The sequence below is a fragment of the Erythranthe guttata genome, chromosome 12 (assembly GCF_056151865.1).
Source record: "Erythranthe guttata isolate IM_541 chromosome 12, IM_541, whole genome shotgun sequence".
NCBI classification, from domain to species: Eukaryota; Viridiplantae; Streptophyta; class Magnoliopsida; order Lamiales; family Phrymaceae; genus Erythranthe; species Erythranthe guttata.
The window spans coordinates 2,938,379-2,998,271 of NC_142544.1; the positions used below are offsets into that span (position 1 = coordinate 2,938,379).

The 59,893-nt window shown below is 34.2% G+C and overlaps 9 protein-coding genes across 12 annotated transcripts; 6 read left to right on the plus strand and 3 right to left on the minus strand.

Moving 5' to 3' along the window:
- Positions 1 to 1,386: 1,386 nt before the first annotated feature.
- LOC105961299 (3-ketoacyl-CoA synthase 6) lies at positions 1,387 to 3,126 on the minus strand. The gene has a single exon (XM_012985535.2). The coding sequence runs from the start codon at positions 2,895 to 2,897 to the stop codon at positions 1,416 to 1,418; it is 1,482 nt and encodes a 493-aa protein (XP_012840989.2). The 5' UTR covers positions 2,898 to 3,126; the 3' UTR covers positions 1,387 to 1,415.
- A 13,782-nt stretch (positions 3,127 to 16,908) lies between these two features.
- Positions 16,909 to 22,231, plus strand: LOC105961296 (ubiquitin receptor RAD23d). The gene is made up of 12 exons (XM_012985531.2): positions 16,909 to 17,291; positions 18,414 to 18,575; positions 18,840 to 18,893; positions 19,595 to 19,671; positions 19,768 to 19,812; positions 19,919 to 20,093; positions 20,268 to 20,414; positions 20,501 to 20,569; positions 20,688 to 20,735; positions 20,823 to 20,929; positions 21,076 to 21,154; positions 21,910 to 22,231. Exons 1-12 carry the CDS (start codon positions 17,226 to 17,228, stop codon positions 22,024 to 22,026), a joined length of 1,146 nt encoding a protein of 381 aa, XP_012840985.1. The 5' UTR covers positions 16,909 to 17,225; the 3' UTR covers positions 22,027 to 22,231.
- Positions 22,232 to 22,723: 492 nt separating this feature from the next.
- LOC105961298 (uncharacterized) lies at positions 22,724 to 24,651 on the plus strand. Its single transcript, XM_012985534.2, has 5 exons — positions 22,724 to 23,141; positions 23,223 to 23,326; positions 23,678 to 23,852; positions 23,961 to 24,077; positions 24,185 to 24,651. Exons 1-5 carry the CDS (start codon positions 22,956 to 22,958, stop codon positions 24,377 to 24,379), a joined length of 777 nt encoding a protein of 258 aa, XP_012840988.2. The 5' UTR covers positions 22,724 to 22,955; the 3' UTR covers positions 24,380 to 24,651.
- Positions 24,652 to 27,442: 2,791 nt separating this feature from the next.
- LOC105961295 (Flavodoxin family protein) lies at positions 27,443 to 33,902 on the minus strand. 3 transcript variants are annotated; one of them, XM_012985530.2, is made up of 13 exons: positions 33,800 to 33,902; positions 32,702 to 32,862; positions 32,473 to 32,550; positions 32,270 to 32,374; positions 31,715 to 31,806; positions 31,000 to 31,184; positions 30,324 to 30,418; positions 30,112 to 30,186; positions 29,889 to 29,999; positions 29,641 to 29,766; positions 29,381 to 29,500; positions 28,827 to 29,043; positions 27,443 to 28,200 (listed from the first exon to the last, which is right to left on the minus strand). In XM_012985530.2, exons 2-13 carry the CDS (start codon positions 32,855 to 32,857, stop codon positions 27,668 to 27,670), a joined length of 1,893 nt encoding a protein of 630 aa, XP_012840984.2. In that variant the 5' UTR covers positions 32,858 to 32,862; positions 33,800 to 33,902; the 3' UTR covers positions 27,443 to 27,667. The 3 variants fall into 3 exon arrangements, with proteins under 3 accessions (XP_012840984.2, XP_088682880.1, XP_088682881.1); XM_088826754.1 differs by having other exon boundaries at positions 32,702 to 32,865; positions 33,800 to 33,879; XM_088826755.1 differs by lacking the exons at positions 30,112 to 30,186; positions 30,324 to 30,418; positions 31,000 to 31,184; ... (3 more) ...; positions 32,702 to 32,862; positions 33,800 to 33,902 and having other exon boundaries at positions 29,885 to 29,999.
- A 940-nt stretch (positions 33,903 to 34,842) lies between these two features.
- On the plus strand, positions 34,843 to 40,731 carry LOC105961293 (T-complex protein 1 subunit zeta 1). The gene is made up of 16 exons (XM_012985529.2): positions 34,843 to 34,978; positions 35,087 to 35,243; positions 35,374 to 35,437; positions 36,100 to 36,235; positions 37,125 to 37,276; positions 37,371 to 37,418; positions 37,556 to 37,648; positions 37,902 to 38,008; positions 38,102 to 38,216; positions 38,309 to 38,395; positions 38,830 to 39,034; positions 39,189 to 39,283; positions 39,693 to 39,761; positions 39,912 to 40,019; positions 40,112 to 40,230; positions 40,452 to 40,731. The coding sequence occupies exons 2-16, from the start codon at positions 35,110 to 35,112 to the stop codon at positions 40,525 to 40,527; spliced, it is 1,608 nt and encodes a 535-aa protein (XP_012840983.1). The 5' UTR covers positions 34,843 to 34,978; positions 35,087 to 35,109; the 3' UTR covers positions 40,528 to 40,731.
- Positions 40,732 to 41,185: 454 nt separating this feature from the next.
- LOC105961292 (14-3-3 protein 4) lies at positions 41,186 to 43,466 on the plus strand. Its single transcript, XM_012985528.2, has 5 exons — positions 41,186 to 41,489; positions 42,048 to 42,547; positions 42,629 to 42,751; positions 42,853 to 42,969; positions 43,204 to 43,466. The coding sequence occupies exons 2-5, from the start codon at positions 42,077 to 42,079 to the stop codon at positions 43,264 to 43,266; spliced, it is 774 nt and encodes a 257-aa protein (XP_012840982.2). The 5' UTR covers positions 41,186 to 41,489; positions 42,048 to 42,076; the 3' UTR covers positions 43,267 to 43,466.
- A 2,672-nt stretch (positions 43,467 to 46,138) lies between these two features.
- Positions 46,139 to 48,377, plus strand: LOC105977002 (sugar transport protein 1). The gene is made up of 3 exons (XM_013002265.2): positions 46,139 to 46,376; positions 46,478 to 46,800; positions 46,982 to 48,377. Exons 1-3 carry the CDS (start codon positions 46,232 to 46,234, stop codon positions 48,095 to 48,097), a joined length of 1,584 nt encoding a protein of 527 aa, XP_012857719.2. The 5' UTR covers positions 46,139 to 46,231; the 3' UTR covers positions 48,098 to 48,377.
- A 1,015-nt stretch (positions 48,378 to 49,392) lies between these two features.
- Positions 49,393 to 54,003, plus strand: LOC105977003 (Zinc-finger domain of monoamine-oxidase A repressor R1 protein). Of its 2 annotated transcripts, none has more exons than XM_088826753.1 (12): positions 49,393 to 49,960; positions 50,892 to 50,989; positions 51,096 to 51,182; positions 51,291 to 51,438; positions 51,540 to 52,130; positions 52,217 to 52,359; positions 52,443 to 52,637; positions 52,717 to 52,807; positions 52,914 to 53,079; positions 53,375 to 53,482; positions 53,572 to 53,674; positions 53,797 to 54,003. In XM_088826753.1, exons 1-12 carry the CDS (start codon positions 49,760 to 49,762, stop codon positions 53,804 to 53,806), a joined length of 1,941 nt encoding a protein of 646 aa, XP_088682879.1. In that variant the 5' UTR covers positions 49,393 to 49,759; the 3' UTR covers positions 53,807 to 54,003. The 2 variants fall into 2 exon arrangements, with proteins under 2 accessions (XP_088682879.1, XP_088682878.1); XM_088826752.1 differs by having other exon boundaries at positions 49,462 to 49,960; positions 51,537 to 52,130.
- Positions 54,004 to 56,663: 2,660 nt separating this feature from the next.
- Positions 56,664 to 59,576, minus strand: LOC105977004 (uncharacterized). Its single transcript, XM_013002267.2, has 5 exons — positions 59,057 to 59,576; positions 58,911 to 58,955; positions 58,483 to 58,764; positions 58,220 to 58,383; positions 56,664 to 56,952 (listed from the first exon to the last, which is right to left on the minus strand). Exons 1-5 carry the CDS (start codon positions 59,304 to 59,306, stop codon positions 56,803 to 56,805), a joined length of 891 nt encoding a protein of 296 aa, XP_012857721.2. The 5' UTR covers positions 59,307 to 59,576; the 3' UTR covers positions 56,664 to 56,802.
- Between the last annotated feature and the right edge of the window lie 317 nt (positions 59,577 to 59,893).

Sequence of the window (59,893 nt, forward strand, 5' to 3'; positions counted from 1 at the left end):
AAAGTTAGTTTTCTCTCCTCTCATTCACCTATATTATTTCCCAATTTTGTTTCCCATATCTTCTCATAATGGTCTCAAAATATTCCGACAATCGATCTCAAAACCGTAAGAGTCGTTACAATCGACACTCTTACGGGCCGGGCTTCAAATGCCATTCTAGCTATTTTCCTTCACACATAACTATAACTAACTAACTAAGAGGCTGGCTCCATCTTAATTTAATTGCTAATTTAATTTTGATTAGATAATTAATCAGGTTGTGTTGATACTGATAGTAGCATTTAGTATAGATATGGTTGCCCAACAAGACTCACTCATAACTGCAAATTAACTAACACCACCTCATCCAATAAAATTAACTGCAATTTAAATTAAACCAACTTTTTTTTTCTCTCTCTCTAATTTTTTTTTTTTTGCAGACATCCATTAAATTGGTTGTTGCCTGTTGGATTAATGCTTCAATATTACTCCTCTCTCTCTCTCTCTCTCTCTCTCTCTCTCTCTCTCTCTCTCTCTCTCTCTCTCTCTCTCTCTCTCTCTCTCTCTCACATATGCATATGATCCACTAGTGTATGAAAAGTAGAAATTGCTCATAAATTCTTGAATCTACCTACAGCTGGAACAACACACACACACAATGCATTAACATTTTCTTGATGCCACATTTTACAGTGTACGTACTTCGTCGTGTCTAGCTCAACACCCACCCACATGGGTGTGTGTGTGTTGCGTGTTAATTCCACCACCAAAACACACCACGAGCTTAATAAAAAAATACATCAATAGCGATATAATAAATGCACTACTGCTATAGCTTTATATATATATATATATATATATATATATATATATATATATATATATATATATATATATATATATATATATATATATATATATTTATATATTTATATATATTCAAATTTCAACAGCACAGCAATATATATTCAATTCAATTTTATTATTTTTGTATTCATTCATTCATTCAAATCACCTGCAACCGCATACATAAATTAAATAATACAAGGTAGTAAGTAGTATATTGAATTACGTACGTATGAACCCTGTCTCTATTAGTATTTTCCACATAATAATAAAAATAAATAAATAAAAAATAAAACAAGAATTTAAAAAGTTACAAGTAAAATATTATTATTATCAACCCTCATGCAAATTAAACCTAGCAGAGTAAATGCATGCAGTCTTCTTTACTTTAATTTCTTGCACACACACACACAAAAAAAAAAAAAAAAAAAAAAAACCCTAATTATTTTTCAGGAATTAATTAAAATAAAAAAACAAAGACCAATTTTTTATGAATACAACACATGCATATTTATAAATATATAAAAATAAAAATTAAATCCATGTTTTTTTTTCTCTCTTTTTATTTTAATTTATTAATTTCAAGAAAATCAGAGCTTGACTACTTCCGGGATATGCACAGGGTAGCGATGAATGCAATCTTGCCACGGCCCATCTCCGGCGGAATCAATCCTGACCGTCCGATTACATTTCCAGACAGCGCTGTTACATTTAAACCCACTTCCAAAAGCAATCTGCCAAACCCTATCTCCTTTCTTCATCCTCCCTTTTGCTTCAATGTACCCTAGTTCATACCAGAGCGAAGACGACGACGTATTGCCGAATCTATGCAGCGTCATTCTAGAAGCTTCCACGTGCTCCGCCGACAGCTGTAGATTCTTCTGCAGCTCGTCGATCACCGCCCGTCCGCCGGCGTGTATGCAGAAGTGCTCGAACGCTTGTTTGAAGTCTGGGATGTAGGGTTTCCATTTAGGGTTGAAGATTTTCCGGCCGATCAGTGTGAACAGGAATAGCAGCTGCTCCGACGCCGGCAGGACGAGCGGGCCGATGGTTGTGATGTTGGATTTCAGGGCTTCGCCGGCGATCAGCATGAGGTCTTTCGAGAGGTTGATTCCGACTTTGCCCTCGGGGTCTTCTTGCTCGTACACGCACTTGTACGCTTTGTCGTCGGCGCCTTTGTGTGTCCGGACAACGTGGACGAGCTTGTATTTCGACCGGGCCGCGTCGCGGCGGCGCTTGTTCGAGAGGAGGATGGCGGCGCCGCCCATGCGGAAGAGGCAGTTGGGTAGCAGCATCGCGCGCTCCGACCCTTTGTAGTAGTTTGGCGTGATGATTTCCGTGCTGACAATCAAGGCGCGTGAGTTCGGGTGCACCTGAAGGAGATCTCTGGCGAGATCGACGGAGATTAGCCCGGCGCTGCATCCCATGCCGGAGAGATTGAAGCTCTTGATATTGCTCCGAAGCTTGTACTTATTAACGATCATCGCCGACAACGACGGCGTCGGAGAAAACAAGCTGCAGTTAACTATAAGTATATCGATGTCTTTCGGCTTGAGATTCGTTTTCTCCATTAACGAGTCGATGGTGGAGAAGATGACGAGCTCCGCCTCCCCCCTGGCGGCGTCCATGGTCGGCGTCGGAGGGATGTAGTGGATCGCCGGCGGGAGGCAGGTCTCCTCGCCGAGGCCGGATCTTTCCAGAATGCGCATCTGAAAGTCGACGGATTTAGGGTTTTCTTTAAGATTCAGGCGGGAGTGCTCCATGAAGGTGGAGAAAGGTACACGGAAAGTCACCGGAGGTTTGTAGCAGGCGTAGTCAACGAGGTAGATTGACCGGGGTTTCGACATGAAGTAGACGGTGGCGACGAAGATTATGAGAAAGGAGGTGCAGAGGGTTTGGATCGGGTCGAAGTGGAGGGATCTGAAGGCGGAGAGGATCTCGTCGGGGCCGAGGCGGAGGAGCTCGGCGGCGGCGGCGGCCATTGTTGGGAGGAGGAGGAAGGTGAGGATGTGGTTCACAATGTACTGGTAGGCTAGCTTTACGTACTTGGCCGGTACAAGAAGCTGTGGCATCTTTGTTGTTTTTTGTTTTAGAGAGAGAAAGAAGGGAGGGGGGCGGCGGGCGGCGGTGGTGGTGGGAGGAGGAGGTGGGATTTATAAAAAAGAAGAAGGTGGTGGTGATATCACTGGCAATGAATGAAGGCAGGTGAGAAGATTTAATGAACAAAATTCATTACAGACAACTCTCTCTTAGCTGGAGTTTTTTTCTGTTGTGTTATGCTCTACTTACTGCCATCCTCCTATATATATATATATATATATATATATATATATATATATATATATATATATATATATATATAACTATTTTTTTAATATAATTCTTTAAGATATGATTTTATTAGTCCTTCTGTTGTATTTGTATTTGATGTTTTCATTTTTAATGCTAATAGTGTACGATTGAATGCTGGTATAATTCTATTAATTATTTTATACATTAATAATTATTAATTTATGAAATTATTATTCTTTGATTATTATTATTATTTTCAAAATATATACATGAATTAGTTAGATAGTGAAATTAATTAGCCAAGAACTGCAACATATAATCGATGAGATGAGTTGAATCATCGTAAAAAAAATGGATATCGGACGTAGCTCAAACTATCTTGAAGGAAAACAACGTAAATTCATAGAATTGACTGACGGATCGATAAATAATTTAGAGTATTATGGGCAACTGATAAAGATGAAACTTTTTACTGTAAGGGATGATTAAACGGTTTCAGCAAGTGAATTTGTGTCAACAGTCACTAACTAGGTCGAACATGTCACACATGGTTAGTCTACTGTGGTTTGCAAGTTATTACAAGAATGTATATTTATCCAATACATACATATGGTTGGTTTTGCGGGTTCCTTCATTACTAAAAAAAATGATAATTTGAAAACAATACTATAAAGCCCTTTTCTCGTACTTAAGCTCTTGAAACAACAAAAGTACACCGAATAATTTCTTACTGTATTAAGAAAAGTGATGGATGATCGATATTTAAGGTAATATCGACAACTTCATCAAAAAATAAAAAGAAAATCGACATATATTGTAAGTTTTTATATATTTATCATAAATGTAATGTATATCATGTATTTGAAGAGTTATTTCTATAAATTATTAATTTATATATTAGATGGGGTCTCTATAAATTTTAAATATGTACTATTTTATACATTCTTACCGAATTATTAATTTATCACGTTATAACAACAACAACAACAATAATCAAAAGTAACAATAATAATAATAATAATTTTGTAGTAATTGATTAACAAAAATAATTAAAAGTTTATGCAATAATAATGTGTTAAAGTAATAAAGAGAAGGCCCACAATTATAAGTGTGAACAAGAAACCATATTTGTTTGCAAAACTAATTAATTCAATTGTTAGACTTAGATGCTGCGGAACCTATTGACCACAAAACTCATCCCAACTAAAACCCATAAATGAAAGTGACACGTATTTAATTTCCTAGCAATTAACTTTTTTTTTTCTTTTAATTAATTAACCCTTCTTTTTTTTTTTCTTGGGTGGTCCAAACTCAATAGTTGACAATGTTATATAATAGAATGTAGTAATATACTAAATTTAAATTTTATTTATTAAAAAGAAAATTATATACGTGTTATTATTTTATTTTTCTCCTTTTCTTAAGCCAATTTAACTGATCTATGAGATGTTACACTTGGTGAAAAGTATACGCGTTATATATATATATATATATATATATATATATATATATATATATATATATATATATATATATATATATATATATATATATATATATATATATATATATATATATATAAATTCAATTTTTTTATTCGATTCTAATTTCCAAAAATTATATATAAGAAAAGAAATCTTCTCGAAAGTAGACTTCTGATATCAAATTTTATAGGGGAACAAAAAATAGAATTTCCATTTTTCGTCTATTTAGATCTGAAAATTGTTAATTCTAATTTGGAACAAGTCCAATTAATAATTTTTATTTCTATTTTTTTTAGTTGAACTTTTTTGGAGTGAAATTAAAATTCTTTTTTTATTGCCAAAAATGTTCAAATATATTCAAAAGTGCTTATTTTGATCCAATTTTTTCGATTTCCATTGTAGGCATAGCCTATGCGGTGTTACAAAGTCATTAAAAATCAACTTTAAGATGTTAAATGTTGTTACTTATCAAGTTAAAATGCGTTAAATGTCCAATATAACTTTAAGCCCAAAAAACTCACTACAAGAAAAAGTTGCATTAGCGACACCCTAATTGTGACAAATGCAAAAGTCGTCACTTAATGCACACATTAAGTGACAATATTTTTTTTATTGTCACTAATAGTTTTTTTTGTTGTCACTTAATCCTTATTTATTGTCACTATAGAGCATTAGCGACACCCCGTTAGTGACAAGCATAGTGACAACATTTTTTGCCTAACTATGTGAAAAATAGGTGTTGTCACTCAAAAGATTTTCTTTTGTAGTGACTCTTGTAAATATGCATTATTTCTTTGAAGTTAAAAATGGGTTTTAATTTTTGTTCCAGAAAAATTGGAATTCAAAAATTCATCATTATTTTGGAATAATTCGGAATCGACGGAGTTTCGATTTTTTTGGAAATCGCATTATTTTATAATATTTGTTCACTCTTTTTCGTAATATTAAGCAAAATAAAAGAAAATTCAAAAGAGAATCCAACAAAATGCAATAAACAAAACCACGTATAGGATTTAAGGTTTTAGTTTACTTGGCCCTTGGGTATTTATATATTACAGATCATAACATAAAATTGTAGTATATATTTCGAAAATTAATAGGAACATTCAGAACTAAAATCGGATCAGAAATCGAAATTTTCAGTAATTTTATATACAATATAATGTCGATTATATGTCCCTAACAAAAAGTCGAAAAAAATCAGAAATCAGAACTTTATAATTCGGAATGAAAATACAGTTCCAAATTTTAATATTTTCGAATCGAAATCGGCAGAATTCGAAAATTCATCTCGATTTCCAACCAACTATAAAGTCTAGAATGCACGGAACGGCTTTTTCATAAATTATTTATCTATCAACTATTTGGTGTATAAGTATAATAGATGGATAACTCTATGTCTATGTCATTAATTAATAATCAGTACAAATTAACATTACTACTAGCAGAAATAGCTCTGCCTACCACATTAAATTCTTCTTTTATTACACTTTAAAAAGTTTAGGCAAATTAATTAGATTAAACTATGCTATTATGGCAACCACATTTTTTTTTATTCCACTCAATAATGTTTAAGCAAATTAATTAATATTGTTTAATTTTATTTACTTTTTCTTGCTCAAATTAATGATGTGAGTACTTTAACATCTTTGATTCATTATGTTATATATCCACTGCAACCAATTAAGATAGTGTTTTATCTTGGCAATTCTATTTAGTACATCTTCCATTCTCAATTAATGTCGTTTTTCAGCTTTGCACAAGTATTAATAATGTAAATAAATGTGTTTTGATTTTAGGAAAACATTTAATGCAGTATAGAAAATCTAAAATGACAGATAATGTGGAATAAACATATTTTTAAAGAGACGTTATTATGGAACATAGGAAGTTATTTTGTGTACAATCTCATAGTGAAAAAATATAACAAAAAATAATAAATGCATATTGATTTTAGGGGAACACATCACTAAAAAAAAAAGAGCACTTTATTAACGAAGTGAGAATTTGAATTTACACTCATGGAAGCTATGTTTCAACTTATACTAAAAGTATTTTAAACAATTCAATTTTTTTAACATAGTATTTTTTTTTACCTTAAGATTTTTTTTTCAAATATCCATACTATTATACTATCTTGTAAATATTTGAAATTTCAGTTGCCTTTATCACTATGACTTCACCTTCAATTTAAAATGTAATGTTATTTAGCATTTTACGCTACAAGAAAATAGAACTTCACCGATGAAAATTCAGCGACCAAATCATTTGTCACTAATTATTGACAAATTACTAACATATTTGTGACGGATTACAATTTATTAGCGAGGGATTTTGATTTTATATTTTATTATTCATTAAAAAGAGTTTATCACGTTCTATTTAATCACATTATCCATTTATTATTATTAATATTATTTTTTATTTATTTATTTATTTTAATTTTTTTGGACATCATTTCACATTATCCATATTGAACTGGGCCTATGCAAATATAGTAATTAATTACCACATTCTCGAAGTCTCACTTATCAGATTAAAAAATCAAAATAAAAGTTGTCAAAGCAATTTCCTAATGTGGCGAAGCACATATTATACAATCAATTGTATGATGATCAAATCAATCAGGGTCGTCCATTTGTGAAGATCAGTGTACACGTGTAAGATGATGATTAATCCGGGCAATCAAAGATTAACTTAAGCATTTATGATTGTAGGATCTACTTATTTGGGCTGGCCAATTTAATGAAGTTAAATGCTTGGTCCACAATTGTTTTGCATAGGTGCCAACTTTCAACTCTTTCTCCTAAATAAAATAAATTAAATAAAAAAAGATAAATAGAATAAATTCGTTTACAATTTACAAATAGAAAAATAAGGGAGAAATATTAGAACCCTAAATTGCGATTTAGTAGTCAGATTAGGTACCAACTCTCTATAATTCAAACGTCTGATTGAGGGCTCGAATTGATTTGCAAACTAGTTAGAAACTAGAACATGTTAAAATACTTCGTTTGTGTCGTTTTATTTTCATTTTAATCCTAGCATTGAGATTAAAAATTCATAAATATCTTAATTTTTTGATGAAAATAATAATAATTTCAAATTTACTTTTCTAACGAGATTTTCTCAACATTAACTAATATCATATTTCTCAAATAAACATAATATTATTTATGTTTATGATCATCTCTTTACAAAAATGATCAGGGGTCTCGAAACGATGACTGATACGAGAATAATATTTTCTTTCTGATAAAGAGAATTAATAAAATGGTGCGGAGAAAGTAGGTTCGTACGAAGAGTCAATCAAAGCACAAACAAATTTTATGTGGATCCCCAAATTATATAACAATCTATGAATTAGTCAGAGTTTCAAAATTATAAAATAAAATAAATTTTAATATTTATAAAAGTTATTATATGAAATTATACAAAATTTATGAATGTGCGTAAACCCTTATTATCTGAACTTTACTGTATCTTGATTGAAAAATAAATAAATAAAGTTATAAACTTAGAGCCAACTTGATTGAATCCGACGGTTCACATGGCAATAAATACATCTTTTCTATTTTTTAAAGTGTGAAACTAATAGGGGCGAAAAAAACAATTATGCCCTTCTTTTATTTAATCAAAAACTGAAATAAGTATTCTCTATTTCTTTATATATGATTAAAGAACAGTAGCCAACCATATAATTACAGTACTGGATAAATTAAGATAAATTTTAATTTATCGCGCAATAGATTTCATATTACTCAAAAAACGTAAACCAAATTGGGCGTAACATGTAACAAGCTCGACCTAAGAAATACAGACAAACTCACGTCATTTAAATATTCAACCAATTTATATAAATTAAAAAAAAAAATTTTGACGTGTGAACAATAAATTGGTCAACAACAATATACGGTTCAAGTTTGGCAAATTATATTAATAAATTAATTAATTGAAGCTGTATGTATCAATTCTTCAACCTCCAACCACTTAATCAAACACGAAATAAAAATATTCCAACCACTTAATGTGATTAAAATGCTGACGTCACGTAGCCTTTGTTTCAGTTGGAGGCACACAATTATGTAATCAATTATACTCTAATTTTTGGGATAATTAGTGAAAACCCCCTACATCATTTACATATATTAGGGTGGATATAACCCATTTTTCAATATTAGTCAAACCCCCCTTAATTATTAAATTTAATTATTCTTTTTAAAATTGCTATGAATAATATCTAATTTGCCCTTAGTGCTATATTATTTCACATCTGTCCTAATTTGATTACGCCATTGAACCGCCTCCATCTTCTTTTCTCTGATTTCTGTCATTCTCTCCATGCCCCATTCCGTCTCTTTTCTCTCTCCTGAATAAATCCATGGTGAAGGAAAGAATCACTCCATCATAGCCTCCACCACCCACCATTGAAAAGCATAGCATGAGTCGATGACTTTAGGAACAGCCTCAAGGACGCGCTTGTATCGCTCTCCACTCCCTCAACATTGATGTCCAAGCCGCCAGATCTGAAGTTCTCGTCCTGCCGCCGCTGCCATCGCTCCGATCTCGATTTAGTTGTAGAAGACGACATAAAAAATTCAAAAATCTCTCCCTACCTCCACCCCTCAACTCCACCGTCGATATAGAGACTTTGTTGCTCCCGCCTCTGCCCTGTCGTCGCCATAGTTCTGATTTTTTCGATTTTTTTTTAATGCTTTTGATGTTAGGTTTTTTTACAGCAAATAGTTGTTTTGTTATTCGGCTATTTTTTATAGTTGTTTTCGTTATCCTGCTATTTCTTTTAGTTGTTTTTGATAGTTTTAGTTGTTTTCGGCTTTTTTGGTTGATTTTCAAGTTTTTGGTAGTTGATTTTGTTTTTTTATTTTTTTATCCAATTATATGACATGCTGGAAAAATAAAAATCAAAAAATATGAATTAAAAAAATTAGTTGATGTATTTTTAGTTGTTTTCGACATTTTTAGTTGATTTTGATTTTTTATAGTTATTTCAATAATATGTAGTAATTTGTCAATTTGGTAAATTAGTTGGGAAAAAATTCGTTTTGGATTCAAAATAAATGATATGAAAAGAAAAAAAAAACGAATCTTTTGGTTGTTTTTCAGAAAAATTTTAGTCGATTTCGAAAATATTATAGTTGATTTTGGAGAAACGAAACTAAAAAAATGTTAAAAATAGTATTTTTTAGTTATTAAAAAATATTTATAAAAATTATTTAAAAAACTATTTTATGAAATAAACAAAACGAAAATTAAAATGGAAAATAGAAAAGAAATAAAAAAAGATATGTGCAAGAAATAGTAGGGAAGGGTAAATTTGATAATAAATAAAAGTTGGGTTTATCACTAATAAAGAAAAAGTGACTAGATCCATCATTATTAAAAAAATGCTTGAGGGGGTTTTCACTAATAGTCCCTTAATTTTTTATGGATTTCTATATGCTTATTTAGTTATATGTGTGTATAAAATTAGGTGAGTAATTGGATTTAGGTACTCGTAGATTTTATAAATTAACCTTGTTGAAAATATAATTGTTAAACATTGAATGGGCCAAATTGTAGTATCCAATAAATTAAACAACTATTTAACCTAGTGATAAATGTCTTTTCAATTTATATTTACTGCTTCGACTTCAAATGCGATCTTGACCATTTTTGAGTTATAATTTAGCAAAACTCAAAATACTGAATTTGTTATCCTCCTTTGAATCAGCATTCTAATTCAAATTGAATCAACAAGATTGGATGTCGGGTGAGAAAAATGTGCATGAATGAATGAATAACGTCTACAACTTATTCCATGCATAACTTTGTTGTCCGACATTCGATCTAATTGATTCAAATTAGATTAAAAAGATCATAACTCTACATCCTCCGTGTTTTGAATTATACCAAAATATATCAAACTCGAAAAGGGTCAAGATCACGTTAGAAGTCAAAACGGTATAAATAAAATTGAAACGACATTTAGAATTGATGTTAACCTAATTGGAACCACCTATTATCTTTATTACCCTGTAAAATTACAAGCAAAATTACAGTAAATATGTAACTAGTGTATAGTTCGATAACATGTAATCATGTAATCGAACATGCGTCAATGAGCAAAACAAGAAGTAGGAAACTTACAGTACAAACAAAGTCAACGAGTAAGCCAAGTCAACTTCGTGAAGATTGAAAATGGAAAGATTGAAGTAGCATAGTCAATGCGTCATAATGTTGGTCAAATTTACAGGAAAAGTCAACACATCATGCACTTTTCCGTGAATTTTCAAAATAAAAATAAGGGTAAATTACAACCACCCCTAAGGTATGGTTAAATTACAAAATTCCCCCTCTTATTTTTTGGTAATTACAATCAACCCCTCAACTATAAATCTTCTTACACGCCCATCTTTACGGTTTCAAATTTAGTGGAATCTTCGAGATTATATGGAATATTACCACTTTTGTACCCGTTTTATCACATTCGAACTCAACATTTTGAAGCAAGATGATCATAATATGTGTTTTTTAGCTTGTATATATCACATTGAAGTGCATCAGAAAGTGTATTTTCACACAAAACGAGTACAAACTAGAGCACATTCCGGGAAATCTAGATGATTATGTTGAATTGGATACCATAAGGGTGGAGGTGTACGAAAAAATCATAGTTGAGGGAAGTATATGTAATTATCCAAACAAATGGATTTTTTTTTTTTTTTTTTTTTGTAAATTAACCATATCTCAGGGGTGGTTGTAATTTACCCTAAAAATAATTTAAAGATAATCATGAGATTAAACAATAATTATCATTTAGCTCCCAAGTTATTGGGTAGGTTTTTTTGTTTTTGTTTTTTTAAATAACATTTCTTTCATGGGAAGAATTTGTTTGTGCTATTAGTGAACGATGTCGAATAACATATCTTTGTAGATTGTATGTTCTCACACATCGAAATATTGTTAGATCGTATGTTGTCCCGCATCGAAATTTTTTAAGGATCGTGCAATGGTTATATGTGGAATAAACACCCTCGTTCTTTGAGTTAGCTTTTGGAAATGAGTTCTACCCAAACCAATTTAGGTCGTGTTTGTAAAAGTTTATTTAAAAGCAAAAGTATGTGATTGTAACTTAAATTGGACTTAAGTGCTTATTTCTTAAAGTTTGGGGTGTTTTCTAATCAACCGAATTAGAAAAAGCAAATTGTTGGAATTAAGTGTTTATTTCTTAATGTTGGGGGTGTTTTCAAATTAGCTGGTAAATCAACTGAATTAGAAAAAACAGGTATATTGGTGCTTTTAAAATTATAGATGAATTAGAAAAAGCAGATTGTTGGAAATTAAGTGCTTATTTATTAATGTTGGGGTGTTTGCAAATTAGCTGGTAAATCAACTGAATTAGAAAAAGCAGGTACATTGGTGCTTTTAAAATTATAGTTTAAAACACCTTATTTTAAGAGAAGTAAAAACAAAAGTTTGTTTTGCAAACATCTAAAAACAGATTATGGGCGAGTTGAAATGTGTAAAAATATATTAATTTATTTTAAGGTATTGAAATTATTCATGTAGCATATATATTTTAAAAGAGATAAAATATATTTTATTTGATTTTACTTTTTCAAAAGAATTGCAATATTTTAAATCAAATTACCCAAGTAAAAAAAAATATATTTTATTATATTTATTATCCCAATGGGCCACTAAAGATTATAGAGTTCATGGGCTGACGAAAATCCAAACACTATCGAAAATATCAAGCTAAATGATTTATTTTAATCTATTATCCAATAACGTCCGGCCTGGTTACTCAATATTGCAAAAAAATAACATTTTTTTTTAAATAATTACTCAATGATTTTTAATTTATTTTTTTGATTTTTTTTTTTCCAGTTTATGAAAAATCAGCTTCGATAAAGGCGAATTTAGTTTTTAAAAGGGAATGACTATAACAAATCCCAAATTTTTCTCACTTCAATACCAAAAAAATAAAAATTGAATAATAAATAAGTAATGACATAAATACCCTTAATGAAAATAAATACCATACAAATATTAAAAATCTCATTTTTCTTTCTTTAATACAAACACACAAAATCCCTCAAACCTATCTTCTTCTTCACAAATCCCTCAACCTCTTCCTGCTTCTTCCTCACAACAAACCCTTCTAAAAAATCTCAAAACTAAAGAAATTAAAACCTCACAAAACTTATAAAATGGAGTTATAAGACAATAATATGGTAGTATATATGGAAGGAGAACACATTAAGGTAAGTATCGATGTCTTTCTTGAGCTTCGAAGTCGATTTTGAAGTTTTTTTTTTGAAACCCGCCGGCAATTTTCGACACATACAAGTCGATTTTTTTGGTTAATTTTCGACACCAACGTGTCGAAAAATATATTTAGAAAAAAAAAAAAAAAAAAAACAAATTTCGACACATACCTGTCGAAATTTCTCCCAATTCGACAGGTATGTGTCGAAAAACACTATTGGTAAAAAAAAAAAAAAAAAAAAATTTACCAACATTGTTTTTTCGACACATGCCTGTCGAAATTGGGAGAAATTTCGACAGGTATGTGTCGAAAGTTGTTTTTTTTTTATATATATATTTTTCGACAAGTTGGTGTCGAAAATTGACCAAAAAATCGAACTGTATGTGTCGAAAATTGCCGGCGGGTTTCAAAAAAAAAAAACTTCAAAATCGACTTCGAAGCTCAAAAAAAACATGGACATATTATACTACCATATTATTGTCTTATAACTCCATTTTATAAGTTTTGTGAGGTTTTGATTTTTTGAATTTGGAGATGTTTTGGAGGATTTAAGAAGATGAAGAAGATAGGGTTTAAGGGATTTGAGTTTGGCGAGAAGAAGAGAGGATTTGTTTTTCTTTTTTTCCTTGGTATTGAAGTGAGGAATAAAAAATTTATTTGTATAAATTGTATTTTGGTTGATGAAGGGCGTTTTTGTACTTTGGTAACAATTTTTTTTATTTATGGTTTTAAACTAAGAAAAAGTTATAAGAGCTTGTATAAAAAATGGTTTTAAACTTGGAGGTACTGAAGTGAGAAAAATTTGGAATTTGTTTTAGTTGCCCCCTTTTTAAAATTACTTGAAATCAGCTTGTGTCTTAAGCCGATTTTAGATGAAATTATTTTTAATTGAAATCAGCTAGAGAGTGGTGTTGATAATTTTGTTATATTTTGAAGGTTGAAGCAAGTGTAGACAATTTAAATTTATATCCAAATAAAATGGTACACGTGTTTAGGACTGGGCCTGGGTCGGGTTTATCGGTCAACCGACCCATTATTTTTAGTTGACAACCAATAAATAAACCGACCTATATAGTTATACCGATAATTTTAATCGATGCATATATAAATAGGTTAATCGTTTGTTTTCAGTTTACTCAAAAGTCAGTTGGTCGTCGATCAACCGACTTTTTTTATTAATAAATATATATATTTAATTGTAATTCTTATTTTCTTAATGCTAAATAAAATATAAAAAACGTCAAAACTTAAAATACAAATTTATAAAATTTTACGTACTACTACTATTTTATCTCACATTCTTCAAATTTATAAAATTTTACGTACTATTACTATTTTATAATTCTTATTGTTGAAGTTTAATAAATAAGAAAACTTCTTAATTTTAAATTGAAGTTTTTTTGCGGTATAAGTTTTGACGGCGGTTATATGCAAGCCCATTTTTTTATTAGTTCAAGACCCTCAACATAAAAATACTAATATACCCTTAATGAAATTTAAAACCAAATAAAAAAACACAAAACATTAAAAAAAAAAAAAAAAAATCATTTCCTTTGTGCAAGACCAAATAAAATACATAAATCCAGAAACCCCTCTTCCTTATTTCACAACTTAAAAATCTCCTCATTCTTCTCCTTCTTCTTCACAAACCCACCAAGAAACCCTACACACCAAAATTATCAAATACATAACAAACATTCACGATGGAACCAGAAAACAATTATATGGTGGTTTACGAGGGTGGAGAACACAATGAAGTATGTTTTAACCGTTTATTTTTGCTTTTGGGGCGTTTTTTTTTGTTGGAAAAAAAATTCGACGATACCAAAAATCGGTCTGTAAACACCGATTTTTGTTACTAAAGTCGGTAACCACATTCCGATTATTTTAATAAAAATCGGTACTTAAAAACCGATTTTTGCAGTACAAATCGGCATGACAACACCGATTTGTTTTTGTATTATCGGTATTGTCATGCCGACTTGTACTACAAAAATCGGTTTTTAAGTACCGATTTTATTATTTATGTTTTTTTAAGACCGTTTTCCCATACTTTCGTGCAACAACCTAGGGGATTGATGGAGGATTATTCAAATGAATTATCTAACGAACAATTATTTGAGACACGGGAAGCTCTACTCGATTGGGTTAAAGGAGTTGGTAGACGCCACGGAATTGTGATAAACATTTTCGTTTCAAATACGGGATTGAAAGGGCGTCGAAGACTGTATGTTGTACTCGCATGTGAGCGTGCGGGTGAGTATCGTGGGAAGAAGAAAGCCGGTGAGGATGGCCAAGGAGAGGGAAAGAGGAGGACGAGTTCTAAAAAATGTAATTGCACATTTAGATTAAAGGGACAAAACGAGGAAAGGATACCTATAATGTTGGGTGGGAGTTAAAATGAATTGTCCTATATCTCTTATTGGCGACGGTACTATGATGAAAAAGCGGATGGTTGGAAGACTTCCGGTATGAAATCAAGGATTACAATGTTTAGGAAGTTAGTTGGTCAAGAAGTAGCCTTGCAAGAAACCTTCATAGATTTAACATATGTAAGTGAAGACGATAGGGTAAAAGATTTTTCGTGAAACAATGTAGTTAATGTACAATATTTTAAGATTGTTGGTAGCCTTTATTATTATTATGCATTACTTACAATTGCTCGTAACATATATATTTATGCTTAATACCTCTAAAGTTGTATTATAAGATCCAAACACCTAAGGATAGTGTGTATTACGAGTTGGAAAAAGAAATCCAAAAAGCGAAAAATCGGTACTGAAGAAGGACCTTCATTAATCCGAGTGCGTCGACCGGGAGGATTAAAAGGGGCACGCCTTTTTTTTTGGCTTTTCCACCTTGCTTTTTGAGCATTTTCTTTTCGATTACGGTTTGAGACGGTCGGGGGTACACGAGGAGGTTGAGGTTCCACTGAAAAATATTTAAAAAATATCAATTAACCAAATATATAATGTATTATTTAAAAAAAAATCCGAAAAATATCGGTATCCGAAAACCGATTTTGTACTTAATAATCGACTTTAGAACGCCGATTTCGACTTGTAAAGTCGACATTGTGTCGCCGATTTGGTTAACAAAAATCGGCATTATGACGCCGATTTTCGTGTACAAAATCGGTCCGGGTAAACCGATTTGGGAAACCAACGAAATCAAAAAAAAAAAAACAATTCCAATCTCATTTTTTTTTCCAAAATCGGCCAAAGCATTGCAAACCAACAAGAAATAAGCATAGATTAATGGTCATTCATACATATTTATCAAGAATCGATGCTCGATTAAAGGTTTCAAATTTACAAACAAAAGTTTAGTAAAAAGGACATCGATGCTCGATTAATGTTTTTGAATTTACAAACAAAAGTTTAGTAAGAAGGACTTACTTGTTGGTGGTGGTGCGGTGGTGGTAATGGTGCGGTGGGTGGGTCGCTGGTCATCGCCTGTGCGGTGGAAGTCTCGCTGGTCGGCGTTGCGGCGGTCTTGCGGCGGTAGTCGTGATATTTTTTTTTTTTTTGTCTTGAACAAATTTAAAATAGGATTTATTTGTATTTGAGTATTATTTGTGGATAAGGATATATTTGTCCTCTTTGGTCTTGATGTACTAAAATTAGATTAATTTACGGACTCGAACTAATAAACTCATTTACGTGAGTTTGAACTAATAAAAAAATGGGCTTGCATATATCCGGCTCCATAAATTTTTCCAAAATTTGAATATCTTATGGGAAAACTTTTTAAAACCTCTTATTATTGTAAAAAAAGAATTAAAAAAAATCAATAAATAGATTGTTGATAATATCAACAAACCGATCTATTGTTTATCTGACAAATTCGGTTTCCAACCACACATAATCGATAATGATTTTCAATATTCAGTAAAATTGATTGGTTAAGTCGGATAGGTAATTGGCCGATCAAAATCAAATTAAATTATTTATTTTATTACCAAATTGATGTTATAATTACATAATCGGTTCAAAAACATAATTCTAGGTAGTATACTCCAATTCGGATTTAATTGTTTCACTTTTTAGTTTTATTGATAACAACACGCAAGTAAAAGAGCACCGCTGCCACGTGTTTGCATGTAATTGGGTCACAGAAGGCAGTGAGTAACCGTCCCGTCACTCGATCGTTCCAATCTCCAAGTATATAAACCCCCCGACTGACTTTAAAGCTACCGTGTCTCCTCTCTGATTTGTGTTTCTGATATTTTTCTTTATTTTTCCTCTCTCTAAATTCACACACCGTCGGTGGCGGCGACTGGCGGCGATCGGTGACGCCGTTTTCTCGGTGAACTTACAGCGTAGATAAGTAGAAACAAAATCCGGCCGGAGATGAAGATTTTCGTGAAGACTTTGAAGGGCTCACACTTCGAGATCGAAGTGAAACCTGAAGACACCGTATGAATTCATTCCCTTTCCCTTTGTCTCTCTGTATATACGCGAAGCATTGTCATATAAATTCGTGTTTGTGTGAGTTTGATTTTGGATTACTTTGTGTTTTGTGTGTTTGAACTGTAATTAGGGTTTTTGAATTGTGTTTGGTTTTATGGGTTTCTGGCCTCTGCGGCTGTTGATTGGGGATTTGTGTACGTATTTCACATCCCAATTGGATTAATAATTATGATTTTATTGAAATTGAGTTCTCTTTTCTTCCCTGAGAATGGGATTGGATTGTTCAGTAAGTTATTGATTTCAACGTTCAATTTAGGCTTCCAAAAGTATAATTTATATAGAAACCGGAGAATATATATCTCAAACGATAGAGTAGTTGTAAGATATATGACTGGGCAATATCTCCGATTCAGTACTTGGGTATTAGAAGAATGAGTGCTATTATTTCAGGTGAACATAATGTTAAGGAATTAGGGAAAAAAAACTGGCTATGCTTGCTGCTTTTAGTTGCTGTTTTTCTGTTGTATATTTTCGGCAGAAGTCTCGATGATGAATTATCTTGTGCCGAAAACAGATTTTGCCTCAATTTTGTTACCTGAACATTATGCTGCATCCTTTTTGCATTAAGAAAATCAAAATATTACCCATGTTATATATATTATGTGCCCCTAGTGTTGCTGTATATTTGATTACCTCCTCTGAGGATTATAGATTGCTTTAAGTCCTTAGTCAAGATATATTGATCTCGGGAATTATTATCAGAGTGTTTTTTGGTCGGAAATATTGTAGATTGCTTCACTTATTGGCGATGTTGTTTCCCGAATTGTGTATGGTATCTTTTGACTCCTAAGTCCCAATAGAAGTTTCGCTAGTGAGTATTTTGATGCCCTAGAAGATTTATTTTGGATATGATAGTGGTCCAGTATCACATATACAATCTTTTGACCCATATTGTCGTAATGATATGCATATAGTTCAAGAAATAAGTTATGTTTCTGCGGAGCCATTGGCTAGCTATCCTGGACAACAATTATTGATTTCGATTGTTTTGGAAACTATTTAATTTAACTTATGTAGATTCTTCACTCATCTCATTTTTTTTTAAAAACCTCTATTTCTTATATGTAGGTCGCGGATGTGAAGAAGAATATTGAGACAGTTCAGGGTTCTAATATCTATCCTGCTGGTCAGCAAATGCTTATCCATCAGGGCAAAGTTCTCAAGGATGATACGACCTTGGAGGCGAACAACGTTGCTGAGAAAAGTTTTGTTGTGATTATGCTGACTAAGGTAGTTTATTATCTTGAGAAGCTGCTTCTCGAATTAAATTACTTCTCTGCAACTGTCTTGTTGATTTATATTTCTTGTGTAGCAAGGTTTTACAATGAACTGTTAATAAATAAAAGAGGTAGTAAAAATATCTCAATGACCAGGAGCAAAATACTGGTTTTATGTGGTGTTGCCCAATTCTTCCTCTGTGTTGTAGCTCGTACTGTTATATAACACAAACACAAACATATAACTCAACTGATTTTCATTTTGCAAATTTTGTAGAGTAAAGCTTCATCAAGTGGAGCTGCACCTGCACCGGCTGCACCATTGAGCACGGTAAGATTATCAACTATATATTTGTTCATTTTGGATTAGCAAGATCTGAAATACTGTCAAGGATGTGTGTCTGTACAGTTAAGGGGATAATGAAGTCTGTAATTTACGACATTTGCAACCCCAGAAAGAAGATGATTAGATTTGATGGTGAAACTAAAATCATAAACACAGGAATAAAAGGAAATAAAAAGTAAATGGAAAATTTTTGTAGTCCTTAAGGTATAATTAGCTCGATTTATGATTGTTATTCTTTTTATTGAAGAGAGTTCTCTCTGTTGTGGTTTAGTATTATTTAGCTGTATGTTTGGTTTCAGCAAGATAGAAAATGCCAATGCTCAAGCTGTCTGCTAGAAAATAAGCATGCCATTCAGAGTAATGTTCTGTTTCGCTGTTGCAAAACAATTCAGGATTCTAGATTGAATCTGCTTGGAGAGCTTTGCCGAACTCGAACAGAGTTTCAGCTTAATTGATCAAAATAGTCTGTGTCTCTTAGTAGATTTTACGAATTTGGACAAGGATTGCATTAACTTCACACATGAGAATGTAAAAGTTATATATATATATATTTCATGTTGATTCTGGAAATACTCGATAGTTATAATGGTTTCTATTTTGATTCTGAAATTGCATGAAGAATTATATATTCCGAACTATCTGCTGATATGACTGCTATTTGTTGGTTTATGTAATTACCTCTATAGGCCCAACCTGTGAGTAATACTTCTCAGCCGACGCAACCTGTAACAGCAGCTCCCACACCTGCACCATCCGTTGCTCCGTATGTTCATCCTGCTGTTCTAGTTTTAAGCTACTTTCTTATAAGACTTTCTCCACTCAATGTTCATATTTTAAATTGTCTTCTTCGCATTTGCAGTCTGCAATCAGCTCCTGAATCTGTTCCTGCTCCTGCCCCTGCTGCGTGAGTTTATTTGATGTCTTTATTACCTGGGATATTGATAAGATGATGTACTTTCTAAGGCTGTTCTTGAACTTACATGGCATTCAATCTTTTATATGCTTAACAGCTCGGTGGGTGTGTATGACCAAGCAGCATCGAATCTTGTTGCTGGAAGTACCTTGGAGACCACTGTTCAACAGATTCTTGATATGGGTGGAGGAAGTTGGGATAGAGATACAGTTGTTCGCGCTCTAAGAGCGGCATTCAACAATCCAGAAAGAGCTGTCGAATACCTCTATTCCGTGAGTCTCCTTCCAGAATTTTGTATTTTCTTTTTCCCTCATTTTGCCAAACATTTGTTGCACTTTAAGTTCGCCAAGAGGAAATTCTTGTATTTTATAAGGGCAGCAACAAAATTTTTGCTCGTTGTAAAATTAATCTTATCATTTTATAACCTCGGATGAAATTAATTTCAGGGTATTCCTGAGCAAGCAGAAATTCCTCCTGTGGCTCAACTTCCTGCTGGCGGTCAGCCTGTGATCCCTTCAACCCAGGCTGCTGCACCTCCTGTAGCAGCTCCCGGTGGTGGTCCGAATGCTAATCCTTTAGATCTCTTTCCACAGGTACGAATTTTTTCGTTAAAAGATAGAATAAATATTAACTGAAGAAAAATCAAACGCATTGAATTGAACTTTTCTTTTGGAGACAGGGTCTCCCAAATATGGGGGGTTCGAATGCAAGTGCTGGGACCTTAGATTTTCTCCGCAATAGTCAACAGGTACAAGAGATGCTTTTCTGAGTCTTTCCATCAGGAAGTAGTATAATTAAAATTTCACGGCCTTTTTCTCTTGGCATTATTATTATTCTTATTGTTAATGTTGTTTTAAAATTTTCAGTTTCAAGCACTGCGAGCCATGGTACAAGCCAATCCTCAAATCTTGCAGGTACTTATTTTACTTATATATGTGCCTGGTGATTTAAATGATTTAGGCATTAAAACTAATTTTCTAATCGCAATTTTATATTTACAGCCCATGCTTCAAGAACTCGGAAAGCAAAATCCACAACTAGTTCGTTTGATTCAAGATCATCAGGCTGACTTCCTTCGCCTAATAAATGAACCTGTTGAAGGGGAGGGGTGAGTAGTTTGGTTTAGTCAATAACATATAGCTGTGTTTGGATTCAGGAAAGATTGGGAGCTAAAGATTTGACTATATAACCTAATTTCTTTTAGTTGGATCTTTCTATATCTTCTGACTATATAATACGACAATGATGTTTTAGGAACATATTGGGGCAACTCGCTGAAGCAATGCCACAGACTGTGAACGTCACACCTGAAGAGAGGGAAGCAATTGAACGTGTAAGTTTTCCTTCTCCATTCCGAGTCACCTTCTTTACAAAATTCCAACAACATAGTTCATCTCATTAACTAGTCACTCCCCTATGAAATACCCCTTTTCTTGTATCCCTATGGAATCTTGTTATACTTTGACGAAATCTTAGATCTTGGAAATTAGTAGCCCAACAACTACATTATCATGTTATAAGTAAACTCGTAAGACTCCATTTGGAGGAAGTCATTTGAAATTCACACGAGTGTCTCAATTTATAACTGAAAAATGAGGGGTTTGGATATTAATCCATCGTCAAATCCATCTATCCAAACAAGTGCAATCGATTTGTTTTTACTTATTATGGATTTGAAATCCCGCCAAACCCTTCCATTCAACTAGAGCCTTGGATGATTAAGAAATTAAAAAATATGACTTGAAACTGAAGTTAGCAGACATCAGTTAATGTACGAAGATATGCATGAACAAGAAATTTCCTTGTGTTATATCTTTAAGAGAAGAAAACTGCAGGTCTAATGTTTCGTTTATTCATTTGGATAATGTTATTTGTGTGTTTTCCATTCCTTGACTAACCAACTGTGTAGTAATTACATATCAGGCAGTTTGAATTGTGGTGCCCACTCTGGATGATAAATTTATTAGAATGAAATTGGATTTTTATTTATTATTTCTTGAATAGCCTTAGTCGCTTGAGTACGTTTATTTTTCCTCCATTAGACGGTAGATATTTGTCTTAATTAATTTTCGGTAATATGAACTGCAGCTTGAAGCAATGGGTTTTGATCGGGCTTTGGTGTTGGAAGTGTTCTTTGCATGCAACAAGAATGAAGAGCTGGCTGCAAACTACCTATTAGATCACATGCACGAGTTTGACGACTGAAATTAGTTGAAAAATCGAGTGCGGAGTTGTCTAATTTTCGTCAATTTACTTTGTTTACCGAATTTGTTTTCTTTTCTTTTTTCCCCTTGCCGCGTGGTGGATTAATTTAGAATTATTGTTCACAGTGGCTTTTCCTTAAAACGGTATGATCTGGATTTTGGATGCACAAGTTAGAATTATTCTTAAAATTTATCGACGTCTTAAATATCTTCGTTTGTGTCGCACTATTTGGGCTCAATTTTCGCATTCTTTTGTGTTTAATCAATTTAAGTTTGCATTGCGTTGATTTTGTCTTCACGAGTGGTCAAATTATGATTTATTCCAATCACTACATCGGTCATATCAGGTTGATGCACCATAGAGTGTATATTCATTCTGTGTGAAATCGAATGCCCGATTTTGTTTCGAGATATACCCAAAAAATCTAAAATCAATATTTTGGAATTTGGAATTAGAAATTTCTGGAATTCATGGTGAAAATATTGTTCCAAAATCGAGAAATTTCGGGATATAAATTGGCAGAAAACGAAACTTTGTCTGGATATGCCACCCTTAGGAATGAGTCAAGCTTCCTGATTAGTTATTGGGAGAGAAGCAAAAAAAACATAAAATAAATAAAGGCCATCCATATTGGACTAAAGTTGAGGGCTGATTCAAAGTTAAAATAAATAAAAATCTCCGTCGACACTGTTGGACTACCAGAAGAAAAAAAAAAACAGTTGATTTTTCCACCATGAAAACAGTAGTCAAAATGCCATTCACAGAACATATTATATACACGTCAATACGTGTATCTAATGTATGTATAAAAGAGTTGTAACTTTGATCTTCTTTTTTCTGTTGTGAAGATTTTGTAGAACTCAACTGAACTTCTTTGTTGAGCTGGTTTTCGAAACGAACGCAGAAGCGAAGAGCGTAAACAAAAAAGAATGGGAAAGAAACTTAATGCCCTGTTTGGGAGAAGCTCAAAAGCAGCAAAGCTGAGTATGCTGACAAATCTTGCCATATCAAGAATCGACACTTTCAAAAACCTTCACTGCGTGAGATGCTCCCAAGCTGAGTCTGATGTCATCCAGCTCCTCCAACTCGGCCACCGGGAACGCGCTCTCCTCCGCGTAAGTTTCATCTCAAAAAACCAACCCGAAAAGAAAAAAAAAATTATTTTTTACTGAATTTGACTTGGCTTTCGTCGACAGGTTGAGCATGTTATCAAGGAGCAAACTACATTGGATGCATTTGTTCTGATGGAAAACTACTGTTATTTGTTGAGAGAGAGAAGCGAGATTGTCAAGACTAGCAGGTTTCATATTACTCTTGTTCTTGATATTTTTTCTTCGTAAATATTTTCTCTAGGCGCAGTTTCATTCTTTCAAGCATACGAGTAAAACTAAACTAGAAGAATCTGTTTATCGAGATATGTTTTTGGTCAAATACTTCGACATAGTTTATGATTTTTCCTAAACAAAATCGACATTAGGGAATAGTTTCAACTTTCACGTCTTCTGCTGTGTTCTCAGAACTGCTTGTATACGTAAAGACATAAGAATATATACATAGTATGAAGAAGGGTCTGATTATATATATATGTATATACATATATATATTATCTCGTATGAAGAAGGGTCTGATTATGTACAATAAATTCATACAGGGAATCATGTCCAGATGAACTAAAGGAGGCAATATCTAGCTTGATATATGCAGCTTCAAGATGTGGAGAGTTTCCCGAGATGCAAGAGATTCGTGGTTTATTCAAATCTGAATACGGACAAGAATTTGTCACTAGTGCAGTTGAATTAAGAAATAATTCTGGAGTGTGTCCTAAGGTGCATTTTTAATAATAATTTTTCGTTCAACAAAACTCGTTTTCTTTTCGTGTCCTGAAATCTTGACGACTTAAGATAATAAATAATAACTAGCACATGTTTCTTTAGATGGTGGCAAGACTATCGACAAGGCAAGCGAGCATGGAAATCAAGGAAAATTTGCTAAACCAAATCGCTAAACATAATGGGATCGCTCTCCAACTCGAGCAAGATATCTCCATAGAGGTAAAAACAATACACACACACACACACATAGTCGATAGGACTTAATTGTGGCGACTCAGTGATAGACTAGCCTAACATGAATCTCTCACTTTATACAAAAATTGCAGGAGAAATGCGAGGTTGAAGAATTACAGACGCAAGTATCGAATAAAAGTGCTACCCTCGAAGCTCAAAACGTCGAAGCTATTTCCCCAGAAACTCAAAGAGGCAACGACGATTATGATGATGACTCAGAGGAAGATGACTTATTTGACGATGCAAGAAGTGAATACGAAGAAACAACGCCAGAAATAGAAAAATAGACGTCATTTGAAAAAAAAGAGAGAAAGCCAATGAACTGAACAAGAGAGATAACGAGATTAGGAAACATTAGAGTATTTTTCCCACTTGAGATATTATCGAAACTAAGACAAGTTGGCTAAAAGGGTTTTCGTTTTATAGCAGTAAGTATATATTACTCCCTCCGGTTCATATTATCAATCGCTTTAGACTTTAGAGAATTATTTTTGTTCCATATTATTTGTCACCTTAGAGTTCTAATAATGTATTAAATTCATTTTTTTTTTCCCTGTTTTACACTCACTAATCCATCTCTACTAAGCACTAACTAGTAAAGGTTATCACCTCATTAAATAGTAAAGGTTATTTTAGTCTTTTTTCCATGCGTTTTTCCTAAAATTCAACCTTTTCTTAGTATGTGCGTAAGAACCTTAACCGACAATACGACAATCTTACAGGTTTTTATTTTACGATTTTTTTCCCTCTTGTCTCGTCAAGATCGTAGATCTGAATTTCCTATATACGATGACTGCATACTTGTGCTTTTCACAATTACAACATGCAGGTAAAGAACATATCAACTAGTAATCACAGTCAGTCCATTTGTTCTCCTTCCTAATAATAATTTTTTTTTTCGGCCAAAATAAAATTTAACTGAAAAATCTGAGATCATTGGGGCCTCGTTAAAACCTTGTAATAATTTATTAAAACCCTGATATACTAGTGCATTTATCCAGCCATGATACAAGAGCAGAGCTACAAAAAATTCAAGAAATAAATAAAATAAACAATAAAAGATGTAAAATACAAAAAAAAAAAAAAAAAAATGGAAAATTTTCGCACAATGCTCGACTATGCAGAACTTATCCATTGTGAGTAATTCTGGTTTTTCGTCCGAGTTATCGTAACAGCCAACTTCCATATGAGCACAATTTCACTTCATTTTTTTCACAACAACAGAAACCAGGAGTATTGCAGAAACAATAATTAACCAATGTAATAAAACAATTCTTCGGGAACCAAGAATTCGAAAAGCTCTGAATTTCATAATTGAAAATCCCACCAAATCATTTTTTTCCAAAAATCACTACTAAACCCTAAATTACAGCAATACATAAAAGGTACAAAAATGAAATGAAGAAAAACCTTACTAGGATGAATCTCCATTCTGCTGCCACAAATTGATGATGTCAGTAGCCTGATTGAGCAGCACAACAGCCTCCTTCTTCGAAATCCATGGCTTTCCCTCAAGCATAACCCTAAGCTCCTCCCATGCATCTTTTCTCGGCCAGAAATAGTACGGCGTCAACGGAATCGTGCCGCTGCCGCCGGGAATCACCTGGTCAATGGCGATTCCGATGTTCTTCTCCATCCATATGAATTTCACCACCAGCCTCGGTCTCTGCGCTGGCTTTACCACGACCCCCATTTTCTCCCTCGCTTGTTCGACGACGACGACGCCGTTTTCGTCTAATTCTCGGTTCGGCGAGTACGAGGAAGCCGATGATTTGACGGGATTGAGCGCTGTTTTGGGGAATTTAGAGAGAGAAGAAAAGGTTGATGGAGAGAGAAAGATTGGATTTTTTGAAGGATGGGGTTTTGTGCCTACTGCTTGAATCCCCATTGATGATAACATCTTCGTTTTTGCTTTGGGTATTTTGAACTGCCACTTCTAAATTACTCTCTTTTTTTATTTTCTTTTTTTATGGGTAAATAGAACTTTGCCCCCCTGTGGTTTCAAAGTTTGACACTTTCCTCCCCTTCTTGTATGATTTGGTCACTTTACCCCCTGGATTTGACAAATGGTAGCGGCCGTCTGATTATCCGTAAAAGTTTAACCGTGAGTGTGTCTCACTTGCTTTAAATTGGCGTAGGTTGAGGTTTTCTAAGCTGGTTTTTTTTCTTCTAAATATACCTATCTTACTCCTTTTCACTTACTTTCTTTTTCCACTACTTCTATTTCGCTGAACAACCACGTTCTTCTCTTATTAATTTTTCTTTTTTTCTCGTGTCTTATTCAAGCAACAAGAGATTTGGAGCACATGAAAATGTTGATATTTAGTACAATGTGGAGGTATGTTCTTGTGGAAAAAAAAAAGCACTTGTGGAAATCGTGAAGTATGAGGTTAAGCTTTCAAGGGGTAGATTATATTTTGTATGCTCCAATGTAACTTGTGGCTTTCACGGATGATGCACTCCGTACCCGATCAATGGCAATCCAATTGCAATAACAACATCAAGTTATGGGGATGGATTTGAACAAATGATGGTTGCCATAAAGACAAGGGTTGAAGTTGTTGAAGTTAAACAAGAAATGGTGAAGCAAATGGTGATTTGATGTATTTTCTTCGTTTTTCATTTAATGAATGTAAGCTTTGAATAACTAGTGAACTACTATTAATGACAACTCCTACGATTTTCGAGCAATGGCTCTATTTTTTCCAAAATCATCGCATATAATCTTCAAAATCAATTAGCAATTGTTCATGTTTTGCGGTTCTCACATACAACAACCAACATTCACAAGACTAGACAAATAAAGAAGTTTTTAAGTTTCAAAAGATGGACAAAGAGCCCATACAAGTTCAAAAGGACCATAACATGCAAGAGGAAAATGGCTCAAAAAAATCAAAAAAATCCGAAAACACTTCACTTTAACAAATATTCAAGCATCCAAACTAATCTTTTCTTCACCGTCTCTTGAGTTTTTTCCTTTTCTTTTGCACCAACTGCTTTGCTTTTGCTTCCACCAACTGAAGTTGTCTTTGCTCTATGGAATAAGTATTACAAAAAATAAAAGAAATTCACTTGTTATGTTGGTTGGCCGTAACCATTTGTAGCAATAACAAGCGGTGAAGGTAGAGTCTTTCTTCTCTTTGATATATATTGTCGCTGGGGTTTTTTTAGTCGCGGTGAAAAAAAGCAAATCGAAGATGAAAAAAAAAATTGCATCCGTCAATTGTGAAAATTGGAAAGTTGAAAGCAGAAGATAATTCTACTGGCGAAATTGGTGGGATTTGATTTTGGTTTTCCAAATCACTCCTATGTTATTATCGCCGATATAGTTCAACGTAAAGGTAGTATCGTGAGAATTTTACCAAATGTGTGAAACAAATGGTTTTTTTTAATTCAGATATAACATCTAATAAGTTTTCTCACTAGGGATGCAGACCCCTAAAGAATATCTCCTACATTTATAAGTAAAAAAATTAAATAAAAAAATAATATTCTCCCACAGATCACTTAAAAACATCAAACCATTTATTTCAAGACAACATCCAATGCAAATAATTTGTAAGGACTATCAAGATTCAAGACCAAGCCTCAACATGGTATTTCCCAGCCTTCTCCAATGTCCTAATCCATCTAGAAGCATCTTCTCTCCCAACACCGCTTTCCGCCGAAACAATTTCCTCAAAAGCCGAAAACACATCCGCCGGCATTTTATTCGCAGAGCCAGCGATATATACAGCAGCACCTCGATTTAGCAAACTCCATATCTTCACACTTTGCTCTTTCATTTTGTGCTGTACGTAAACTTTCTTCGTCTGGTTTCTTGAAAAGGCAACATTGAATCCTCCGCCTTTCTCTTCAGACAGTACACCGTTCTTGTCTGAATGTGACAGCCAAAAATCACGGTACAAAAAGTCTTCCTTTTCGTTTCTACAGCCGAAGAAGAAAAGAATCGGTGCGGTTTGAATGTTTTTTTCAATCTGCAAAGATCTTTCTTCCACAAATCCACGAAAAGGTGCACAACCGGTTCCGGGTCCCACGAGAATGAGAGGAAGTGATGGAGGTGGTGGAGGAAGAGAGCCTTTACTGAACCATGCTGGTATATACACTCCTGTTTTGAAGGTTTTGATTGTTAAAATTAAGAAAATAAAAATAAAAACTCTAAATTAGAGTTAGGGAAAATTTCCATTTTCTATTGGAAGTTGAAAACTAATTCCGATTCCGTTCCAAAATAAAACTGGAATGAAAAACTTGTTCCATAATCAGATTTTTTGGATCCGAATCGACAGAATTCGGAAATTCCAATTTTGATATTTTAAATGTAATTTTTGGAAACAAGTCGGAATCTTCGGGAATTAAAATCGGATCGAAAATTGAAATCAAACATGTTTTAATTCCGTTAAAAAAGAAATTGGAGATCAGTATTTCGGAAACTGGAATTTTTTGGATCGGGATAGGCAGAATTTAGAAAGTCCAATTTCGATATTATAATTGTAATTTTCTGGAAAAAAGATCTGATTTTTCGGAAATCAAAATCAAATCGGAAATCGGGATATAATATGCATTCCAATTCCGTTAAAAAAAATTGAAAAAATAGAACTTTCGGAATTGAAAAATATTGTTCCAAAATTCAGAATTTTCGTATCAGAATCGATGGAATTCGGAATTTATGTTCCAATTTACACCCCTAAATTAAGGGGTATAAATATCATATAATTAATAATCGAGAAAACTTACTTTGCTGAGGATCAAGACTGGCGAGCCACGAGGAGCAAAGACCTGACCGTTTTCTCTTGTAAGGAGTAGTCCACGAGACAACGCTTACAGTTAAGTGCACTTCGTTTGGATGTACTAAATGAGAAGAAGATATCGAAAAGGCCCTTGTTTTTAGTGGTGGGACCAGCTGTACAAGCCATTCGAAGGGCATACTTACAGAGGGAAAATCCTCCAGTACCTATACAAATGAAACGAATGAGGCAATTTTTTACGAGTCATTTTCTTACTTTTTTATAAAGAATATAAATATACATACATATATATGTATATATATATATATATATATATATATGGTTGCATGAAAAAAATTGATCCAATATAACCATTGTGTGAATTGTGGGATCTTGAATTTACATTTAAGTCCAATAAAAATATCTATAATTCTAAAATCGAGCTGGCACAGAAAATAATAATATATAATATATATATATATATATATATATATATATATATATATATATATATATATATATATATATATATATATATATATATATATATATATATATAATCACCTCCAACACTGTCCTTCGTTCCTTTTGGTTGTATTGGTACAGATCGTCTCTTCCTTCGGGGGAGGCAAAATATTGAAGCCTTTCTTTTTCATGTTCAGCACTGGCAAAGAAACTCATGACCTGAATAAAATTTTATCCAAGATGAATAAAATTGTAATTAATACCCATAATTAATGATTGGCCAAATAATATACAGCATAACAGCTAAATGAATAAAGCAAAAATATTTGGCAGCAATTAATATCTATATTCAATAGTACCTCGAAAAAATAGCGTCTAGGGGAAGCAGATGAAACATCCATTGTTAGCTCAACAAAGGATTTCAATTTCACGGGGAACAATGTATGAACAAGAAAACCACGACTCTCTTTATCTCTAGGCTGAACCTGAAAACAATATTCAACGGAACAATTGTGAACAAACAATTCAATATAAAAAAAAAAAAAAAACTAAACACGAGATTAAAAGGAGAAATAACATAAGGAAGTTAAATTAGAGAACTACCTACAGTTATGTATGATTCAGGGTTCAAATCACAACGTTGTATGAAAGCATCGAGTGCAGCTGAACTTTGGCCTGGAAGAACTTCAAGAACATCACCCACTTCATAATCTATCGACTGCAAAAGAAAATTTTAATTGACAATCAATGATAGATTAAGAAATTTTACATTAATTTTGAAATCAGTAACTTCATAAACACTCGGTTTCAGAATGTTTAGTCTGACTTACAGATGAAACAGCTTCAAACTCAAAGTGACGTACATCCTTCCCATTGTCCGGTGTACTTAATAGATGATTCTTGGTCTACATAAAAGAGAAGAAAAAAAATCTAAAATGATCACAAATATGGAAATTTAAATAAAATATGTCCGGTGTAGGGGTACACATCATACTATAATCTTTTTGAATTAAAAATAAATAAAATCAAATATATTGCCTACCATTTTCAGGAGGCAATCAGGCCTGTTCTTGCCGGACAATTTTCCGGGAGTCATTGATCGAGCCCTCTCAATTTGCATCTCTAGATATTTCAAATCTGTAACACCAAATTCAGATTTGAATGGTTAAAGCTGGAAAGCAAAGAACCAAGGAAACAGTTATGCATGAATCAAGAATAAATGCAATGCATTTAAAAAATAGGAAACACTTCAGCATTAAAAAGCATAAAGAAAATACAGAACCAAAATCGCAGTCACTTGGTTCTACTAAATCAAAATGAGGTCCAAACGCAAGCCGACAAAGGAGAAACAATGCAATTGATTCGTATTTCTTAGCCCGACTGATCACAAAGTACAGACAAAATAGTTGTGCGACAAATTGGAGTACAGTAAAAGAAAATGAACGATGAAACTTTTTTCTCATTTCTTAGATTGCTTGCTTCATTGTGTGTCCAATGACTACAGATAAGAGACATGTGATGGTTTTCTCACTCGTCATTTTACAATTATGAATTTTCTCCTAATCTTAAATTCCTCGAAAAAAATCATTTGCATCTCATTAGTGTCTGAAAAATGTAAAGTTAATACAAAGAATAAATCCACTGGAAATGTTAAAACGCAAGAAAAGAGAGATCCTGATTTTAAATTCTAAGAATAATAGGTTTAGTAAATAATCGACCTGTGGAGGTTGAAAGTGGTGGTACCGCTTCTTCAGCATCATGATATATAATCTGTATTTTAGGTTGATCTATTAAAGTTGCATCGGGAGCCACAAAATTTGGGCCGTTTGGAAGTAAATTGTGATTCTTTTCGTACAGCATATTCCACAAGGCAGACATCCAAGGATCTAGAGCCCCTTCATACCTGTCAATGAATTATAAGCATTGGCCAAACATTTAATTTGGTCAACTAATACAATCAAATAATTTTACAGATAAATAAAACGATGATCGTAAGCGTTTAGGACTGATTAAAAAGGCATCTTCATAGGAGTACATACCATATGGAAATTAAAAACAGTGTGAACAGATGGTTTTCTACTCGTAAGATAGATGGCTTTCCATGGTATTTTTACAAAGTTTCATGCTAAGATTGAATATCATTTAATGTGACTATTTCCATCAAATAGAGATTGCTTAACGCAAAAGTCCTGCGTATTTTTTTCTTCTATTTATTACTTTCTTCCACACTTTCCTATGCACAGATGTTTTGCGGTTATTGATCAAACCACATCTGGGTACTGCACTCATTACCTAAGTTGATTTACTTTGATAGTAAAAGAAACCGATAGAAAGTACAACATATTTGATGTAGGTAAGCCAAAAATATAACGATTAAAATTTATTAAAAAATCATGAGAAATCACGTAATATGGCCAAGAGTTAAAAGTTTACCCTGAAGGGTGCTGGTCATCTCCCAGGCCTCTTTCTACAATTGCGTCTGCACCAAGATCTGACAGCCGTTTGTCCAACTTCTTTGCCACAAACTGCAAACAGAAAAATGAAAAAAATTGTAGGATAAAATTTTGAAGATGCAAAGGTCATCAATTTTATCGTGATGGAATTTACTATGATGAGGGAATTGCAAGATTAAGCCTCTAGTTACAGCTATCGTATGAAAACTTAATCGCAGAAATTATGAGATCAAAGAAAATGCGATACTAAATTTAGCTATCATATGACAACACCCTCGATTTAATGAGATTTCATGAACTGAAAAAAGTAATGTATACGTAACTAAAGAGATAGGTGCAAAACATATGTAATGGTAGATTGGCGTTAACAAACTAACAGTGTAAGACCCGACCTATTGTATCAAGAGAATAGCAATATACAATCATTATTTAATTATTTATACAACAAACATAATATAATGAAAAAATAATACACAGAGGATTTAGCAAAATTTTAAGTTATTAAAAACTAATACCAACCCCAATCCACCCTTACATTGTATTTTTGGTAGCCCGAATCACCCAATCCAAACACAGCATAGTGAACTCCTTTAAGCCACTCTCTCGTCAAGTTCTTTTGCAATAGGAATCTCCAAAATCCCTGTAAATATATGAACCAATACATAAATTACAAAACTACGAAGGTGAATTAAATAGCTCCATGAACATTTGATTCTATTATTTCAAATCGTATATAACCTTCATAGAATCCGGGTTGTCTCCTTGACCCGTGGTTGACACCACAAAGATCACTGCCTCCTTATTTGGCAAGTCGCTCTGAATATAAAAATATTATATAGATGCTATCAGATTATAAGTTCCAAAAAGAAAATAATTCCAGAAAATGACTATTTTATGATCTCTTCTCAAATATTACAATTTATAAACGTCGGATTTAGTGTAAAAATGAGAGAGAGTGGGAACACACGGGTTGAAATTCATCGACGGAGAGGAGACAGACAGATGGGCAGCCACGGCGCTCGGCTTCTCTGACGAGCCGCTCGGCAGCATCCATTGCATTACCTGTTTGCGAAGCATACAATATGAGCAGCTTCTTATCAACTCCATCCTCCATGGAGCCCATATTTTCTGCTGCAATTAATATGTCATCGGTTAGAAAATCTTTGCATAATGCATGAACATGATATGAATACGGATTAATCCAAAATATAGAGATTAAACATAGTTTTATGAGAAGTACAACATGATTCTTTGATCAGTTTTTTCGAAATAAAACAAGTGCTGTTCATTTCCTAAGAAAATAAGTTCTTATATGTCGGTGTGAACAAACCACCGACATATAATATAACTTTCTAGTAATGGTTATGATATATTCAATAATAAGAATCGTCTCCTTCTTCTTACTGACGGTAAACAAGACACACACACACACACACACAGAGTCATATCTTGTATCTACACTCATATGGTAAGCCCACGAGAAAATTCCCAATTTACCAAAACGGTACACCGTTGAGGCTCTAATTGGATCGTGGATTTTGAAATGAGGAAAATAAAATCAAAGATTATTTTTATACCTCAAATACTTTCTCTAATTTTGTTCGATTTCGAAGTAAAACATTGACGAAAATAATTGTAAATTAGGAAAAACTAATCAAAAGTCCAATTTTTACCCCGAACACGGTTATCATGTGAAAAATCTAAGACTCCAATAATCAAAATAACATCAGCGAAAAACTACAACGCCAATCCTTCATCTTCATGAAAATAGCAACAAAACAAGGTAAAATCCATCAAACAAAGAACAAATTAATTTGAACTGATGGTCTTCGACGACAGTTCATCAAGTTCATTGGTGGTAACTGTGGATTCCAAACAAGAAATTTGTATTACTTTGACACCAATTTCGTCAAATCTAATGAAATCCTACAACAACTGATGCCTCAGTCGCAAGAAATTTCTCCTTCGGACGAAAATCTCAGGTTCTAATTCAAATTTTCGCACTTCAATTTAGGAAATAATAAACATAAAAAAATCCAGAAAAAAATTGGACGGAAATTCATACCTGAACAAACTTGCTTTCCTCCTTTCGTTGTTAAAAAAGAAGCGCGCTGTTAAATCCTCGCTTCTAATTAATTCTCCCACAACGTTATAAACTGCATATAAGTGTTCTTCTACTCGTGGGCTGGGCCCATTTAACTGGTAGAATGTTCAATAATTAGGGTAAATTACACCCACGCCTCTGAGGTATGCTAAACTAATTTTAAGGTTCATGTAGTACCGACAATTACACTCACCCGAAACATACTTAGAAGCTCTAATGGGATAATGCATTGGATACGTTATTCTAATAGAGTTCTAACGGACTATTATTTGTAGTTATTGGTGGAGACAACATAAAGTTAAGGGATGACATGGCTCCCCCAACATTTCTTAAATCACCCCTAACTCTATGTCCGTTACAACTCTATTGGAATCACGTGTAAAATGCATCATCCCGTTAGAGTTTCTAACAATGTTTTAGGGTGGTGATTATAACTGCCGATAGCACAGGGACCTTAAAGTTATTATTTTAGCATACCTCACGGGTGTAGGGGCACCGCTCAGAAAATGTCAAATTACGAAAAGACCCCTCATGTCTAGGTAATTACAACCACCTCTCAACTGTGAATTTTCTTACTCGTCCACCCTTATAGTGTCAAATTTAGTGAATCTTCTAAATTATGGATTATGTGCAGTATTCTCCAATTTATAGTCATTTTACCCTATTGGAGCTCCACATTTTGAAATAAGATGATTATAAGATGCGTTTTTTGTCTTGTAAATATCAGATTGTTGTGCGTCAGAAACTGCATATTTGCACAAAACGAGTACAAACCAGAGAACATTCCACGTAACCTAGAGGATTTTGTGGAATCTCACATCATAAGGGTGTGGATAAGCAAGAAGCTTCATATTGAGTGACTGGCTGTAATTACCCAAACAATAGGAGTTTTTCGTAATTTAATTTACCTGAGGGGGTCGTCGTAATTTACCCTTGTATATTGCCCAAGTTGGGTAAATTTAGAGAATTCCAAATACTGTAGGGGGGCATAAGCGCAAAATGATCTAATTTACAGCAAAACGACGTCGTATCGCAAGAAAACCCTAAACAAAAACCCTCTTCCCCCCACTCCACACTCTCTCTCTTTCTCTCACTCGTCTTTCAAACTTTACGAACCTCGGATCTAGCTCTGGCTTTTCGGTACGCTACTCTTCTCATCTTACTCGATTCATACTACGCAAGTATTTCCGTGTAAATCTCTCATTTTCGAAGTAATTTTTCATTTACTCATTTTCGATTCGGCTGCAGAGATCTGATTTCAGTGCGCAAGTATGTCGATAAAGGTGTTGAATCCGAACGCGGAGGTGCTGAACAAGTCTCACGCACTTCACATGAACATCAACGCTGCAAAGGGTCTCCAGGATGTGCTCAAAACTAATCTCGGCCCTAAGGGAACTATTAAAATGTAATTTCATTTCTTTTGATTTTTCACCTTATTCACTGTTCTTCTATTTATATGTTTATTATATATATATAATATTTTTTTTTTTAATTTGTGGATTTATGTTGGTAACCCTTGATTTTGGTACTGGTAGGCTTGTTGGTGGAGCTGGTGATATTAAACTCACAAAGGATGGGAACATACTTCTGAAAGAGATGGTGTGTTTCTCTTTCGTTTTTGCGCACTCTTTTTTTTTTTTGGGTACTTTTTATTTTCCTCCAAAATTGTTGCTTAGTGAAAATGGTTACTTCTGATTTATCTCTGGTTGATGTTTTGCTATTATCTTATTATTGCTGTTCTGAGTTTTGGCACTGGAAATGTATACATACAGCATATGGTATTGGGATTTGTTTGTTTAGCCAAAAAAAAAAAAGAATCGTAAATGTTTAGTGCATAGTGAGTGTTCCAAGATATTGGCAAAAATGGTTGTGATTTTTATGAAACCTGATTAGAGGATATATTTTATAGCATTAATATTATTTCTTGAACCTCTTAGTGATTGTACGTTATAGTATTTTCTTTTAGTAGTAAGGTTAGAGAGTTAGAAAAGACTTGGATAGTGCCAAAGAAATCTTTAGCTTTTTATGTACTCAAATTGATGCCTTGATTCAAAACAATGATGTAACTAGGACTCGTAAGTCACTCAAAAATAAACTGCAAGAGGAAATCTTTTTGCAGGAGGTGTATTTTGATTTGGTTCTGCCAATCTGTCTATCATTTAAATGATTGTTGAGTTTAGTTTTAATTGCTACTCAAACACAATTGTTTACCTTCAAATGTGACATTTCTCTCACAACACAATTTTTATGAACGATGACAGCAAATTCAAAGTCCAACAGCAATAATGATTGCTCGTACTGCTGTTGCTCAAGATGATACAAGTGGAGATGGTACTACTTCTACAGTCATTTTTATTGGTGAGCTCATGAAGCAATCGGAGCGTTACATAGATGAAGGTAAGCAAGCTATACTTTCCTTAAATGGTCCACGTTAGTGAAGTGTTGCATGGGGTGTTTATTCTGTAAAAAGCGGTACTGAATACCAATACCATTCAGTAAAATATCCACTCTTATATCCTATACCAAAAACCAACTGAAATGATTTCGATTTGGTTCGAAATTTCTTCGAATACTTCGGGGTTGGTCCTTCACATGAACGATGTCGACTACTAAACTCTTTCATTTGCATGCTAAATAAAATATCAGCAAATATTACATCTTACATAAGGCAGGTGATAAAGTTGTCTGATCATATTTACTAGTATCAGAAAATCTGTAGATCTTGCATAAATGGTGCTCAGATTCGAAGAATAATTGTAAATGCCATGTTATCTCTGTAGAGTAACTCCATTACAAGTAAGGGAAAACAGATTTTAGTCATCCCGTTATCGATGGATATGTTTTCCTTACAGTTTTTTTCTGGGCATTGCTCCTAAATTATGCTAGAAGATCACATTACCCTACCTCACAACTATATCCCAGTGTTTGTATAGATCAAGGAAATGAAAAAAATACTTTCTAATTTTTTTAAGGAAGTACAAAGAATTCTAAAGCGTGCGAGGCCGGTTTATAGTCTATGAGGGTGTTCTATTTGATTAGTTGCATTCCTCCTTTTTTATGGTTGTCTGTCTTTATGTGGGTGTGTGATGCTCATTTCTCCTGGTTATCAGTATCTTTCCAAGGAAAAAATTGGTTGTTTGACACTTGTATTACTATGTTTTGGCTTGTAGAAGTGTGATATGTCAAGATATGGTTTTTTTTTTAGATACCAAGATATGGTTGAAATAGCTGCAGTTACATGTGTCTTGAGTTTGGTAGCATTAAAACGTAATAATTCCTATTGCAGGAATGCATCCACGAGTTCTAGTAGATGGATTTGAAATAGCTAAAAGAGCAACACTCGTGTTTCTTGAAAAATTCAAGACCCTTGTAGTGATGGGAGATGAACCTGATAAAGAGATATTGAAGATGGTGGCAAGAACAACCTTAAGGACAAAGGTTTTTTCAGCCACTATATTTCTGAATTACATTACATAATTATATCATCTTAATTGTTTTCTTAAATGTTAAATTCATGTTTGTTCATATTCAGCTATACGAGGCACTGGCAGATCAACTAACTGAAATTGTTGTAAATGGTGTAAGTGCTTTCATTTAACATTAAATTTCTTCCACCTTTTATATGTATGAATTAGCTTAGTATAGATACAAATTCTTTTATCAGATGTAAATTGGTAATTACCTTTATTTCTAATCATCTTTCTTGGGATGCTCTAGGTGCTCTGCATCCGCAAGCCTGAGGAACCTATTGATCTTTTTATGGTTGAGATAATGCACATGCGCCACAAGTTTGATGTAGACACTCGTCTGGTACGTCAGCTTGATAACTTCTGTGTTGTTCTAGATTTTTCTATTTTTTTGTGAAATGGAGTCCTTATGTTTGCTTTCGCTTTTACTCACTTACTCATCAGTGGTCATCAAATGTTGCATTTAGTCCGATATGGGCATTTACTTTGAAAATTTACCTGCTTGATCATGTCTGTATTTGGCATCATTGTGCCTGATAATATGAGTTTATGCCTGTGGTTGATGTGTGTATTCTCATGTCTTGCTGCTGTTGTAGATTGAGGGTCTTGTTCTTGACCATGGTTCAAGGCATCCTGATATGAAACGTCGAGCAGAGAATTGTCACATCTTGACTTGTAACGTATCCCTAGAGTATGAAAAGAGGTAATGATTTTTGAATTTGTTCTACTATCTTGTGTTATATTGCTGTGGTTTCTTCGCTATCAAGAGTTGTAGGACTGACATTCTTTTGGACAGTGAAATAAATGCAGGATTTTTTTACTCAAGTGCCGAACAAAGAGAATCTATGGTTGCCGCAGAAAGACGATCTGTTGATGAAAGAATCCAGAAGATTATTGATTTGAAGGACAAGGTATAAGTCTGAGGGTGCAATTGACCATTTTAATGGGCATGCCATCATAAACGTGTTTTCTCATCGATAACGATCCTTGGTTTTATTTCCAGGTCTGTGCTGGTAATGAGGACAATTTCGTTATCATTAATCAGAAAGGAATTGATCCTCCATCACTGGATATTCTTGCTCGAGCAGGCGTAAGTTACTACTTTTTACTTTTAATCATATAGTTATTACTATAGACATCGTGTTCGTTGTCAGTCGTTAAGACTTCATCTAGTCAACGGAATTTATCTTAGACATCTCTTTCATTCCTTTCTGGTATTCTTTTAAGTATCAGTTCACCATAAATACGGTTATGCTGGTGGAAGTGACATGGTATGGGTCAGCTTTAATACAGTGGAAAAACTATCTGGTTGTAGTTACAATTTATTTTCTCCATTCTCACTATTTAGATAAATGAAACATGGTTTTATTAATAATCTTTTTTCCCAGATTCTGTGTTTTATCCGACTCTTAGATTTTTTATGTTATTTGGCATTGACGGATTTACGATTATGTGTTGTTTCATGATATTAGTATCTCACTTAAATTTTCTACTGTTGCACTTTGATTTTGGTGATAATTTTAGATAATTGCCCTTCGAAGGGCAAAGAGGAGAAACATGGAGAGATTGGTTTTGGCTTGTGGTGGAGAGGCAGTAAATTCTGTTGATGACCTAACCCCCGAGTGCCTTGGTTGGGCTGGATTGGTCTATGAGCATGTACTTGGAGAAGAGAAGTATACGTTTGTGGAGAATGTAAAGAATCCCCACTCGTGTACAATCCTTATTAAAGGTACTTTTAGTAGCTCATCTGACTGTCGTAAAATTTTCCATCTCCATACAATTATACCTGTTGGCTAGTGGTACTCTCTTGATTGTGTATTCTAATCTGGTGTTGGATGCTTGGTTCTGTTGATTGTGTTTGCACTAATGCAATCTTTGTGCAGGACCCAATGATCACACAATTGCTCAGATTAAGGATGCTATTCGTGATGGTTTGAGGGCAGTGAAAAATACTATTGAAGATGAATCTGTTGTACTGGTAAGTTACCACATTTATCGAGTTCCTTGTTCTTATATCATCTTTTTAGTTGTTTTAAATCAATATTTACTGTTGAAAAATGAGAACAACCAATGTCTGAAACCATGATATTGAAGATCTTTAAGGCCTCGTTTGGTTGCCAAGATAAGATTAAATAAATATAATGAAACCCAATTATATTTTTGGACCTTCAATGATCCAATAAAAAAACATGCCTGAAAGGCAAGATAAGCCATGATAACATAATATTTACGGGTCTACCCGGCAGGGAGTACCAAACATCAAACAAAGTCCTATTATTTAATTAATCATGGCTAATCTCCCCAACCAAACGAGGCCTTAAGGATACAACTATTGGCTTGATATTCTGTTTTTTTCTCTAAGCGAGTCGTTCTTGTGCATATAACAGGGTGCAGGGGCTTTTGAGGTGGCAGCCAGACAATACCTGGTTAATGAAGTGAAGAAAACAGTAAAAGGGGTATGTCATTGTGTTTATCTGCCTATGTGAATCTACAAATTTTTTTTTTCTCGGAACTTCTTAAATATGCAGTTATTTAAGAATAGGGGTATTATAAGCAGTTGGTAATTTTATTTGGTTTTGATTATGACGTTGGCAAACTTTGAATAGCGTGCTCAACTTGGTGTGGAAGCCTTTGCGGATGCACTGCTCGCGATTCCAAAGATCCTTGCTGAAAATTCAGGCCTCGACACTCAGGATGCCATTATCGAACTCACGGTAATCTAAATCTTTCATTTATATAAAAAAAATCATTCAATAGAATTTCATTATAATTAGCATGTCGTGTAAGATTAATTTGTTCTTTACAGGGAGAACACGACAAGGGAAATGTGGTTGGACTCAATATAAACACTGGCGAGCCTATTGACCCTCGAATGGAGGGTATATTCGACAACTACTCAGTCAAGCGTCAGATCATAAACTCGGGGTATGTCTAAAGTTCAATGCTTTTCACATTTGCTAATATATGCATAATTCTGCACTTGAATAATTGCTTATTTTAAAAAAAAGTCGAGGTGTTTACAAATAACATTTAAAAAAAAAAAAAAGTCAAACTTTACGCCGTGTTTGTAAAATCAAACTTCAAATTTCAATTTATTTTTGGGAATTATTTTGTGCTCGTTTGTTTAACCTCTTGTCATATTGCAGCCCTGTGATTGCGTCTCAGCTTCTACTTGTGGACGAAGTTATTCGTGCTGGTCGTAACATGAGGAAACCCACCTAGTTTCGTCAATCCTTCACTTTTGCACTTGCGCTCGTAGTTTTTATTTCGTGGTTTTCGAAAAAGAAAAAAACTGTAATTTTGGTGATTTGATTTTGCTTTGTTATTATTGCGCCCTGCAAATTTTGATTAAGGAAATATTCGGTAGTTAGAATTTGTGACTGAATATATATTCGATCTGTATTATCAATCTAGTTGTGTCTCGAATCCTGGCTCAGTTGTTTGATTCCAAATTTCAACAAATTTTTGCTTATCTATTTATGACTATTTCGAAATGAATTTTATTCGGTCATTTCATTGTTGAGTACTCTGTTGATTATTTGCTCCGATTTTTTTCGCTTTTTTTCATTATTGTATATAACTCGTGGCAATATTGTTTACTTTTGATGGAGAGATGTCGAAAATATTACAAAACGTAAATTAAAATAAATAAATAAAATCATATTTTCAGCATTTCAAGAATTGAAATTCCTTTATAGGTTTTAAACCAGAAAATATGTTTAAATTGTTATTTATTTTTTTCCATTTTACTCTCATAAAAAGACTTTAAAATTTGCATTAAGAAACACGAAACATTAGCAATTTAAAAATAAAATTTAAATGAAACTATTTTTATTTCTGAAAATATATATAGAAAAAAGTAAATATTCGCATGGATCTCATTCAGTCAAATACATTCGTCCCCACAGCCCATCATCATTCCCGTGAAACGAAATGAATGATGCCCTTTACTGCAAAATGACCAAAAGACCCTTTGACCAGTCAATGCCAGCGTGTCGCATCCAATGCCCGAAAATAGCATAACTCCGACTCAGCCCACCAGCTGTCGCTTAATCATTGGCCCGCCGCTCCTCTTCCCTAACCCCCGTACTATTTAAATTCCCCATCGTCGCTGCCTCTGCCCCATTTTTTTTCTGTCAAGGTGAATTCATTTTCGAAATCGAAGCCAAGATCCATTACTAGAGGTACTCTCCTTTTACTTTTTCATTGTTTTTTATTTATTTATTATTTTTAGTTTTAATTTTTGATCGATTTTTCTGGAGTTGGGGGCTAGGGTTAGGGTTAGATCTCTATACTTTGAGCTTTTGAATTTGGTTTTCTTTTTTCGTGTTTGGCTAGTTATTTGTAGAATTAGAATCGTAGATCTGGTGATTTTCAGTTGGATTTGAATGAAAAATGGATTGAAGTATTTGTGAAATCTGGAAAACATGCTATCTGTTATGATTTGTTTGAATTTTCTTGTGCATTGATGATTTAGTTGCAATTATATGCTGGAGAAATAGTACTTGAATTGGATTTTAATTACTTCAGTTCTAATTTCTTTATAGAAATGTTTGGAATCAAAAATTTCAAATGCCCTTTATATGTAAATTGGAAATTAGATTTTTTATTAGGAATGAATTGGAAATGTGTCGACTATTATAAGCTAAATTTGTGTTTATGGTGGGTTAATTTTGTAATAAATTAAGCAAAAAAAAAAAAAAGAAACTCTAAATCTAAGATTTTAACTGAATTTGGTGCAGGTCCAATACTTTTTAGCGAATAAAAAAACATGTCTCGTGAAGAAAATGTGTACATGGCCAAGCTGGCTGAGCAAGCAGAGCGGTACGAAGAGATGGTTGAGTTCATGGAGAAGGTTGCAAAGTCAGTCGACAGTGACGAACTGACCGTGGAGGAAAGGAATCTCCTTTCGGTGGCATACAAGAACGTGATTGGTGCTAGGAGAGCTTCTTGGAGAATCATCTCTTCAATCGAGCAGAAAGAAGAGAGCCGTGGGAACGAGGATCACGTCAAGATTATCAAGGAATATCGTGGCAAGATCGAGACGGAACTAAGCAAGATCTGTGATGGAATCTTGGGACTGCTCGAATCCCATTTGATTCCGTCGGCATCTTCTGCTGAATCGAAGGTGTTTTACTTGAAGATGAAGGGTGATTATCATAGGTATTTGGCTGAGTTCAAGACTGGTTCTGAAAGGAAGGAAGCTGCTGAGAGCACTTTGCTTGCTTATAAGTCTGCCCAGGTAAAAATAAATTCTCGTTTTTTCGACAATAGTTTTTATTTTATTTTTTTTATTTTCTAACTTTTTTTTGTTATAATGCAGGATATTGCTGTTGGTGAGTTGGCGCCTACTCATCCGATCAGGCTGGGGCTCGCTCTTAATTTCTCGGTTTTCTACTACGAGATATTGAACTCTCCGGATCGTGCTTGCACACTTGCGAAGCAGGTATTCTCTTAAGAATATTCCCGTATTGTTTGAAGCGTTGTGCTTGTATGTTTTACGTTTTCAATTGCTAATGTTTTTTTTTTTTTTTTTTTTTTTTGAAGGCATTTGATGAAGCTATTTCTGAGCTGGATACATTGGGCGAAGAGTCGTACAAAGACAGCACATTAATCATGCAGCTTCTACGAGACAACTTGACTCTCTGGACTTCTGATGCAGCGGTATTTCCTAACTTCTATTCCTATCCTTGAAATGAAATTCTAAAATAATTTGTATTTGTTGCATATTTAATCTCGTAGTTTTATTTTACTAGATGTGCTGAAATATGAAATATCCCTTTTCCGTTGCTCTCTTGAAATATATTATTTGCTCGTTTTTTTAACAACACATTAGCATGCCAATTCCTATTGGACCGAAACCGAAGTTAATTACTTAAAAATCGATTTCATTTTTAGGATGATGCTGGGGATGAGATCAAGGAAGCTTCGAAACGTGATTCTGGGGAGGGACAACAGTGACGAGTTTGTGCTGTTACGTTTTTATTCTGTACTTTTGTTTTTCTCTCTCTTTAGTATAGAAATCGTGCTGTGCTGTAGGGTGACGAGTAACGGTGGTTCTTACGTTTTGAAATGTTCCTTTTTTTCCTCATTTTAAGCGTGATAATCCTTGAGAAGTGAACGTGGATGGTTTTTTAGTTTTAACTAGTTATTTCTATTCGGCGATTTGATTTTTTTTAATTTTTTTTTTTAATTCTGATGATATCGTTTGATTACTGAGATCGATTTGCAGTTTGAGTAATGAACTAAATGGCTTGTTCAAGAATTTGAGAATTCTGATCCGTTGACATAGTAAATTAACTTCTTCTGTTACTGTATTAGAACACAAACTACATAACTAAAACTTGTTCAGAAAAAGAAAAAAAAACATGTTAAAAACGAGGCAATAAAAACATGTGTACCAGGTTGTTGATGATGATTCGAAAAGGCGATTCTTGAGAAACTTCTACTTGCCCGTGTTTCTTATGGTTTGTTTCCATGCATCTAAAATTCGAGTGTGTTTAGATCTTTGAGTGTTCGTTCTTACATTTGCAACGCCCAACCAAAAAAAAACTCATTAGAGGCGAGATAAGCCATGATTATATAATTTTGGTGGGCCGACCTGGCAATTTATTGGGATATCAAACATCAAATTAAATGCAACTATTTAGTTAATCATGTCTTATCTTGGCAACCAAAACAGAGACTGGCAATTTATTGGGATACCAAACATCAAATTAAATCCAACTATTTAGTTAATTATGTCTTATCTTGGCAACCAAAACAGAGACTTGGGCCCCGTTTGGTTGCCAAGATAAGCCATGATTAACTAAATAGTTGGACTTAATTTGATGTTTGGTATCATCAATAACTTGCCGGGTCGACCCGCCAAAATTATATAATCATGGCTTATCTTGCCTTATCTTGGCTTATCTTGCCTTTTAATGAATTTTTTTTGTTGCACCTTTCAAGCTCCAATAAAATAATTGGGTCTCATTAGATTATTTAATCTTATCTTGGCTAATCTTATCTTGCCAACCAAACGAGGCCTTGATGTATTATTTTGTGCAGTGCTTGCTACTAGTCAATTGTGGGTTTTAAAAATTGACCCATTTTAAGTGACAAATTAAAAGCAAACTCAACCATACATAGTAATTGTGCTTTAATCAAGCTCAAGATTGTAAATAAAAAATTCTATCAATGGATTAAAAAAAAAAAAATCAAACTCAAGACTTTTGTAAAAAAGAATATGACCCTAAGTGTACCCCCGAGCTTTTGTAAAATGACTTCTTAATTTGAAGTTTGAACCATTCCGCAATTTCTTCACACACACACATGGCTGGACATAGGTTGGTTTTATCGGTCAACCGAATCACTTTTGACCCACTTTTCTTGGCCGATAAGTGATAATTAACCGATTCATATAGTTTGGCCAGTAATTTCAACCGACTCATATATAAATGGGTCGATCGGTAGTTTTCAACTTAGTCAAATGTCGGCTAATCGAGTAATGTCGACCAACCGATAGGCTTTTTTTAACAATACAAACTTATTAAAAATATTCAATTATACTATAATCTTAATGTTAAAAAAGGGTAATATTTCTATTTTGTAATTCTTATTTCATATTCTTTATTATATGTTTACTTATCCTACAAGTTTAAAGTTACAATTCTTGCAACATAAGTTTTTCCAAAATGTAAATATCTTCGATTTTTTTATAAAAAAAAATAAAAATAAAAATAAATCTTATTGTTGTTAAAAAAAGGGTAAATTGTTAAATTACAAAAAAAGACCCTATTGTTTGGATAATTACAACCACCCCTCAACTATAAATCTTCTTACACGTCTACCCTTGCGGTTTCAAATTTAGTGGAATCTTCTAGATTATATGGAATATTCTCAATTTTGTACCCATTTTATCCCATTCGAGCTCCACATTTTGAAGCTAGATGATCAAAAGATGTATTTTTTGGCTTGTGTATATTGGATTGTGGTGCATCAGAAACTGTATTTTTGCACAAAACGAGTACAAACTAGAGAACATTCCACGGAATCTAGATGATTATGTTGAATTTCACACCATAACGATAGAGATGTAAAAAACATTCATAGTTGAGGGGTAAGTGTAATTATCCAAACATGAGGGATTTTTTCGAAATTTAATTTGATCATACCTCATGGGTGGTTATAATTTACCCTAAAAAAATCAATAAGTAGATGACTGATAATACCAACCAAATGACCTATTATATACCCGACAAAGTCGATTGTCAACATTTATCAGGCCCATAATAGTTGGACCGATAATGATTTTCAGTATTCGACAAAATCGGATAGTCTGATCAGGTAGGCAATTAGCCGATAATTGTCCGACCCAACTCATACACAACCCTATATATATACACACTTTAATAAAATATCAGATAATCCCTACAACATGAAAATACAAACATATATCTATATTTAACTAAAAATGAATGGTGTGGAATCTAAATCTACTACACTCGATCCGGATTGACAGTAGGGGGTTACTTAATTTGTGACACCACCTTTACTCTTAATCCTTATCCCTTTTACTTCGCCACCCCCATATATCGACACCTCTCTCTCTCTACACTCTCTCTCTCTCTCTCTATATATATATATATACACCCTGCAGTTTTGAGTCTTCGCATCTTATCCATTTATGAACGCTCACATTTTCTTCTCCACTGTATTTCTTTGCTATTTCCTCCTTCCCTATTCTTCCTGATCATCTTTCTTTCCAGTTTTAGGTCAACCTCTCTCTCTCTCTCTCTCTCTCTCTCTCTCTCTCTCGCTCTCTCTCTCTCTCTCTCTCTCTCTCTCTCTCTCTCTCTCTCTCTCTCTCTCTCTCTCTCTCCCTCTCTCTCTCTCTCACACACACACACACACACTATAAATATATACATACATATATATTTGCATGGCTCCTGGCTTTGATGGTGGCAGTAGGGCCACCGGAGGAAATGCTCCTTCCTACCCCGGAAAACTCACACCGTACGTTATCATAACCGTATTGGCCGGTGCCGCCGGTGGTTTGATCTTTGGTTTCGATCTCGGTATATCCGGTACGTGCTGCATGTAGTATCTATTATATATATACACATACACATTTTTGCATGTCTAGTTACGTGCATGCATGAATATGTTTTTCTTCAATTTTGTCTAGGTGGAGTGACTTCCATGGCTCCTTTCTTGCAAAAATTCTTCCCCGAGGTTTACGAGAAGGAGCACGCGGACACGTCGACCAACCAGTACTGCAAGTTCGACAGCCAGAAGCTGCAGCTCTTCACCTCCTCCCTCTACCTGGCGGCGCTCGTCGCCTCCTTCATTGCGGCCGCGGTGACGAAGAAATTCGGCCGCCGGATTTCAATGATGATCGCCGGATTCATCTTCTTGATCGGCGCCGCCCTCACCGGAGCAGCCGTCCACATCGCCATGCTCATCGGCGGCCGTCTTCTTCTCGGCGTTGGCGTTGGCTTCGCTAACCAGGTACGCACGCATGCGCATGCATGCGCGTAAGAAAATTACTGGAGATTTTAATATTAAATACTATTCGATAGGCATCAGATTAGTAAAACTGATCTTAAGCTTTCAGTTGAGATGGTCAGTCAACAGAATTCACAGAGATCTATTTACTTATTAACTGACACGATTTCTCGATTACATGCAGTCGGTGCCTCTGTATCTATCGGAGATGTCCCCATACAACTACCGTGGGAGGTTCAACGTTTGTTTCCAACTGATGGTCACGGTAGGGATACTGTGCGCCAACGTGATCAACTACTTCACCGCCAAGATAAGCGGCGGCTGGGGGTGGCGCGTGAGCTTGGGCCTAGCCGGAGTCCCCGCCCTAATAATCCTGATCGCTTCGTTCTGCCTCTCGGACACGCCCAACTCCATGATCCAAAGAGGGAAGGAGAGAGAAGCCAAAGCCCTCCTGAAGCGCATACGTGGCGTGGACGACGTGGACGCGGAATTCAACGACATGGTGGCGGCGAAGAACGAAGCTAACCTCGTAAAAAATCCCATGCAGAATCTCCTGAACAAAAGGTGCTACCGACCCCAATTAACAATGACGATCCTCATCCCCTTTTTTCAGCAGTTTACGGGAATCAACGTCATCACGTTCTACGCGCCTGTCCTTTTCAAGAGCCTCGGTTTTAAGGACGACGCCTCCTTAATGTCGGCCGTTATTACGGGAGTCGTCAACATGTTCGCCACCGGGGTATCGATCTACGGATGCGACCGGTGGGGGCGGAGGAGCCTTTTTCTCGAGGGCGGGGTCCAGATGTTCATCTTTCAGGTGATTATCGCCGCCCTTATAGGGTGGAAATTCGGAGTGTCGGGAAACGTCGCGAATATAGAGACGTGGTTCGCGGCTCTGGTGGTGGGGTGCATATGCGTGTACGTAGCGGGGTTCGCGTGGTCGTGGGGCCCGCTCGGCTGGCTCTACCCGAGCGAGATATTCCCACTCGAGATCCGGTCGGCCGCGCAGAGCGTCACGGTGGCGGTGAACATGGTGTTCACGTTCATCGTCGGGCAGTGCTTCCTCACCATGCTATGCGCGATGAAGTACGGCTTGTTCATCTTTTTCGCCTTCTTCGTGGCGGTGATGACCGTGTTCTGCTACTTCTTCATGCCGGAGACGAAGAATATTCCGATCGAGGAGATGACTCAGGTGTGGAGGAGTCATTGGTTCTGGAAGAGGTTTATGAACGACCCGAACGATCCGGTCAACATGGCCGTTGGTATGAGTCGACTCGACGATGAAGACGATCGAGTTTGATCGATATATATAACTTTTATATATAGCTAGAGAAGGTTTTTTTTTTTTGTAATGTTCTTGTTATTGGTAGTATTTTTAGGTTTGGAGCTAGGTTAGAAGTTGTTCATCTCTTGACCACCAACTATGGGATTAATTAGGCCCTAATTATGTAGTTAATTAGTTGGAGGGAATAATTATTTTGTTTATTGATCAAGTAGTAATAGGCTAATAGCATCTCATGTAGTAATGTTGTTTCATTTTAGTTGCTTTTGTTTTTGATCAATAACTTCGTTTTTCTTGTCCTTTGGATTTGCTATATAAATTGCAATTTAGTCATGTGTATTATCTTGATTATGAACATATATATAAGTGAAGATGTATGCAAGACAAATACAACACTTGGTTAAATATCTGATAAGAGCTTGTTTGACTAAATTTATTTTAAACAACCGATAAATTCTTGCAACTTATAAATTATTTTAATAGCTGATAAACTTTTATATCTTATTTTTAAAATTAACTAGCAATTCTCCCCGTGCGATGCAAGAGATTGCAAAAAGGAAGAAAAAATAAATATATGATCATTACATTGTTTTAAATAAACCCACATCTGTGTGTATAAGAGATAAATAAAGAGTAAAAAAAAAATACTATCCGTAATGATTAGAATTTTGCTAGCGAATTTGTTATGAAGGTCATAAATAGAGAGAAAAAAAAGCTCAAAAACATAAGATGAAAAAATACTAAGAATTAATATTAAAAAAACTACAAATATGCCGTTAGAGTGTTTTAGGTTGCCTTAGCGTTTCTTGCTTTTATGTATAAGATTTTGAAAGTGTTTATATATTGAGCTTATACTACAAGCATAAGTTGTATTAGCGACACCCCAATTGCGACAAATGCAAAAGTTGTCACTTAATGTGTTGTACACATTAAGTGACAATATTTTTTTTATTGTCACTAATAACTCTTTTTGTTGTCACTTAATCCTTATTTATTGTCACTATAGAACATTAGCGACACCCCGTTAGTGACAAGCATAGTCACAACACTTTTTACCTAACTATGTGAAAAATAGATGTTGTCACTCAAAAGATTATTTTTTTAAGTGTTATAAGTTATTTTTATTCATTATAAGATTTTAAATAAAAATATGGGGTGATTATACTTTTTAATTTTTAAAAGATCTTAAAACCTCTTGAGCAACTTATTTTTTGAAATTTAAATTCTTTCTTAAATTTTTATAAATTTTAAAAAATCATATAAGCTATTTTTAGCAGCTTATAAGTTTAACCGAACACCCTTTAAATAACCCCATTCCAATTTGAATTCCAATTCCAAACCCTAATCCCAATTCCCAAATTCCAAAGGGATATTCCCATTCCGAGGCCCACTTTTACGATAAAACAAACATGGCGCAAAGTATTTTCTCCAATTGCAAAAATGGCGAATTCAATGGCGGGAAAGAATTGGAAAAAACGAAGGTAAATTTTTCGGTTGCCGCTTCTTCTCCCCTTCTCAAAAAATTTAAACTCCCTCCGAAAAATTCATCCCTCAGACAAACAAATGGAGTATATTTTTGTCCGATCTAAGCCATATTCAAATTCGTCTTGAAAAAAATAGAAATTTCTCTCTCTCCTTGAAAAAAAATCACCCCCAATTGTTTGGAAGCTCCTGGCAGCAATGGCGGTTGACTCAGGCACTGTTTCGAATTTGAGCGTTGCTAGAAAGAAGGAGAGAGTGAAAACCCCTCTGAAGAAGAATGGAAGCCAGCCCGAGGAGAATGCTGTTCCTTCTTCTCCGGCGAAACGGAATAATTCCCCCCGAATCCGAATCGTCGGCGGCCGGATTTATGATTCCGTCAACGGAAAATCTTGTCATCAGGTGAGATTTTACGCGTTCAAGCGAAACCCTTGTTTCTGGTTTGATGTTTTCTTTGTGTGAATTTTGGGGAAAAATGAATCATACAGTGTACTCTTTTTTTATTTTATTTTATTTTATTTTATTTTTTATTTTTTTATTTTTATTTTTTTATATATAATTTAAATTTTGAGTTATCTAGTGGCCTGTTAGTGTGGGTGAAAATCGGACGAATGAGATCAAATTAGCACTTCCGAAAAAATTCCGATATCCAATATCTGTTTTTTTTTTTTAAAAAAAATTGTTTGGGGAATCGGAATATTTGGAATTTGGAATAAATTGTTTTTGTTCCAATCGGATTGAAACTGGCGCAAAAAAATCATTTCCGATTTCGAAGTCTATTCTCATATGTTAGCTACACTGGTTAATTTATATGTTCCTTTGTTGTTAGATATGCTGCATGCAGGTAACTGATATTGGATTTTTAGTGAAGCACAAATGAATTGGATGTTTTTTTTGGTAATCTATTGAAAAGTTTGAATAATTATGTCTTAGCACTCGGACAAGTAGGAAAAGTATGACGTATACGTGTCTGAAGTGTGAAGTTAAACTATAAACTAAATTGTGAAGTAACTCGAAAAGTGTTGATTCATTCCTTGTCATATTGTTCTTGCGTTTATGTTGTAGACTTGATTATTGCATATCAAGATGAAAGATCAATTTGAACAGCAACCGATTTTTAGCCTAATTAGATTCAAAGTTCTTAATTATTTCCCATTGATCGTTACAAAATTTGGTGATTGGGCCACCAAGTTATAAATGAAAAAAAAATCCGAAAAGAGATAAGGAGAAATGACTTAGTTTCATTCAGCAAATTCATGTTTGATTATAAGTTCTTACTATTCCTTCCTAAATTGGTTCACTTTTTCTCACAATTAAACTCGATATTTTGCAGTGTCGCCAAAAAACCAGGGATTTTGTGGCAGCGTGCAAGAATCAGAGGAATAACAAGCCATGCGCCATCATGTATTGTCACAAGTGCCTCTTGAACAGGTTACTTGTGCTGATTTTGTTATACAATAGTTATATTTCTTTTAATAATCTAATTGTTGTTTGAGTGATTGTATATACTTACCGAATCGATTCTTCCCCAAGTCAGGTATGGAGAGGAAGCAATGGAAGTAGATGTTGTAGAAGAATGGAGTTGTCCGAAGTGCAGAGGCATTTGTAACTGCAGCATTTGCATGTGAGTCTTTCAACTTATTTTTTAGTGCCTTTATTTTTTCTTTTTTTTTTTTCCTTTCTTCTTTTCAGACTTGCTAAAATGATAATTCTGCGAATCTGCATTAATTAGGAAGAAAAGAGGTCATCAGCCCACTGGCATGCTTATCACTACAGCAAAGGCAACCGGGTTTTCATCTGTTTCGGAGATGCTGATTAAAGGAGCTGAACATTTGAATAATGAAAAAGTTATTACAGACAAGAATGCTTCGCCGAAAAAGGTAGCCTTCTCAAGCAACTTCCTCAAGTTTGTCGTTCTATAAGTTATTTTGGTAAATTGGTTTGTCTTATTATGTATGCTCTGGTTTTCTGAATTTAGCAGGAAGTTGTCCCTTCGCCCAGAAAACGGGGGAAGGAAAACTCTATTGATGAAAAAGTAGATTTAAACGTGCCAAATCATGTTAACAAGAAGTTGAAGAAAGTCAAGGAGAAGAAGGTGCACAAGGGCAAATTAGACAATAACACCTCTCCGAAGACAATTAGTCAAACCCCTGATAAAAGAAAACTGAAGCATGAAGAAACTGGTTCACTAGTCCCCGAGAAGAAGCCGAAAAAATCCAAGGATGATGTAAAAGATGATGTCAGCAAATTAGCAAGGAGAACGAGTCCTAGAAAGTCGAATGTTTCCAATAAAATGCCCAACCAAGGGACCAAAAAAGTCGATATCGAAGTTGATCCAAATGAAAATAAGAAGGATATCGTCGTTCTTACCAAAGACGATTTTGTACAAGCCTTAGAAAACGGTAACAGAAAACAGGACAAAAGAACTCCGACAAATGATAATGCAGATATTCAAGCCGAGATTCCATTGCCTATGGGAATAGAGTTGGACAAGGTGGCCGGCGTTGATGTAAAAACTGAAGACATAGGCAACGCCGTGCAGTTTTTAGAGTTCTGTTCTGTTTTTGGGAAGGCGAGTAATTTTCTTTATAATTTAACCGCAAATTAATATGATGGTATCCGTCTCGATAAACAAATAAATTAATTTACTATTTGCAGATCCTCGATGTGAAAAAGGGGCAACCAGAGCTTGTTCTTAAAGACTTGTTGCACGGGCGAACTGGGCGCAGAGGAAAATTTTCTCTGACTGTACAATTTCATATCCACCTCCTATTGATTTTAATGGAAGAACAAGGAGAAGAGTACGACACTCTTTTCAGTAAATCGATAAGTGAATTTTCTCGTTTACTAGAAAAATTTGATGATTTTTTTTTTTCGTTTGCAGAAGTACAACACTAAGTCCATCGAATGGAAAAAGCTCGTGGTTTCGTGCTTTTAAGGAATGCTTGTCTGAATCTAAAAGTGTTCTTAAGGCACAGGGACTAGACTCTTTGGATACGGCAGCTGATTACGAGAGTCTAGACGCTTCGGAAAAGCTTAGGCTTTTAAACATTCTGTGTGACGAAATTCTTGAAACTGAGTATGTATCTTTACTCATTTTTACGCATAATAGTTTTTGAAAGTTCAATAGGTTCATTGTGTTTTTTATCATTGCACAGAAAGGTGAGGAATTGGATGGACGACCAAAACACCGAACTTGCTGAAAAGATTAAGGAAGCTAAACGAGAAGTTCTTGCCGCAAAAGACAAGGTAAAGAACAAAATTAAATAATTTCCTTTACGGAACAAAATTTGGATTTATTTATTTATTTTTTGCATATTTTTTTTTTAAATTTGAAATTTCCGTATTCATGCAGGAGAAGAGTTTGAAGCAGAAAATGAAAGATGATATCACCAAGGCAATGATCTCTGGGCATGGCCCTCTTACAATTTCCGAGCATGAAGCCATTATCTCCCGTATTAAACGTGAGGCAGCTCAAGCACATACCGAGATGCTCGAGTCACAGGGCATCTTTCTCAAAAGTAAATACTCATCCTATGCTCAAATTCATCATATTTTTTCTTCTTAATTACGAAAAGATTAAGTAACCCTACTTTTATTTATTTTTCATGCTGTAGTACAATTAACATAAAACTAAACCAATTGATGGTTGGTTCAGGGTTTAGGGTTTAGGGTTTAGGGCTAAGAAGCTCAACTCGTTTAATATAATCAACTTGAAATGGATCGAAGCTTGAAATGTTGATAACTTGTATATACTATAATAATCTTTCTCGTATTTAATTGTTTGATTTTTCTATGTTTGGCACTTATTTGTAGGTAATCGAACTTCAGACGCCACAAGAATAGAGCCTATCTTCGTGGGGCATGGTGGTCACGTATACTGGAAATTAAACGGTTCTTGCAAAACTGACGTACTTCATCAACGTAAGCTAATCTATCTGGCATGTTTCGGTTTTTGCATTCTTTTTTACTAGCTATTTTATCGAAGTAACATTTTTTTGTTTTCAACTCAGTAATAGATACTGGAAAAGAAGATGCTCCTAAACTAGGTGAGAAATGGTTTGCTCTCGATACCGAAGGAAAAGAAGCCATCGAGAAGCGCATTTGTTCATTGAGGTAAACACTTTCCGATGAGATTTCGATTCTGCAGAATGTTCGAGTACGTTGGTTAGACTGAAGTCAAAGTCAACTGTATATTTACCACTTCTTACTCGAGTCTGGTAATTATTTTCTTGCAGGGTGAAATAGGCTGACGTTTCGAGGCTGCTAGATAATTCAACTCCGATTAACGACGAATTTGTGCAATATTTTGTTGTGTACACCCTGTGACCATCTCTCTTTTGATTATGGTTTATAGCTGTGAAATGAACTAATATACAGTTTCAAGATTTGTATGTACATTTGATCCACATATTGGATTTAATCCTATCTTTTTTTTTTGCTCACTTCTCTCTCCTTTAGCTCTATAGTTGGATCAAAATATTTGGTCCATTGAAAAAAAATAAAAAAATTTAACATATATTCAATATTCCTTTTTTTGGTTAAATTACAACCAACCCCCTAAAGTAAGTCCAAATTACAAAAAACCCCTCTTGATTGGCTAATTGCAACCACCCATTTAACTATGTATTGTCTTACACTTTTACCCTTACGGACGGTGTCAAATTTACTTACTAAATGAGAGTTTTTTTTTGTAAGAAAGTACATAGTTGAGGGGGTTGGTTTTAATTACCCATACAAGATGGGTTTTTTCGTAATTTTTTTTTAATTTTTTATTTGTAATGAAGGAATCTGCAGTCAATTGTATTTGTACACTGAGTAAACCTACACTCTGGTATAATAACTTGCAAACCATACGAAAGACGTAAAAGTTTTTTCGTAATTTGGCGTAACCTCAGGGCGACGGCCCTAATTTGCACTCCTTTTTTCTTTGGGTAAATTACAACCACCCCTGAGGTATGGTCAAATTACAAAACCCCCCTCTTGTTTGGATAATTACAACCACCCCCTCAACTCATCAAATTTAGTGGAATCTTCGAGATTATATAGAATATTATCACTTTTGTACTCGCTTTATCTTATTCGAACTCTACATTTTGAAGCAAGATGATCTTAATATGTGTTTTTCGGCTTGTATATATCAGATTGTGGTGCATCAGAAACTGTATTTTCACACAAAACGAGTACAAACTAGAGCACATTTCAGAGAATCTAGATGATTATGTTGAATTTGACACCATAAGGGTGGAGGTGTAAGAAAAAATCATAGTTGAGGGGTAGATGTAATTATCCAAACAAGAGGGGTTTTTTTGTAAATTGACCATACCTCAGGGGGTGTTTGTAATTTACCCTTTTTTTTAATGGTTTCTTTTCCAATGAAGTTCTCCATTCAGGACAAGATTTAGTCCTGTTTCATTCATGACAACTGCAGGTGAGTATCTGTACTAGATAGGTATCAATAGATTTTTCTGTTTGATTCTTTTTTTTTTTTTTTTAATTTTTTTTTTTAAATCATGTTAAAAAAGAAAGGTGAAAAAAGACTAGTGAGCTGTGTCAGCAGCAGCTTCCACCAAAGAAAATGAGAAGAAACAAATTGAAAGAGGAGTACAATGATAATTGATCAACAGTGAAAATACAAAGGAAAGACAAAACTCAGTTGCACTATACCATTATTTATTTTTTGGCTGTTTGTAAATTCATGATTGCTCTTTTCTTTCTTTCCCACATGTTCTGTGATTCACAATGCATATATGACTTTGACATCACTATGTAAGATGAAGGTTGTTTTGCATTACTAGTAAGTAAATGTTTTTACTGCACTCTTTTTTTTACCTTTACTTTCACTCATATCTCATCATTGCATCTTTCTCTCTCTCTCGAAAGCTACCAATATTGTTAGTGACAGACTTCGAGAGAGGTCGGTGAGATTTTGTAGGACCTTAAACGCTATCAGTTGTTCTGAAACAAGTTAATGTTGGATAAGGCGCAAAACTCCAGTCTTATAGTGCATTCAGCATGCGCAAGCGCCCACGACATTCGATTGTGGACCTCCCGCCAAACTCAGGCTAACAAAATCTACCGTGAAAAGAAAAATATTTTAATGAGTAAAGATGCCATTTTGATGAGTTTGGGTAGATTTTTAAGTAGGGTAAATTGCGACCACCTCCTGAGGTAATGTTTCATTACGAAAAAACCTCTGATGTGTAGTCAATTACAACCATCCCTCAACTATGAATCTTTTTACTAGTTTATCTTTGCGGTGTCAAATATAGTGGAATCTTATTATTATGTGTAATAGTCTCCGAATTTGTACTCGTTTTACCCTATTCGAGCTCCAAAATTTGAAATACGGTGATTATAAGATGTGTCTCTTGGCTTGTAAATATCATATTGTGGTGCATCAGAAACTGAATTTTCCTCAAAATGAGTACAAACTAGAGAACATTCCACGCAATCTAGAAAATTATGTTGAATTTAACACCACAAGAATGGTCATGTAAGAAAATTCATAGTTGATGGGTGATTGTAATTACCTAAACAAGAGGAGTTTTTTTTTCTCGTAATTTGACTCTCAGGGGTAGCCGTAATTCATCCAAAATAAAATAAAAGAGGGTAAATTACAACCAACCCTCCAAGGTATGGTCAAATTACGAAAATTCCCCTCCAGATTGGATAATTACATCTACCCCTCAACTATGAATCTTCTTACATCTCCACCTTTATGGTGTCAAATTCAACATAATCATCTCAATTTCGTGGAATGTTCTCTAGTTTGTATTCGTTTTGTGCATAAATACAGTTTCTGATGCACCACAATCTGATATATATAAGCCAAAAAACACATCTTATGATCTTGCTTTAAAATGTGGAGCTCGAATGAGATAAAATGGGTACAAAATTGAGAATATTTCATATAATCTAAAATATTCCACCATATTTGAAACCGCAAGGATGGATGTATAAGAAGATTTATAGTTGATGGTGGTTATAATTAAGGGGTTTTTGGGTAATTTGATAATACCTTTATCCAATAAAAGAAACTATAGTCACTTCACCTGAGGTTAAAATACTAGATCCATTGTAGGGTAGAGAGAGAGAAAGAGAGTTAGATAAAGTTTATTAGCTACATACATAAATTGAGAAATACAGAATCTTTCCATTTTGTGACAACAAACTTCATTCTTCTTAGCAAATCATTAATTAAATACAAAAAAATAATAAACTAAGTGCTGTTTAATTACTTTTTATTTTTTTTGCTTGTCTCTGTGCTTTACACAACTTCTCAGTGATAGGCACCCCATTCCACCCTGGCACCTCTCCCTCCACGTCATCACCTTCTTTCTCTCTCCTCCTCCACCACCATCTTTCTTCTCTCTTGTTTCTTCCACTTGTACCTGCACGTTTTATTTTTTTTAATCAGATTTTTTCACACATTCAAGAATCATTAATGCCACATAGATTTGATATGATTGATTATGTGTAACCAAAAATTAAATATAATAAATAAAAAGTAAATGAATAGCCCAAAAAAAAAAAGTTGGGACCTTTTTAAGTCATGAACAAGTAATTAAAAAGTAGGACAAATTACGGCCGCCCCCTCTGATCTATGGTTAAATTACAAATTTTTTTCTTCATGTTTGGGCAATTACAACCAACCCCCTCAACTAAGTATCGTCTTACGAAACACCCCCTCTTTTAGTAGTTAAATTTAACACCGTAAAAGTAGACGTGTAAGACAATACGTAATTGAGGAGATGGTTGCAATTACCCAAACAGAAGGGTGTTTTTTGTAATTTGAGCTCAGACGATGGCCGTAATTTGCCTTAAAAAGTATTTAAAACTTAGATTCTGACAATTATTTGTTAGGGATATTTAAAAGTTAACCAAATTTTTTTTCTGGGGTTGGGGCTAATCTTCAGAAAATCTAACTAGAAGAAATCCAGCTAAGAGATTGGTCCAGAAAAGAGGTACTTTTTGGCATTGTATAGAGGAAAATATATACCAAATTAAATAAATAAGAATCTATAATTTTTGCACCAATAAGAAGAGCTTTCAAGATTATTGTGACAAGATAAAAACTGTGACCACATAAAGCACACAACATGTGTTAGGCACATGGTTAAATGGGATCAAATATGAGTCCCCCCCCCCACTCAGTGGGGGCAGAGTTTCATGATACCTCACTATTAGGGGGGCAAAAAGTAATATCTAAATTCTTTTTACAAAAATTATAATAAATAAGATTTTGCGTATAAAATTCGATCGAAAAAATGAGCGTAGTAAAATATTTATACGATTTTTCGATTAATTCATCTCGACGTTTTTTATTGATCTTGAAAGCAAACACTTCAATAACTTAATAGCTATATATATATATATATATATATATATATATATATATATATATATATATATATATATATATATATATATATATATATATATATATATATATCCTTGATCTAATCTCCTGCTGCCTTGTTAGAACTGATGATATGTTAGTTTATTTAATGTTACTCAAGTTAAAGTCATTCACTTAGGACCACTTATCCTTAATGCTGGTTTTATTGGGACCAAGAAAGTGATGGACTATGATTTTTTCTTTAAATTAATTATGTAATTTATTAAATGGGATAAGGAAACAGCAATTTAGTAATTTACCTCTGTGTTTGCAGATTTCAATTTTCCAATGTGATCTCCATTTTCTTGATCACTAATTACTAGCTTTCTTGATTTTTCTTCAATACCAGGACTTAGAATTGTCGAACTAAGATACACCGGCGTGCTTTGAGTTCCCACGTCCCGTGTCGCACTCGTTTTCTTCTCTGCGAAAAATAGAATGAAATCGAGCGATGCAATGATTACACGTCAAAATATCGACTCAATATGTATTATGAAATAAATAAAAATGGAGTCTTTGAGACCTTTGGAAGTGACTTCGGCTTCGTTTTCGCGCTCGGTGAGTACGGCTGAGGTGACGGGATTATTTATCATGTGATGAGAAGGATAGATGAGCGGCGCGGACATAGTAATCCTGCTCCGGAATGATCTTTGGCTAAGTGTTTTGGCCGATAAACACTCGAGCGGAACTTCTCCCGATAGCGGATTCGATATGTATTTCTCCGCATCGTTCCATTTCGAGTTGAGTGTTAATCCGTCTTGCGGTGATAAGTAATCCCATGTATACACTGTTTTCGCCTGTAACGCTGCACACGCATAAAAAAAAGGTAACTTTTTTTAGTACAAAAAGATCCATTCTTGAAAATAAAAATCCAATCATTTTCTTTTGCACTACAAAAAAGATCCATTCTTGAAAATAAAAATCCAATCTTTTTTATTTTATTTTAGTTACCTTTGAGGGCAGTGGTGAATGAATATGTAGAAGGGTCAATTTCCTCTGCAAAAAAAAATGATATAAGCTTTATGAAAGAGCAAATGTATGTATAATGTATGTATATATATCTATATATATATACAATTGGGGTGTGTAAGTATTACCTTTAAGTGTATAGCCAGGAGAAGAAGCAGTGCTGGAAATAATGGTCATATTATTTGATCTGAAAGACTTTGTATTATCTTCCTCTCTGAAACTCCTCAAATTAGAAGACGAAAATCGCCTCGAATTTCCAGGATTTTCACGGCCGATTCGGGCCTTGATGGCCCACTCTTTCAAGCTGAAATCGAGCTCGTTTTCCAGATGCCTTCGCGAAGAACCGAGAGAAGATTGCTTCTCCATTGTGTTTGTCATAATAATAATAATTATTCAGGTGGAAATTAAAATCAATCTACTTGTCTATATATATAGATGAAGACACTATTTAATTTGCTGGCAATTATGTTGCTACATAATTTGATTTATTTATTTATTTATTATTTATTATTTATTTTTGAATGAGAATTGGCAGGAAAAATAAATAAAAAGATTCCTGAGAGCAATTCAGACATGTACATATATATATTTCCATTGATGACTTTTTTTCTGCTAACATATATTTGGAAACTGGGCCATAGTGATATTGGCATGTACTGATGGGAGGGAATAAGCTAAATTTTGCATTCACATATTTTAAAAAAATAATTAAAAATTAAAATCAAAATAAAACTAAATAAAAAAGAAAAGTTAGGTGCAATCATTAGAAAAGAAAATAAGAGGTTTTTTTTGGCAATATGTTAAACGGTATCTATGATGTAATATTGGGTAATGTTGTTTTGTATTGGGTTCTTGTGTATGGGGCTATTAATCAATAATTGTGTTCTAACTTTACATGCCAATGAACTTTATAGTATTAGACTTAAACTCAACTCGTATATTATTTTGTGTATAAGATGGAGATT

Excerpts from the sequence above, each read along its gene's own strand:
- LOC105961299 (XM_012985535.2), bottom strand. The coding sequence starts at position 2,897 with ATGCCACAGCTTCTTGTACCGGCCAAGTACGTAAAGCTAGCCTACCAG.
- LOC105961296 (XM_012985531.2), top strand. The coding sequence starts at position 17,226 with ATGAAGATTTTCGTGAAGACTTTGAAGGGCTCACACTTCGAGATCGAA. Across the intron at positions 19,672-19,767 it reads CCTGCACCATCCGTTGCTCC|TCTGCAATCAGCTCCTGAAT; the intron begins GTATGTTCATCC and ends TCGCATTTGCAG. Across the intron at positions 20,570-20,687 it reads TTCTCCGCAATAGTCAACAG|TTTCAAGCACTGCGAGCCAT; the intron begins GTACAAGAGATG and ends TAAAATTTTCAG.
- LOC105961298 (XM_012985534.2), top strand. The coding sequence starts at position 22,956 with ATGGGAAAGAAACTTAATGCCCTGTTTGGGAGAAGCTCAAAAGCAGCA. Across the intron at positions 23,853-23,960 it reads ATTCTGGAGTGTGTCCTAAG|ATGGTGGCAAGACTATCGAC; the intron begins GTGCATTTTTAA and ends ATGTTTCTTTAG. Across the intron at positions 24,078-24,184 it reads AGCAAGATATCTCCATAGAG|GAGAAATGCGAGGTTGAAGA; the intron begins GTAAAAACAATA and ends CAAAAATTGCAG.
- LOC105961295 (XM_012985530.2), bottom strand. The coding sequence starts at position 32,857 with ATGGGCTCCATGGAGGATGGAGTTGATAAGAAGCTGCTCATATTGTAT. Across the intron at positions 32,375-32,472 it reads ACAACCCGGATTCTATGAAG|GGATTTTGGAGATTCCTATT; the intron begins GTTATATACGAT and ends ATATATTTACAG. Across the intron at positions 29,044-29,380 it reads AACGAAGGACAGTGTTGGAG|GTACTGGAGGATTTTCCCTC; the intron begins GTGATTATATAT and ends TCATTTGTATAG.
- LOC105961293 (XM_012985529.2), top strand. The coding sequence starts at position 35,110 with ATGTCGATAAAGGTGTTGAATCCGAACGCGGAGGTGCTGAACAAGTCT. Across the intron at positions 35,244-35,373 it reads CCTAAGGGAACTATTAAAAT|GCTTGTTGGTGGAGCTGGTG; the intron begins GTAATTTCATTT and ends TGGTACTGGTAG. Across the intron at positions 37,649-37,901 it reads TTGATGTAGACACTCGTCTG|ATTGAGGGTCTTGTTCTTGA; the intron begins GTACGTCAGCTT and ends CTGCTGTTGTAG.
- LOC105961292 (XM_012985528.2), top strand. The coding sequence starts at position 42,077 with ATGTCTCGTGAAGAAAATGTGTACATGGCCAAGCTGGCTGAGCAAGCA. Across the intron at positions 42,752-42,852 it reads CTTGCACACTTGCGAAGCAG|GCATTTGATGAAGCTATTTC; the intron begins GTATTCTCTTAA and ends TTTTTTTTGAAG. Across the intron at positions 42,970-43,203 it reads TCTGGACTTCTGATGCAGCG|GATGATGCTGGGGATGAGAT; the intron begins GTATTTCCTAAC and ends TTTCATTTTTAG.
- LOC105977002 (XM_013002265.2), top strand. The coding sequence starts at position 46,232 with ATGGCTCCTGGCTTTGATGGTGGCAGTAGGGCCACCGGAGGAAATGCT. Across the intron at positions 46,377-46,477 it reads TTTCGATCTCGGTATATCCG|GTGGAGTGACTTCCATGGCT; the intron begins GTACGTGCTGCA and ends AATTTTGTCTAG. Across the intron at positions 46,801-46,981 it reads GCGTTGGCTTCGCTAACCAG|TCGGTGCCTCTGTATCTATC; the intron begins GTACGCACGCAT and ends GATTACATGCAG.
- LOC105977003 (XM_088826752.1), top strand. The coding sequence starts at position 49,760 with ATGGCGGTTGACTCAGGCACTGTTTCGAATTTGAGCGTTGCTAGAAAG. Across the intron at positions 51,439-51,536 it reads AGAATGCTTCGCCGAAAAAG|CAGGAAGTTGTCCCTTCGCC; the intron begins GTAGCCTTCTCA and ends TTCTGAATTTAG. Across the intron at positions 53,080-53,374 it reads ACAGGGCATCTTTCTCAAAA|GTAATCGAACTTCAGACGCC; the intron begins GTAAATACTCAT and ends ACTTATTTGTAG.
- LOC105977004 (XM_013002267.2), bottom strand. The coding sequence starts at position 59,306 with ATGACAAACACAATGGAGAAGCAATCTTCTCTCGGTTCTTCGCGAAGG. Across the intron at positions 58,956-59,056 it reads TCCTGGCTATACACTTAAAG|AGGAAATTGACCCTTCTACA; the intron begins GTAATACTTACA and ends TTTTTTTTGCAG. Across the intron at positions 58,384-58,482 it reads AGCCGAAGTCACTTCCAAAG|AGAAGAAAACGAGTGCGACA; the intron begins GTCTCAAAGACT and ends TATTTTTCGCAG.